This window comes from Elaeis guineensis, chromosome 15, assembly GCF_000442705.2.
Source record: "Elaeis guineensis isolate ETL-2024a chromosome 15, EG11, whole genome shotgun sequence".
In the NCBI taxonomy this organism is placed as follows: domain Eukaryota; kingdom Viridiplantae; phylum Streptophyta; class Magnoliopsida; order Arecales; family Arecaceae; genus Elaeis; species Elaeis guineensis.
In genome coordinates, this window is record NC_026007.2 from 20,099,537 (window position 1) to 20,171,625 (window position 72,089).

General features: G+C 39.8%; 1 long non-coding RNA gene and 1 pseudogene across 1 annotated transcript; one reads left to right on the forward strand and one right to left on the reverse strand.

The window, feature by feature from the left end:
* Positions 1-22,449: 22,449 nt before the first annotated feature.
* On the reverse strand, positions 22,450-41,009 carry LOC105034747 (probable cellulose synthase A catalytic subunit 8 [UDP-forming]; annotated as a pseudogene).
* LOC114913150 (uncharacterized) lies at positions 23,172-38,545 on the forward strand. Its single transcript, XR_012137151.1, has 3 exons — positions 23,172-23,349; positions 23,556-23,705; positions 37,239-38,545. It is a non-coding gene; the product is annotated as an uncharacterized lncRNA (long non-coding RNA).
* Positions 41,010-72,089: the final 31,080 nt, after the last annotated feature.

Genomic DNA, 72,089 nt, shown 5'->3' on the forward strand with positions numbered 1-72,089 from the left:
AAAATCTGATGGTAGCTGAGGGAGAAATCACTCTATCAGTTATAGTAGGACAAGAACCAAGACAATCAATAGTATAGCTCACTTTTTTGATCGTCAGAGTTTCATCTGCTTATAATGCTATCCTCGACCAACTTGATCTCAATGCCCTCAAGGTCATTATCTCTACTTACCATGTATTGGTCATTTTTTGACTAAGAAAGGAGTTGGTGAGATGCATAGCGATCAGATGGTGGCTCGACAATATTTTATGATCTCTGCTAAAATAAACCAATCGATAAAAATTCTGCTAGTTGATATACCAGATGTATTAGATAAGGTCGGAAGAATTTGAGGTGAATCGATAATAAAGCTTGAAGCCATTCCTCTAGGAGATGATCCAAAAAAAATTATCCAAATCGATGTAAACCTCAAGCCTAGTTTAAGAGAGAGAATGATCAAGTTTTTATGAGCAAATGCTGACGTCTTTGCTTGGTTAACTTTTGACATGCCTGGCATCCCCGCCAATATGATTATTCATAAACTAAATGTGGATCCAAATTTCAAATCGATTCAGTAGAAGAAAAGAAGTTTTACCTCAAAAAGGTAAAAAGCCATCGATGAGAAAATTGACAAGCTTTTAAAAGCATGATTCATCAGAGAAGCTCATTATCTGAAATGGATAGCCAATGTTATTATAATCAAGAAGTCCTATGGCAAATGAAGGATATGCATCGACTATAAAGATCCCAATAAAGCTTGTTCGAAGGATAGTTTTTGTCTACCGAGAATTGATCAACTCATAGATGCTACCTCTGATCACAAGCTCTTCAGCTTTATGAATGCTTTCTTAGGCTATAATCATATTCAAATGGCTCCAAAAGATGAAGAAAATACTGTCTTTGTCACTGAAAAAAATTTGTATTGTTACAAAATGATGTCTTTAGTCTTAAAAATGTAGATGCCACATTCTAGCATCTCGTCAATAAAATTTTCAAGCAACAAATTGATTGAAATACAGAGGTCTATGTTAATGAAATGATAGTAGAGTACTGAAGAAGATCAACATATTACCGACCTAAAGAAAGTATTTGGAGAACTTAGAAGGTATCAGATGAAGCTCAATCCTAAGAAATATACTTTTGAAGTTGGCTCAGATAAGTTTTTTGACTTTCTCATTAATCAAAGAGGAATAGAAGCTAATCCTAAAAAAATTAGAGCATTATTGAAAATGAGGTGCTCGACCTCTATCAAAGAAATCTAGTAGCTCATCGGACGACTGACAGCCCTCAGTCGATTTATTTTCAGGTCAGCCGAAAGATGCATTTCCTTCTTCAAAATATTAAGAAATATCAAAAATTTTAGTTGGACAGAAGAATGTTGACTGCTTTTGAGGATCTTAAGAAGTATCTTGGCTCTCCACCTCTTCTTTCTAAGCCAGTCGAAGGTGAAAAACTATACCTTTATATTTTCATTTCATCTTGTGCGGTCAGCTCAGTTCTTATTCAAAAAGAAATGGACATTCAAAGACCTATTTACTACACTAGCAAATTACTACAAGATGTAGAAATCTGATATAAGAAGGCTGAAAAGATGATATATGCTTTGATCATAGCAGCTTAGAGACTCAAACCTTACTTTCAAGCTTATACTATTATAGTATTAACGAATCAACCACTCAAATCAATATTACAAAGAGTTGATACTTCAAGTCGGATCGTCAAATAGACTATTGAACTTAGTGAATTTGATGTCTACTACCGACCTCGAACTGCAGTTAAAGGCCAAATACTAGATGATTTTGTTGTAGAATACACTATCCCAGATGATGGGTCGATCCTGGCAAGTCCTAAAAGTGATGATTCATTCTGGATTTTGAACATGGATGGAGCCTCAAATTCTTAGGGAAGTGGCATCGATTTGATTTTGGCTAGTCCTGAAGGGTTCGCGACTAAGTAGGTCCTGAGGTTCAATTTCAACACTTTCAATAATAAAATTGAATATGAAGCCCTAATGGTAGGTCTTAGAATGGCAAAAAAGCTAGAAGTCAGAAATGTTGTGTAGGATCCTGGTACCCATCGTTTGCAATAAGAAGTAAGAAAGAAGAAACAAACAAGACACGCAATCAATTTACGTGGTTCAGCCCAAGTGCCTATATCCATGGGATATGCAAAGTTTCACTATAAGAAAGAAACAAATATAAGAAGAGAACACCCACTCTCAACTCTCTGTATACCCCCTCTCTCAACTAAAAGCTACCCTCACAAAAGCTCTCTCAAAATTTTTCAAGGAGACCCTTTTACAGGCCTACCAATATCAGGATCCTCGACATCTCTGGATGCTTCCTGTGGAGCAAACCACTACATCATATCTCTTCACAGCTGCTCTACCTAATGCTCTACTCTGCCCCCGATCTCCTGTTGGTGCTCTGCAGGGTCTGCTTTGCCCATTGTGCACACTCGAAGCTCTGTCAGACTCCTTTCGATGGCTGCATGAGCCTCTCTTGCATTGATGTCTCCACTCATGGCTCTCTGTCACTCGTTATATTCACAGTTCTATTGCCCATAGGCTCTTAAAGGCCTAAAACCCAAATCTGATCAGAGAAGAACTCCTGATCGAACTCCAGATGCATCTGGATCATTTGATCAACACTGCTAGCTCTCCCAGCCACATGATCATGTTTGATCTGCACCCAATCAAGCTTCCCATCCTTCGGATTAGCCCCAGATCATGCTTGCCATCGTTCAATCACCATCAGCTAAGCTCTCAGCCATCGTGGACCACAATCTCAAATTGAATGGATCGTGATTTTGCACCACGGTGGACCATGCCAGCTGTGCACACTGGGCCTGGGCTATGCACCGTGTGCACCCATGCTGGGCCTTGCACTCGCGGCAGGCCCGCACACCCCGCGTGCTGGGCCGCACTCCCACTGGGCTGCATGCCCGCGCGTGGCTGGCCTGTGCGCCCACATGTGCTTGGGCTGCGCTGGCTGCAGGGTTGCCGCCTACGGCCCCTTGGTCTGCCTTCTGGCCTGCATGCTATGGGCCCTACTGCTCTACATGCTGTAGGCCCTACTATTCCATACTTTTGGACTCCTCACGATGTGCTCTTCGAGCTGGGCATCTCTGTATCTAGATTTTCACTCCTATAGATCGAATTCGAGGTATTTTTTTCAACAATTTTTACCTCAACTCGATATTCAACCTCCATCTGACTTTGAGAGCTTCTGGATCTCCTTGCCCCCATGTCTTGGGGCTATCGTCTGCTACTCATGAATGGACAAACATGAGAGTCGAGCCAGGCTGCTTGATTCCATCTCCATCATATGCTGTGCACCTCATAGCACCTCCTGACCTGAGACTTGCTCGGGATAGCTTCCGTGCGACGTCGCTCATCCTCTCGAATCTCTCATCCTGTGCTCAATCCATCTCCACCTAGAGCTCCACCTCATATTGGACTCCCATTGGCATCCTCCATGTAGATGGCTCCTCCTTGCACAAAAGAGCATCGATCAATCCTCCACGATCGATCTCCACCTTGATTGTGCCAGTCTTCTCCATCTTCAATCTTGATCACCACTATCGCAACCTACATCCTGGTACCACCTGGCTCTGATACCATTTGTTGTGCAGGATCCTGGTACCCATCATTTGCAGTAAAAAGTAAGAAAGAAGAAACAAACAGGACATATAATCAATTTACGTGGTTCGATCCAAGTGCCTACATCCACAGGACATGCAAGGCTTCACTATGAGAAAGAAACAAATATAAGAGGAGAACACCCACTCTCAACTCTCTGTATACCCCCTCTCTTAACTAGAAGCTACCCTCACAAAAGCTCTCTCAAAATCTCCTAAGGAGACCCTCTCACAGGCCTGCCAGTATCAGAATCCTTGATGTCCCTGGATGCTTCCTGTGGAGCGAACCACTACATCATGCCTCTTCGCAACTGCTCTGCCTGATGCTCTATTTTGCCCTCGAACCCCTGTTAGTGCTCTGCAGGGTTTGCTCTGCCTGCTGTGCATACTTGGAGCTCTGCCAGACACCTTTCAGTGGCTACACGAGCCTCTCTCGCACTGATGCCTCCGCTCATGGCTCTCTGTTGTGCGTTATATTCATGGTTCTATTGCCTACAGGCTCTTAAAGCCCTAAAATCCAAACCTGATCAGAGAAGAACTCTTGATTGGACTCCAGATGCATCTGGATCATTCGATCAGCACCACGCTAGCTGTCCCAACTGCATGATCACGCTTGATCTACACCCAATCAAGCTTCCCATCCTTCGGATCAGCCCCAGATCATGCCCGCCACCATTCGATCACCACTGACTAAGCTCTAAGCCATCTGATCATGCTTCGGTCCATAAAACCTTGAGGGACCGTGAGAAATCTCCTTTGCCATCGTGAACCATAATCCCAAATTGCATGGACTATGATTTTGCACCATGATGGACCATGCCAGTCGTGCGTGCGTGGGCTTGGGGCGTGCACTCACCACAGGCCCATGCACCCCACGCACTGGGCTGCACTCCCGCTAGGCTGCTTACCCATGCATGGTTGGCTCGTGTGCCCGCGCATGCCTGGGTCGCGCTGGCTGCTGGGCCGCCACTTGTGGCCCCATGGTCTACCTCTGGCCTGCGTGCTTTGGGCCCCGCTGCTCCATATGCTATAGGTACTACTACTCCACGCTTCTGGGCTCCTCGCAGCATGCTCTTGGAGCTGGGCATCTCCGTATCTGGGTTTTCACTCTTGTGGATCGAATTCGAAGTACTTTTTCTAACAAAAAAATTAAAAATATTTACGGATTCACAACTTATCATCGGTCAAGTCCAAGGTCAATTTGAAGCCAAGGATTCCACGATGGTCCGTTACTTACAGAATATGAAAAAGCTATCCAAAAATTTTGAAGAGCTTGAAGTGCTCCAGATTCTTAGATCAAAAAATATTTGGGTAATGCTCTATCTCACCTTGCCACTTTGGATTTTTTCAAACTGAATCAAAAGGTACTGATTGAACTGTTGGACAGGCCTAGTATTGAGGTGCTCTCTGTATATCAGGTCGGTCATGATCCCCTCATAGATTATATATCTAAAGGAGTTCTTCCCAATGACCCAACCAAGGCTAGAAGCATTAGAAGACAAGCTCCATAGTATGTTCTTCAAGAAAGCCACTTATATAAAAAATCCTATTCTCTTCCTCTACTTTGATGCTTGACACTATATAAAGCTGACTATGCACTTCGAGAAGTACATGAGGGGATATGTGAAAACTATCTGATGGGTAGATCACTTGCTTATAAAGTAATCCAACAAAGTTACTACTGACCGACTATTTAAAAAGATACAGCTGATCTCATAAATAAGTACGATCAATACTAAAGATACGCTAATATCCAACATCAACCTGCTGCTGAGCTTATTTTAATTACCACCCTTTGGCCCTTTGTAATATAAGCGATGGATATTCTGGGACCTTTCCCAGTAGCGACAGGTCAAAGAAAATTTCTGGTGGTAGTCATTGATTATTTCATAAAATAGGTAGAAGTAGAACCTTTAGCCTAGATCACAAAGAAAAAGATGCATAATTTTGTCTGAAAATCTATAATATGCCGATTTGGTTTCCCTTGGATATCATCACTAATAATTGTCAGTAGTTTGACAACCTCAAGTTCAATGAATTCTGCTTTAAATTTTATATTGATCATCGAGTCACTTCAGTTGGACATCCATAGTCAAATGGTGAGGCTAAAGTAACCAATAGAACTATCCTTCAAAGTTTGAAAATGAGGCTCACTGATGCAAAAGGGTTGTGGGCTGAAAAGCTACAAAGTGTACTGTGGGTATATCGAACCATGTATCGAATTCTGACAGGAGAAACTCCTTTCAAGCTTACCTATGGGATTGAAGTGGTGATTTTCGTTGAGATTGACCTATTATTAGATAGAGTTAGAAATTTTTATGAGGTAACCAATTCTGATCGATTGAGGACTGATCTGGATCTTCTTGATGAAGTGAGAGAACAAGCCCATATCAGAATGGTGATCTATAAGCAAAGAATTGCCAAGTATTACAATGTTTGTATAAAATCGAAGTCATTTTAGAAGGACGATCTCATCCTAAGATGAGCTGAAGTCTGAAAGCCTATTGAACAAAGTAAACTAGCTCTCAATTGGGAAGGATCCTATCGGATCACTGATGTAATTCATCCAGAGGCTTATAGAATTGAGAATTTAGATGGGTCTATTATTCTTCACACTTGAAATTTTGAAAATCTCAAAAAATATTATTAATGAAAATACTCTAACGAGCTCTTTCTCATATGTCATATTTTTTCTTTTATCAAAATCTAAATTTCAGTCCGGTAAAGCTTCGAGGGGCATACATATTAATCTGAATTTCAATCCGATAAAGCCCTGAAGGGCACATGAATTAATCCAGATTCCAGCCTAGTGAAGCCCCGAGGGCATATATATTAATCTGGATTTCAGTCTGGTAAAGCTTTGAAAAGCATGCATATTAATCTAGATTCTAGTTTGGTAAAGCCCTGAGGGCATACATATTAATCTGGATTTCAGTCCAGTAAAGCCCTGAAGGGCAAATATATTAATCTGAATTCCAATCCGGTAAAGCCCCGAGGGGCATATATATTAATCTAGATTTTAGTTCGATAAAGCTCCAAAAAGAATACATATTAATTTAGATTTTAGTTCGATAAAGCTCCGAAGGGCATACATATTAATTTGGATTTTAATCCAGTAAAGCCCGAAAGGCATACATATTAATTTGGATTCTAATCTGGTAAAGCCCCAAAGGGCATACGTGTTAATCCAGATCCCGATCCAATAAAGCTCTGAAGGGCTTAACTCCCCCCTCAACCGACAAGTCTTATTCCGAATACAAGATCGAGAGGATCTCACATCGGTTTCAAACTGATGTGACATTACATTGATCTCTGGGGTGAGACTTTGGATTCTCTTAAAAATATCGATCTTCGAATCAAATCTCAAACTTAATCCATTCAAGGTTGTACAAACAAAGGTATGTCTGAACCTTGATTTTCATTTAATTAGTGATAAGTGAATTTAAAGTTACCAGTTTTCGATTTTGCCAAATTATAAAGATATGTGATTATTCTATTCTGGCAAGTAATGAAATTTATTAGAATATATGAATTAAATCATGACATTTGGGAAAATGATTCTCGCATTAATATGAAAAGAAAGTACAGAAGTGAAACCCACATTGAGTTTACATGTTTCAAAAAGGAAGAGAAAAGAAAAAAAAAGAAACCTGTATCAGGTCAGTACATCCCGAAAAGAAAAAAAAAACTTCGATCGGATGATCACCAGCGCATTGGAGCTCTCCTTGGTCAGTTCTTTTTTGGCTTGCTTCGACTTCCTAGTAGTTTTGATGGTAGTAGGCTCTGCGGTTGGAGTGGGCTCTGGCTTCTTACCGATCTCGAAGACTTCGATCTCTACTAGAGGCACTACATATATGGGTTCCACGGTGATGGCTTCAGCTATATTCACCCCTGTAGGAGATCAACTAGATTCCTTCATTGGTTCCTCTGTCGCTTTAGAGGTAACTCAAGATCCCCCTTTACACCCATCTCGATGGCTACCTTTGGAGTGACCTTGGAGATATCTACCTCGGGATATAATTTTTTTATCAGATTGCGGCATTGACTAAAGGCTTAATTGTATGCACCCTTAGAGCTCTTGGATACTTCATTCTCAAACTCTTCAAAGGCTTTGTATAGCTCCACTGCCTTAGCCGCCTTGTTCTGCTCCTTTATTTGCCTCTTCAAGGCCTCTATGGCCTTCTCATGAGCTTTATTAGCCTTCTCTGCCTCTCTAAGTCTCGGCTCCAGTATCTTATTCTTCTCGATAATAGTATGTAGATCAAAAATCTTCTTCTCCTGTTCGTTGACCTTTTGCTGAAGATCAAGTAAGTTTTGATTCTTCTCCTTCAGTGCCTTCAGCTTTTCCTGAAGTTGGTGTTTGAGTCTAGCAGCAAGTTTGAACTCTTTTTTCTCCTCCTAAAAAATGATCAGATGGCATCCATGGCCTCTTTATTCTTCAACAAATAGGCCATGTTCTCATACATGACTTTGAAATCGACAATGACCTGCATGACAAAGGTTTAGGTCGGTTATTCACCGAAGTGAAAAAAAAAAGAAAAAAGAAAGAAAGAAGAACTCACATGCATGAGTTGTTCGAATCCGTGGTTGGCGATCTCCTCTGGCTTATTCTTTCAATGTGCCTCTAGATCGATGGTCAGCATCACTGACTCGAGAAGATCGCAGCCTAATTGGGGTCACTCCAAGAGTGACATCCTAGTCATGGCATCTCCTTCAGATGAACTCGATGGGGCCATGAAAGTTACAGTTGGTCTGCATCCAGTCTCTTTGGAAGGCGGTGCAGGTCGAGCAATATTATTCTTTATCCTCATCATGGTGGGTTGACGAGGTGGGGGTTCTAGTGATAAGGCCTGGGGAGAATTTTGTGGTCCCTAGGAGGCATCACTCCTCCCCAAGTTAGCTGAGAAAGGGGTCACTGAAGAAGATCAGGATGCCACCTAGGCGGGGGGAGGCACCGCACCTTTGACTCTCTTTGGTGTGGGGTCGGTAGCAGATGGTTTTGGTTGATCTTTCCTCTTCCTCTCCTCAACCTTCGTCAGATGAAACCTCATTTTTGTATTAGACAAGCATTTCAAATAATGAAGATAGAAAAGAAATGGTAAAATTGAAGAGTAAAACACTTCGTGTTGCCCAGATATAGAGCCCAAGAGGGAGGGTGAATTGGGTCTTTTAAAATTTTAGTGATTAGTGCTCACAAGCAAAGTACTCAACTTGATAAGTGAGGTGAGTTAATTTATAAAGAAAAGAGGATCAACTTTAATTAACAAATAAGCAAGTATAGAGCACAATGAAGAAAAAAAAAATGTAAGCACATCAAACATAAAAAATTTATAGTGGTTCGGTGCTAATCTTGCACCTACATCCACTCTCCAAGTCCCAACTTGAAAATTTAATCCACTAAAAGGATTTCAAAATACAACACATCGGATAACACCGATCTTTGCTATCCAAGCAAGAACACTTATTTTTCGGATATAAGCCAACCCACAAACCCTCTGATTACAGGTTCGGATCAACCTTTCCTACTTTTGGAACCTCCCAAAACTCAAAACTCAATGTACAATAACAAAAGATATGAGTACAAAAATTTCAGCACACACAAGCTCCTTAAATGAGCACAATAAAAATAATTAAAGCACAATACTCAAGGAGTAGAAGCCTTTGTTGGACACCCTTAAATGATTGAGAAACTTGAATGTAGCTGGAGAGTGGTTGGTGAGCTGACTGAATACTTTTTTTTTCTCTTTTTAGGATTTTTTTTTCTCTTTCACAGATTTGAGCTTGAATGCTTATTTCTTGTTTGATTTTTTACCTCTAGAGAGTATTTATAGTCTTCATTTGGTCTTGAGAGTATCTTAGAGTCAGTTAAGAGCTGTTGGAGTGTGTTTAATACGTATTAAATACACCAAAAATGGATCAAAAATTAGCCATTACGAGTGTTCCCCCAGAATAGGTTGACCCATAGGATGCCTCACTGGGAATGGATAGACCTATGAGTCACCTCATTTGGCCAGACAGAAAATTAGACTCTCTATTTTGATCTCAGGGTCTCAGGGGTCGAACTATGGGTCGTCCCATTGCATGCCACAAGCCAAAACAGGTGCACGCCGGCTACCCAATACAAGGGGATGACCCAATTGGATCATCTCATTTTATTTCAAGCCAAAACAGGTGCACGCCGGCTACCCAATACAAGGGGATGACCCAATTGGATCATCTCATTTTATTTCAATCTAATTTTTTATATATTTAAGATCCGAAACTTACCAAAATACTATCAAATACTCTTAAACGGATTTGAATCAATTTAACACTTCTAAAAGGCTTCAAAAATGTCTCCAACTTGCAAAATCTTCAACTTTGATACCCTTGAAAAAGCTTTTCAAACTCAATATTTTGGACTATCTAAAACAACACCAAAGAATTTTTTAAGGATAAGAAACTCATTAGTAGTCTCCTCAAATGGTTTGTGACCATCAAAATAATTTTTGGGACAACAATCTTCTCCTTTTTGATGATGACAAAATATTTGAGTGTTCATAAAGAGAGATCCATAAAGCTCAAAAAGTTAAGTTTTTAAAGCACTTATACGTTGAGAGAACATGCCAAAAGTTAAATACAAGTTATAGAGTATCATGAGTTTCACATTATCAGCAAGTTGTGATGTTTTAAATTATACGTTCTCGTGTTTGCTGAAAATTGCGTGTGAAATATCAAGTTTTGCCAAAAATTATTTCTAACAGAAAAATTCTCTCCTTTCTTATATAGAAAGATGAAAGTAACTATTTTAACCATTTTAAAAAAATTCTCCTCCTTTCTTATATAAAAAATAGCCATATTGAAAAAACTATAAAAGCTCCCTCTTTCTCTCTTTCATATTTTTAGTATCAAAGCAAAAATAGACTACCTTCTCTCCCTTTTTAACATCATCAAAAATGGACTAGAGAGAGTTTATAAACAGTAAAATTTTTAATGAGTGAGAGAAGTAGGTTATGAGCTACGGTCCTGTAGCAGGTATCAGAGTAACTTTTAATTGAATAGAAATTCATCCACATATATCTAGGAAGAAATGAACATAAGTTAACAGCACAGAAAGATGATAATAGATAACCTCATTTAAATACAACAAAATAAGAGGTTACAAAAATCAAGTACATGATCAAGTCATCCATACATTACTGTACATATCTATAATCATAAGGTTCTTATATACTCAACAAAATACAACAACTAAGTAATATGAGACCTAAAGTAGCTAATACAAAAATAGCAAAAACATGATCAGGGAGACTAGGCATCAAGCTCGTGATCAGAAGGAAAAAAATAAGGGAATGACTCCGAAGTAGAGTTACGACCACATCTGCCTCAACCTCGACTGGATGATCTAGTCTGAGTAAAAGAGGTCAAGGGATGGAATGCAATAGGCTGAACAAGAGTAGGCTCAGTGGATGCAGAGGGTCTGAACTAGAGCTGAGTCTTAATGGCATCTAACTGAGATAATGTAGCTCTCACAAAAACTCTGAGCCCCTCAAGATCTGATAAAATATAATCCCTTGAGCTCCTAATATCAGCCCAAATCAGATCAAGTGTCGATCTGAGCAGGCCATGAAGTCTCTCTATCTCTCGAGCAACATCAGTTAACTGAGGTGAAGAACTGCTCGATGTGCTCGCACTTGCTGACAGTGAATCCAGGATCAATCTGATCTCTCTCTTGATATCAAAAAAGTCTGTCACTAAACCTGAGCATAGAGCTCTCCACACTCTCCATCTAGAGCTCAGATCAGACAACAGCTGTACCAGAAAAGAAATATGCGGCATGACTGAGAGATCTGATGAGGTAGCAGAGAAAGAGCTTGACTGAGGAGGGTGATACTGCTGCTGCTGTATCTGTTGAAGAATCTGTTGCTGAAATTACTGAAACTGCTGAAGCTGCTGAAGGATCTGCTCTTGAAATTGCTGCTGCTGGATGGAAAGAATGCCTGCTACCCGCTTAGCTAGCAATCCCATCTCATTTTCTTTCAATCTAAGTGATGATGACACGGCATGGCTCGTAGATGGGGGTGCACCAACTGAAGGTCCCGTCTCAGGCTCCAATACAAAATGAACATTAGGATTCGGCCTGAGCTCAGGTGGTGATGAGGGACCCACCCCCTCATCATGCTCCTCTTCCTCCTCCTTCTTAACTGTAGCACCTCGACCCTTGGTCTAATGACCATCCACTCTAATGAAGTCCATACGTCGAAGGGAGTGATCGTTGTAGGTGTCAGTGTTTAGCAATCGACACACAGCCTCCTCCTCAAAACTCACATCAGACTGCCTAAAAATAACTGTCAAGGTCATTCCATAAGGCAAGGGAGCTTTGGATCTATTCAAGGCCTCCCTCATGGCATCAATCATCAGAAATGGGGGATTCAGTGGAGACTTAGAAACAATATGGTGCATCAGACAAATATCCCATCAAGTCATCAGGTCATATCTTCCCCCTTTAGGGAAGATCCTAGAAATCATGTGGTGGAGTAGTCTTATCTCTACACTCAAGTCTTTAGCCTCAATTTTCATGAACCCTGCAACATCATCTCTCCCTAGAATGGTCCTGAGCCTGTCCTCTTTCCTAGGAAGCTCATCAAGACAACTTTCTTCACAAGTCATTTGAAGTAATCTACCCAACCTAGCAGCATTTAGGAAAATTTCAATACCCTTTACAACTGATCTTAGAATTTCATCAGTAAATACTAGGTTTGAGTAAAATTCTTTAACCAGGTTAATGTACACAAGCTCAGACAGACTACAGAAGAATCTCCACCCTTGTTTGATTATCTTTTCACCTTGAAAAAGCATCTCTTCTTAAGAACTGAAAATCTACATTCCTCCCCAAGGCAACTTTTCTGATAGAGAGAGGGATCTTACTAGGAGTCCTGAGAGGAGAGGCTTGAGCAGAGATTTGAGCCACCCTCTTTCTTTTTTCTTCAGCTTCCAATGGCCTCACATACTTCCTTCTTTGGGACAGCCGCATCTTGGGAGCCATTATTGCAATGAGGGCAAGGGAACCTGTCAAGAGAGTAATGAAGGGTGAAAGGTTGATGGGAATGAAGAGGAGTAAAAAATTTTGAGGTGTTTGCTTCGAATCTTGAGATGAGGGTTTTAAGGGTTTGGTAGAGAGCAAGAAAGAGAGGGTTTTGATCAAGGATAGGCCGAGAGAAAGTATCTACCCAAGATTTTAAGGTAGAAATAAAAAAATTTTGGATGGATAAAGGGTTAGATTTAGAAGATTGTGGCCGGTGGGGAGCTTAGAGTAGGGTTTTGGTTTGGGATGAGGAGAGGAGGAAGAAGAATAGTGAATGAGTCGGTCCTTTTGGGTTTTAAGCAAAAATTTTAATGGATCGACCCACATTGAAACTCATTTATCCGATCAATTGGGACATCCCATGAGTCATCCCATCTAGGGTAGGTTCAGGCGATGAGAAAATAATATAAAAATGAAGAAAAAATCAAAAGAAAAAAAATTAGAAAGACTTGTATTGACTTGAGATGATCATATAGAGTTCAGGTAAATTTTGGTATGATTTTTGATGGAAAATTTCAACGAAAAAAAATTTGAGATCATATCCAAATAACTCTGATGACTTTTAATTGACTTGAAATAGACTTCAAAAAAGGTAGATGCCTTCCAAATTTAAGTTGATAAAGTAAAAGAATTTTGGATGAAATTTGAGAGAGAAATTATGATGAGTGATCAAGCAAATGGATCTAAAATACCTAATTTCCTTCTAATTATATAAAATCTATCTTCATTTAAAGCTTTAATGAATATGTCAGCTAATTGTTTCTCAGTATTTATATATTCAAGCATTACATCATTATTTTGAATATATTCTCTTATAAAGTGATGTCTAATTTCAATGTATTTTGACTTAGAGTGTTGGATTGGATTCTTAGTCAAACTAATGGCACTAGTATTATCACATCTTATGAAAATATCTTTAAGTTCAATCTCAAAATCTATGAGCTGTTGCTTAATCTACAAGATTTGAGCATAGCAACTTCCGGCTACAATGTAATCGACCTCGATCGTAGACAATGCTATCGAATTTTATTTCTTGTTAAACCAAGAGATTAAGTTGACTCCTAAAAATTGACAAATTTCACTAGTGCTTTTTTTGTCTAATCTACATCCAACAAAATTAGCATCTGAGTAACCTATTAAATCAATAGAAGATTACTTAAAAAATCAAAGTCCTAGGTTTTGTGTTCCTTTTAGGTATTTGAAATTTTTTTTAACAGCATTCAAGTATGATTTCTTAGGATTTGACTGAAATCTAGCACACATACATACGCTGAACATGATATCAGATCTTCTGGCAGTAAGATATAACAAGAAACTTATTATATCTCCATAAAGCTTTGAATCAACAGACTTACCATGTTCATTCTTACCTAATTTACAGGAAGGAGTCACAGGAGTACTTACACTCTTGGAGCTCTCCATCTCAAATTTTTTTAATAATTCTCTTATGTACTTGCTTTGGATGATGGAGATCTCTTCCTTTATTTATTTGATCTAGAGTCCAAGAAAGAAGGTGAGTTCTCCCATCATGCTCATCTCGATCTCTTCCTGCATAAGCTTGACAAATTCTTGACATAAAACTTCATTAGTAGACCCAAATATAATATCATCAATATATATTTGTATAACTAGTATCTCTTCATCTTTTTTTTTTATAAAAAGAGTTGTATCTACTTTTTCTCTTGAAAAATTATTTTTTAATAAAAACTTACTTAGTCTTTCATACCAAGTCTTAGGAACTTGTTTCAAACCATACAAGACTTTGTTTAATTTAAATACATGGTTTCGATATTTATGATTTTCAAAGTCTAGAGGTTGCTCTACATATACTTCTTCAACAATATAACTATTTAGAAAGGCACTTTTAATATCCATTTAAAATAATTTAAAATTTATGAAATATGCATAAGCAAGCAACATTCTTATAGCTTCTAATCTAGTAACAGATGCAAATATTTCATCAAAATTAATTCTTTCTTATTAGTTATATCCTTTAGCAACTAATCTTGCCTTATTTCTAATAACATTACCATCTTCATCTAATTTATTACTATATATCCATTTTGTTCCGATTATTGGATGGTTTTTAGGTCTAGCAACAAGAGTCCATACATTATTTTTTTCAAATTGATTTAACTCTTCTTGCATAGCATTTATCCAGTTATGATCTTGTTCAGCTTCTTCTATTGTCTTAGGTTCTAAGTGAGAAATAAAAGCTACATAATTACATACATCTCTTAGAGAGGATGGAGTTCTTATTCCTTGTATCGGATCACCAATAATTAATTCTTTGGGATGATTATGGACATATCTCCATTCTTTTAGAAGATCACTTGTACCTTGAGGTTGTTCTTGAATATTTTGATCATTGATGCTCTCATCCTCATGCTTTTCCTCCAGCTGGTCTTTGTTTTGCTCATTTGAGTCATTGATGGTGATCTCTTTCATTCCTTCTTCTATGATATCTGCGTCATCAGCATCCTTTTTCTTTCTTGATGAAAAATCATTAGTCTCATCAAAAACCATATGAATTGACTTTTTCACTACTAGAGTTTTTTTATTGAAAACTTTAAAAGCTTTACTAGAAGTGAAATAGCCAAGGAAGATAGCTTCATCAGATTTAGCATCAAATTTATCTAAGCTATCTTTGCCATTATTTAAAATAAAGTAACGGCAACCAAAAATATGAAAATATCCTATGTTAGATTTTCTATCTTTTCATAATTCATAAGGTATTTTTTTAAAATTGATCTTATTAAAGCATGGTTTAAGATGTAACATGCTATGTTGATTGCTTCTATCCAAAAATATTTTAGAAGCTTGCTCTCACATAGCATGGTACGGGCTATTTCTTCAAGAGTTCTATTTTTCTTTTTACTATCCCATTTTGTTGGGGTGTTCTAGGTGCAGAAAAATTATGATCTATTCTTTTTTCATCATAAAATTTTTTAAAATTTTTATTTTCAAATTCGATACTATGGTCACTACGAATTGAAATAATTGGTAAACCTTTTTTATTTGAAATTTTTTGATAAAATTTAGAAAATACTAAAAATGCTTCATCTTTAGATGCTAAAAACAAGATCCAAGTGAAACATGAGAAATCATCGATAATTACAAAGCCATATCTTGTATCTCCTAAACTAGTGGTCCTTGTAGGACCAAACAAATTCATATGTAAAAGTTCTAAAGGTTTAGAAGTTGAAATAATATTCTTAGGTTTAAAAGAAACTCTTGTTTGTTTACCTAATTGACATGTATCATAAATTTTGTCTTTGTCAAAACTTATCTTTGACAAATCAAAAACTAAATCTTTTTTAATAATTTTAGATAGTGTGTGCATACTAATATGTGCAAGCCTACGGTACCAAAACCAACTAGTCTCATTGATTTTACCATTCACGGCCACAAGACATTGCATGTTTTGCAAAGAAAGAGTATCCAAATCTACCATGTAATCATTGCCATGTCTATATCCAATGAATCTAGTGCTATCATCAAAAAGACTAGTTATAATATATGTGGATGATTTAAAAACTACTTTATAATCTTTATCACATAATTGACTAAGGCTTAAAAGGTTATGCTTAAGACTATCTACAAGCAAAATATTTTTAATATAAGTGGAGGGAATGATACCAATGTTACCTATTTCGATGATTTTTTCTTTGCCATTATCCCCAAAGGTGACCATCCCTTCATTCTTAGCTTCCAAAGTGATGAATTGACACTCATCACTTGTCATATGTCTTGAGCACCCGCTATCAAGATATCACTTTCGTTTCGTTTCTTGGGATGCAAGACACACCTACATACATGGAATCAAGTTTTAATTTTAGGTACCCAAGCTAACTTGGATCCTTTGGGGTTAGTCACAATGGTTCCTTTTGAAACCCATATTTTCTTAATATCTGAACGAATAAATTTGTTTGACAAGCATGCATAAGCTTTATGTCCTACTTTGCCACATTTAAAACATATAATATTTGGCAAGTTGTTCATAGATGCATTTACAAAAATATTTTTCAGAAACTTTTATTTTCTAAGAGTATTGTAACCAAGTCCAGCTTTATCATACACTGCCCTTTAATTATCAATAATCATTTGAAGTTTATTTGAGCTTAGAAATCTATCAACTATTGATTTTAGTTTGGTTACTTCTTGCTTGAGATTCTGATTTTTCTTTACAAGAGTTTGATATTTTATTTTTAATTCTTTATTTTTGTTGGAGATCTCTTTTTTTTCTTTCAATAAAATTTGATTTTTTAATTTTAGATCTTTATTTTTCAGTCCTAATTTCTTTAAATCATTCAAAAGCTTATGAAATGCTTCTTGTAGTTCATCATAAGAAAATTTATTTTGAGTTTCAGAGGTTACCTCATTTTCATATGCCATAAAGTATAGATTGGCTTCTTCATAAGATTCATGATTAGAGGTGAGTCATCACTGTTGCTCCATATAGCCATCATTGTCTTTTTCATCTTGAACTTCTTTGGACCCTTCTTGAGCTAGGAACAGTCCGATCTAAAGTGGCCCAACTTCTTACACTCATAATAAATGATAGGCTGTTCTTTTTCTTTTTCTTTACTCGACTTCCTCTTAACTGGTGGTCTTCTCTTGACCTCTTATCTTCTTTTCCTCATGAAACATCTGAATTTTTTTATGATTAATGCCAAATCCTCATCATCTTCACTATTTTTTGATTTTTCTGAATCTTCTTCTTGAGCTATTGATTTGAGGATAATTGTTTTCTTTCTTTTGGTCTCTTCTTCAGAATGTTGCTTCATGGTCAGCTCATAGGTCATAAGAGATCCAAGTAGCTCCTCCAAAGGTAGAATGTTTAAGTCTTTGGCTTTTTGAATCATCGTGACCTTTGCCTCCTACGATCTTGGTAGAGACCTAAGAACTTTTCTTATAAGGTCACTGTTAGAATAACACTTTTCAAGATTTTTTAGACCATTTATTATATCAGTGAAACGAATAAATATTTGTGTTATAGACTCATCAGGTTTCGTTTTAAATAATTCATAGTTGTGCATAAGCATGCAGATTTTTGACTTTTTTACTTGGTTTGTGCCCTTATGAGTAACTTCTAACCTACCCCAAATTTTTTTAGCCAAATTACAAGTGAAAATATGGTTAAATTTATTTGCATCTAAGACTCAATATAAGACATTCATGGCTTTAGTATTGAGCTGAGCCATTTGCTTGTCAAACTCATCCCATTCACCTTCTGACTTAAAAAGGGACACACCATCAATCAACTTAGTGGGTGTGTGAGATCCATTTACTATGATACTCCACATATCATATTCAAGTGCTTGGATAAATATTCTCATCCGTGCTTTCCAATAGGTGTAGTTGGACCCATTGAAAAGTGAAGGTCAGTTTGTAGATTGCCCCTGGACTAGAGATGTGCCAAATTGGGCTGTCATAGATCTTTGGCTCTTGATGGTTAAATCAAGCAAGGGCTAGAGCACTAGGCTCTAATACCACTTGTTGCCCAGATATGGAGCTCAAGAGGGAAAATGAATTGGGTCTTTTAAAATTTTAGTGATTAGTGCTCACAAGCAAAGTGCTCAACTTGATAAGTGAGGTGAGTTAATTTACAAAGAAAAGAGGATTAACTACAATTAACAAATAAACAAGTATAGAGCGTAATGAAGAAAAGAAAATATGCAAGCATATCAAACATAAGAAATTTATAGTGGTTTGGTGCTAACCTTGCACCTACATTCACTCCCCAAATCCTAACTTAAAAATTCGATCCACTAAAAAGATTTCAAAATACAACATGTCGGATAACACCGACCCTTGCTGTCCAAGCAAGAATACTTATTTTTCTGATACAAGCCAACCCACAAACCCTTCGATTACAGGTTTGGATCAACCTTTCTTAGTTTTGGAACCTCCCAAAACTCAAAACTCAATGTACAATAACAAAAGATATGAGTACAGAAATTTCAGCACATACAAGCTTCTTAAATGACCACAATAAAAATAATTAAAGCACAATACTCAAGGAGTAAAAGCCTTTATTGGACACCCTCAAATGATTAAAAAATTTGAATGCAGCTGGAGAGTGGTTAGTGAGCTGACTGAATGTTTCTTTTCTCTCTTTCTAGGATTTTCTTTTCTCTTTCACAGATTTGAGCTTGAATGCTTGTTTCTTATTTGATTTTTCACCTCTAGAGAGCATTTATAGTCTTTATTTGGTCTTGAGAGTTTAGAGTCGGTTAAGAGCCATTGGAGTATGTCTAATGCGTATTAAATACACCAAAAATGAGTTAAAAACTAGCCGTTCGAGTGTTCGCCCAAAATGAGTCGACCCATAGGATGCCTAAATGGGAATGGGTAGACCCATGAGTCACCTCATTTGGCTAGACAGAAAATCGGACTCTCTATTTTAATCTCAAAGTCTCAGGGGTCAATCCATGGGTCATCTCACTGTATGCCACAAGCCAAAACAGATGCGTGCCGGCTACCCAATACAAGGGGATGACTTAGTTGGGTCGCTCCATTTTGTTCCAACTCAATTTTTCATATATTTAAGATCTGAAACTTATCAAAACACTACCAAACACTCTTAAATAGATTTGAATGAATTTGACACTTTCAAAAGGCTTCAAAATGTCTCCAACTTATAAAATCTTCAACTTTGGCATTCTTGAAGAAGCTTTTCAAACTCAATATTTTGAATTATTTGAAATAATACCAAAGAATCTTTCAAGGGCAAGAAACTCATTAGTAGTCTCCTCAAATGGTTTGTGACCATCAAAATCAATTATTGAGGCAACATTTTGATTTCATCTTGAGGAGAGTACAGGCTAATACCGACATCATACAACATCTGATCATTTACCAGAGATGATAACTTGGGTGTTTTGGTGGTAATCAGAATTGAATGAGCCACCTCATCTCCTGAGAAAATTTTATCATTGGAGTTATGTTTGATGTCTGGATGCTCCTAGAAAGTTCTAAAACCTGATGGAATGGGAGCTCGGACAAAAATGGCCTTTCTAGCCGTGAATCAAAGAGGAAAGGCTAGGTCCAAATTTGTGGCTTTTCTAAGGAGAAAAGTACCACCAACTCTTCTCACTTAGATGCCTTTTCAAAAGGATCAAGAATCTAAATAGGAAAATCCTAAGATCTATGTGAAAGAAATTACATATGATTATGAATACTATAATCATCCTAATTGCATTCGAAATTATTTGAGTGGGATGGACCCTATAAAAATCAAAGACGTTGCTGAAAAAAGGGTGCAGTGGGAACCGCAGATCGGATTGAAGGAACTCATCGTAGAAAGCTATACAACGCTCGAGAGGCTCAAATATCCTACCTTTCGAATTCGGTACTATCATTTCATACTGATCGGGTATATCATATTTTTTCCTAAGGGTTAGAAGGTTTTTTTCGATCAATATAGATCCTTCTGTCTCTGGACTGAGGTAGTCTGTACGACCATACATAGAAGATTTTGTACTGTGATCCGAACTTCTCTCACCTATAGGATCGATTTTAGGATCCTTCTGAGGTAGATTTTCTATCTCAATAGCCAGTAAGCACTGGGTCGACCTAATCTGTGGGTCACCCATGGCCTCTATCCCTTTCCTACCATTCTTGGACATATTCTTTGAAAAAAAATATAAGGAAAAAATGAAAAGAAGGGCTACCCTATGGCTGAAAGAAAACAAATGAGGGAGGACCGATACCTAAGAGATAGATTGAATCTTCCAAAGAGATGGAGAATGAACTCTTTTTCCTCTCGCTCCGACGAAGCTTCTCGTTGTCTCTGACGATCGCTCAATGCAGGGAAGCTTCAGGAAATAGTTTGGCAGCACGTTCGCACGGTAACAATAGAAATGAACAATGACTGAGGTGCAAAAACCTTTTATAGGCGGATCGATGGTCTGGATTAACTGATCCCTTTGCCGATTTGTGACACCTGGTGTTAATCTAATACTCGGTTAGACGGCGGTTAGGCACACTTCCCTGTAGCTTCTGTCATGACAGATTGATCCATGCCCAAGCTGACAAGCCAATCAGACGTTGACAGATGTCGCACTCTTATTTGATATTTTCAAATTGTCCATTCAAGCAATGATGATAGAAGATCAGGTGGATCATTTTCTGAAAGGTCAAGTCTCTTCGTTTTCAACCAAGTAATTAATTTTTATGCTCTAGAGGTGCGATGTATTTATTCCAGACAGCAACAACGCCAAGCCCAAAAAGTCTCGAGGTCAAATACAGAGATAAGATCTCCTAGCTGGTGAACGATCGAGTCAAAATTTGAATGTGGAGATAAGATCTCTTGATCGGTGAAAATCGGATCAAAAATTCAAGTACGGAGATAAGATCTCCTGGTCAGTGAATGATCAAGTCAAAATTTAAATATAGAGATAAGATCTCTTGATCGATGAAAATTCAATCAAAAATTCAAGTACAGAGATAATATCTCCTGATCGATAAATGATCGAACCAAAATTTAAGTATAGAGATAAGATCTTCTGATTAGTGAAAATCAGATCGAAAATTCAAGTACAGAGATAGGATCTTCTGATCGATAAACGGTCGAGGCAAAATTCAAATGTGGAGATAAGATCTCTTGATCAGTGAAAATCGGATCGAAAATTCAAATACGGAGATAAAATCTTCTGGTCATTAAAAAATCAGACCACTTGACCGATAAAATTCAGTCTCTATGATAACGTCTCTCAAATTGGTGAAAATCCAATCTTATGAAGGTACTTCTACTTCTTAATCCGATCAAAGGATTATCATCTTGGACAAAGAAAGCGGGGGACAAAGTGTTGGTGTATTAAACCAGCTTTAAGACACGTAGCATCATCATACAAGATCAAAGAAATGTCAATTTGAAAGCATCAAATCCCAACAAACTAATTTGCTAGTTAGCAGATTTAGATCGGTACTTCACCGACCTGAATGAAGGACGTCCTTGCATTCCGTCTGGATGATATCTCAGTTAGCAAAAAAATATTCAGATCGGATATTTACCGACCTGAACCCCGATACCTCACTATCCGAGATAAATGCTATGACATCTCTATTTTACCCCGATCGTCTATTGAGGTAAACTATTATAATGATGGACTTAATCATTATACAAATGTCCGTAATGGTTTCGTCAACCAAGGCATAGATGGCCACGATCTTATGTCCAACTCGTATGCACAGCTATGCACCAACTTACTTGTAGGTGGCTCTCTAACCGTCTAACAAACTCTTCTAATGGCTTAACAAACTCTGAAACGACCTCCTCAACCTTTCTTATAAATAAAGGACCAGGAATCCTCCATCGATAAATTCTGCTCTTTGAAACTAGAGGAGACTTTATTGATAGGAAATTACACCAAACTTTAGGCTTCCATCTAGTTCTCCTCCAGTTTCACTTAATCTCTCTTGCTCTTCCACTCTTGTTCTCAAAGCTCGAATTGATTTAAGCATCAGAAGATCAAGAATAGAAGGATCTTCATCCGATTTTTTGATTGATTTTGCAGATTGGATCAATTTTTATCAGAACGTAAGGATTGCTCTAATATAATCTCACCCAAATCGATCCACTCCACTCTAAATTTTGAGCCCTACAGTAACACCATCCATCAGCAATGAGGATTAAAAAGATCTCCGTCAACATAACATAAAGAGGATTGAAAAGTGAAGCAGCCTCAAAGTAGATATGAGAGACATGGACTTACGCACGCGACATTGCAAAAAGCAGACAAGGGCAAAAGGCCTTGATATTCATTGGTTTTATTTTATGCCAAACAGACATTTTTCCATTTGATTAAAAATTAAATCATGAACAATTGCTGGCAAGTTTTTTTCACCAAAAATATATAAAATTGAAAAAAAAAATTGATGATGATAATTTAATTTGTGGAACAGCAGACATCTAATAGATGTCCTGGCTCAAAATACACTTAAAAATATATAAAACCCAAAAAGGTGCAAGTCTACATAAATAAGTTCCACCATTTCTTCAGTCTTTTGGTCGCATATGATACATCTTCGTGCATTTCCTCCTTTTTGCCTCAATCTTCTAGCAATTGATCCCACACTGCTGAACATCTGGTCCAGTTACCCGAGCGGTGAAAGGATCGACTCGAACCCACAGCAAAGAAAAGATTGATGCAAGGAGAATAGACCACACAACAACAATGGTCGGAGTCCGGTTTTGCCGCCCCATCAGACCCTTGAGGAAGGGGTACAGGTGGACAATCACCCAGAAGGCAAAGAAGAGTTTACCAAAGAGTGGACCCCATGACTGGTACCTACTGTTTATAGCATAGGAAATCCCAGCAACCACACCCACCAGATTTATTATCAGAAGAGTAGTTGGTGGTATCAGAAGTGTGGTCCACTTGAACATGTAAAGCTCAGCAAAATCGCCCTCTTCATCTGATGCCTTGGAGGTAACAGTGAAGTTGGTGTCGATTCCTGCAAGAACTTTGAGAAGACCCTGGAAGACGGCAAATAGATGAGAAGAAACACCTCCGATGACCCAAAACTGTTCATTCCTCCACCATTCATCAATCCCGACACCACTCCACCTCATTTCCAGAATGCCAGTGGCAAAGATGGAAAGGAAGAGAGAGATGAACCAGATACTCGCTATGTTGCTAATCTGCAATCAAAATCATGCAGGTAACAGCACTTAGTTGCCTTTGAAATTACATGCTTTGTTACGCTTGCATCTGTATGGTACTCAAGAATGTGTAAAATTCTGTTAATTCTGAAGTTTTTTTTTTTTAAAAAAAAGCAAGATGAATCCGGGCCATGTGGAATTAGATAAAAAAATATACTCATGTAGATATAAGAAAAATGACAGGTAGTTCCGGCTTTCATGGCAGGTGGCAGGCCTCAAGAGTTCGGCACAAATTCATACAGAAGGGTTTGACATTAGATTAGAGCTGGATATAAAATGTTGCTAAACCTAGAAACACCACTCTCTGACATATGCAGCACAATTCATATGGGTGGGATACAGCTTGCTGTTTAAGGTAAGGGTAAAAATGAGTTCCCAAAACTCATCTTATTTCGATTGCAGTTTGAAAGGTGGAAGTTTATATAAACGGAATTGCTGGCAATTTTATATTAGCATTAAGAAGATTGTCTAAATACCTGAGGAATAATGAACTTTCCTGTGAGTAGACAGACAGCTGGCAATGTACAGTACACGAGGAGGGGAACCGAAGTGAGTGGGTAAATGGTAGTGTTGATGTATGCAAATCTCTCTAGGTATTTCAGCCATCCTCCACACCCATACCATATCGGGCAATGGCGGCTGAAGAGAATCTCAACAGATCCCAGAGCCCATCGAAGCACTTGGTTCAAACAATCTGAAAGGTTGATTGGAGCAGATCCTTTAAATGCTGGGCGTTGAGGCATGCAATAGATTGACCGCCAGCCACGAGCATGCATCTTGAACCCAGTGAGAATATCTTCAGTAACAGAACCATAAATCCATCCTATCTGCAAGGGCATTTAGAGATTTGTTAGAGTACAATCATAAAAGCTTATAAACAGAACTTATAGGCTGTGTTTGGTATGCAGCTGTAGCCGTAGCTGTGGCCTAAGCTGTGAGCTGTAGCTATATTAGTCTAAGTATTTGATAAAAATTAACTGTGTCAGTAAACTGTCATGTATAAAATGACACAAAAGGATGTAACTTCATTTTATTTATTTTTAACATCACTTCAAATATTCAATTCTGACAAAAAATATGAAGAAAAAGTGGAATTCAATTGTATTGATTGATTTTTTTACTGTACATGGTTTACATTACATAAATAGACTCCAGAAAAGAATAAAAAAGAAATAAAAAAAGGTATATAAAAGGAATATACATTGGGCCAATTTAGGATGGTTTTAATTGTGATTTAATTTTCATGATTTGGTTTTCACCAATAGGGATTTACTATATTGGTCAGAAAATCAAAATAGGGATTTACTATATTGGACATATTTGGTTTCACCAAAATAGGGATTTACGATATCTGACACCCCCCCGCGAACTCATGATGGGTTTTGGCAAGAAACCATATTGAGTTTGGAACATAATGTAGAAAGTCGAGAGCCAGGATACTGTTTTATGAATAAGTCAGCAAGTTGATCCGAAGAAGAGATGGCTGAGCGTGACAGTTCCTTGACAAACATGCTAATGAGTGAAGTGGCAATCAATGTCAATGTGCTTTCTGCGTTCATGAAAGACTTCATTATGAGCAATTTGAACGGCATTCTTGTTATCACAAAATAATGAAGTTGATCGATTTTGAGGAACCCCCATTTCAGATACCAACCAACGAAGCCAGATGATTTCAGAGACAATATCAGCAAGATTTCAATATTTTGCTTCAGTGCTGGAGTGAGAGACGGTTGCTTGCTTCTCCGTGAGATTAGGGAATCATCAAGAAGGATGCAATAGCCAGTTGTAGATCGTCGATCATTGATATCGCCGGCCCAGTCTGCATCACTATAAGCACGCAACTGAAAATTAGATGTGCATGGTAAAAGAATGCCTTGAAAAAGATGACCCTTTAAGTAGCGAATGATACAAAGAACTGCTGCATAGTGACCAGTGTGAGGTTTGGCCATGAATTGGCTAACAATATAAACTGCATGAGCTATATCAAGACGAGTTGTGGTCAGATATATTAACCCACCAACAAGTTCTCTGTGGAGTGTAGGATTGTTAGGAGGTTTTCCATCATTTGCACCAAGTTTGACATTAACCTCTTAGGGTGTTGCGGCTATTTTATCATCAGTTAACCCTGCACGAGTTATGAGATCAGAAGCACATTTAATTGGAGAAAGAATTAAGCCGGAGGATTGAGTAGTGACTTCAAGGCCTAAAAAATAGCCAAGAGAGCCCAAATCTTTCATTTCAAATTTGCTATGCAGTGAAGCCTTCAGTTTCAAGATACCCTTGAGTCATCTCCTGTTATGACCATGTCATCAACATAAAGAAGTAATAAGATGATGCCTTTGTCAGTTTTTCAAATAAACAATGCAGGATCATATGAGTTTTGAGCAAAGCCAAAAGATGAAATGGTAGAGCTGAACTTGGAGAACCATGCTCTTGGTGCCTATTTAAGCCCATACAGTGCTCGACGAAGACGACATACTTCATTAGGTTGGTGAGATACTCCTGTAGTGGGGTCATATATACCTCTTCCTCAAGATGGCCATAAAGAAATACGTTTTTAACTTCCATCTAATGAAGCTTCCATTGTCGTACAGAAGCTACTGCAAGGAGGATTCGAACAGATGTCAGCCAGGCAACTGGAGCGAAAGTTTCTTCATAATCAATGCCATGTTCTTGATTGTAGCCTTTCACCACTAGATGAGTTTTGTAGCGCTCAATAGATCCATCTGAATGAGTTTTGATCCTAAAGATTCACTTACATCCAATAGCTGTTTTATATGGAGGTAATTTTGTAAGGTCCCATGTATGATTTTGAGCTAGGGCATTCAATTCTTCCTTAATAGCTTTCTGCCAAAGAGGATTAGTGGATGCTTCTAGGTAGGATTTAGGCTCACGATAAGAGAGTAAAGTGAAAATGAAAGAGGTGTCATATCTAGTGAGACATACATTAGATGTACATTGTCGTTGAGGGTATCGCTGTTCAATTGTTGAAGCTGGAGATACTGGTGCAATAGTCATGAGGGTCTTAGTAGGATTAGCTTGTAGTGGATCATCTGTAAAGATACTATCATTTACTTCAAGTATTGCAAGCTGAGAGTTGAAATCAAAAAGCTTTGTAAAAGGAATGTGTTTCCAAAAAACCACATTTCGTGAGATCGCAAGCGATTGGCTTTGAGATCGAAACATCGATAACCTTTTTGTTCTATTCCATAACCTAAAAAGACATATAACTTGGAACGAGCAGAAAGTTTATCTTTTTCATTTGGAGGAAGTAGAACAAAACAAGTGCACCCAAAGGATTTAAAATGATTGTATGTTGAATGTTTGCCAAATAACTTAAAGAAAGGAGAGATCATTCCTATACTAGTACTTGGGAGCCGATTTATAAGATAAATAGCAGTTAGCATAGTTTCTCCCCAAAAATATTTTGGAAGTCCTGAAGATAAAATAAGGGTGCGAGTGATTTCAATAATGTGTCTATGTTTCCTTTCTGCAAGATCATTCTGTTGGAGAGTGTGAGGGCAAAATAATTGAGAGATTGTTTTCTTAGAAGACAAAAAGTTACGGAACTTATTTGACAGGTATTCTTCCCCAGAATCTGAACGAAAGACTTTGATCCTTTTTGAAAATTGGATATAGACCATCTTTGCAAAATGTTTATATTTGAGAACTACTTCTGAACGAGATTTGAGCAAGTAGATCCATGTATAGCGAGAAAAATCATCAATGAAAACAACATAATATCTAGATCCACCCATAGTGGGATCACGAGATGGTCTCCAAACATCTGTGTACGAGATTAAAAAGTATAGTAGAACTGTGGATGCTATTATTAAAAGGTAATGCAGATAATTTTTCAAGTTTGCAATGGATACAATCAATATTTTTTTTCGCAACGCTACCTAACAATCCATCAGAAATGAGTTTATTCAAATAAGAGATAGATACATGACCTAATCTAAGATGCTAAAGATGAGAAGTTGTTACTGATGAAGTGACCATTGAATGTTGAGTGTATAACCACACAATTTTGAAAAGTCGATCCACTTTACGGCCAATCCCAACGACCTTCTTCGACTGTTGCTCTCGTACCTGACAAGCATGGTTAGAAAACATACATTCAAAACCATTCTCAACAAGTTGACCGACAGATAGCAAGTTCATAGATAAATTGGGAACATGATAAACATTGGGTATAGATAAGTATGAAGGTATGTTGACATATCCTATATGACTAGGAGTAAGATTGTTTCCACATGCAGTAAGTATATTGGTGAAATGAGGAATGGGTGTTTTGGTTGAAAAATAAGTAGCGTCAAATGTCATATGATTAGAAGCTCCACTATCAAGAATCCAAGAGTTACCTATGTTGACAGATAAGACAGAAGCAGAGAAAAAATTAATATTACCCTGACGTGCAAGGGCTTTAACAAGAATATCCTCCACTTCAGCAGCCGTGAATGTAGAAATGGATCCCTTATGATCAGACTCGTTGTTCAATGTATCCGATGTTGTCACTACAGTTGCAGTTGGTTGTGGTAGAGCAAGTAGGCCTTTATTTTTTTGGGACACTTGGTTGTGGTATGTCCAAACTCATGGCAGAAGTAACATTCAACTTTGCTCCAGTCGACTTTGCTATCTGGTCGATCGAAAAAAGAACCAGTGCCTTTTGATGAAGGGGCATTGATCCTATTCCTAGCAAACAACACTGCTTCTTGATGATGTTGGTTTGATGATAGAAGGCCCTCATATGTTTCTTCAGAAAGGAGTTCATTCAAAGCACTGGAGAGAGACGACAGAGAATCTCTGTGAAGTATTGAGGCACAGACAAACTCAAACTCAAGAGAAAATGCCATCAAGAATTCGAGAAGTTTATCGGTGTCTCGATATTTTTCATACTCCATCATGTCTTCCTTGTTTTTGAGTTTTGAACCCATCTGATCCAATTGCTGCCATAGTATAAACATGCGGGAATAGAAGACTGATTGACCTGTAGTTTGACAAAGAGAAAGCAAGTTCTGTTTTAACTTATATTTTCGAGCGGGATCAGGAGCTATATACCTTGCGTGAAGATGATCCCAAACTTCTTTTGTTGTTTCATATTTGCCAAATTCTATGACAATATTGATGCTTGATGTGTTCGAGATCCACGTGATAATCTTGTGATTGTTGCTATCCCAATCATCAAGTCTAGCAGCAAGGGCTTTGTCAGTTTCATCGGCTTTTCTTGTTGGTTGGAGAATGTCTCCACAGCTTCCTTCCCTTCAAAAAAACTGATCATTTGTTGAGACCAAAATAAATAATTGGTCCCATCAAGAATGACCTTCACAGGTTGAGAAGATTCTCTCAAATCTTTAGTGGCCATTGATGGATTGCAAAAGGTGAGAGGTTGCAAGAACTCTCATAAATAGATGATGCAACAATAAGGAAGATGAGGAATGATCTACGGTCAGAATGAAAGAGAGATGGATGAGAAATGAATCCCACGGCTGGGATTAAAGAAAAAAAGGGATGAATGGCTTTGATACCATGACAAAAAATATGAAGAAAAAATGGAATTCAATTGTATTGATTGATTTTTCAATGTACATCATTTACATCATATAAATAGACTCCAGGAAAGAATAAAAAAGAAATAAAAAAAAGGTATATAAAAGGAATATACATTGGGCCAGTTTAGAATGGTTTTAATTGTGATTTGATTTTCATGATTTGGTTTTCACCAATAGGGATTTACTATATTGGTCAGATTTGGTTTTCACCAAAATAGAGACTTACTATATTGGACAGATTTGGTTTCACCAAAATAGGGATTTACGATATCTGACAAGTTCAATTAAATATAATAGATGTAATAAAAATCAACTTTACTAAATTATAAAATAAATAAATTATAAAATAATAAAAATAAAAATCATGTGATATTTTTTAAGTTTGAATTAAGAATTAACGGAGTCATATTATTGTTCGTAGCATTATTTTTGTAGATAAATTTTAAAAATTTTAATTTGTAATAAAATAAAAATTTTCTATTACTGTGGGGCAGAGGTTGTTTACAAAAAGTACATGAGTAATTCTAGAGGAGAGGGGAGAGGTGGATGCGAGAAGAATAGAGAGAGGAGGAAGCTTAAACATTAAATACGTGAATAATTTTAGAAAAAGATAAGAAATAAATTTGGAACTAAAAAGTGCATAGCTAGCTGTAGCTTTTGAACCCTTGGATGAGGGAGCTGTCAACAAAAGCTAGCTTATGGACTATAAGCTATCCTCACTAAATACTAATATTGCTATGTTGTAGCTTAAATAAGCTAAAGCTATCTCAAAAGCTGTATGCCAAACACAGCCGTAATGCCAATGGTGAAAAGCTTTCACATAGTGCAAAGAACGGTATAATCCAAGTTCCAAGAGAGAAAGAGAAGCCACCCAACTAACATGATGGAATGAAGTAGCACAAATTTAGAAATCAGAGTTGTTTAGAAAAAGTGTCAAGGTCCTTAATTTGTAAGACCATAATATATCTAGCAACAACCAAGATGAGGCTACCTAAAACATCTAGTAGAACTACAATCTTATGAACATCACCAACAATCAGTTTTGTTTTGGTGCTCATATTTAAGCGGATTTCTCTGTGATCCTTTGTTTCTTACTGGCACCAATTTCTTCCCGGAGAAATTTCAGAAGCTGAAGTTGCTTTCCATTAAGTTTATATAAGTTGAGAATTTACCATACAAGTCAGTTCCTTGCAGAATTCAGGCTCTTTAATTTACTATTTTCTTTACAAAAGTACATGTTCCTTTTCCACTCCCATCTAGAAATACCTTTGTCAACTTTTAACCAGCATCTATTACGAAATTATGAGAACTCTGGATATTAGTAGAAATTTATCAATTTCCAAAGGCAACAGCACATAAGCAATTATCAAAAATAAAAATTGACGAAATGACAGCTGGTCTTGCAATAAGACACATAATTACACCAATGAATGTTGTTATCAACTAGGGCTTATACATTAGCAAAAATATAGATCAGAAAGCACATTAATTCTTACTGAAAAGATGTCATACCGTAAAAAGATTAACTTATATGTTGTATAAATATGATGGCTAAAAGAAAACAGAAAACAATTTACATAAAATTGGAAAAAATATAAAAAATGAAAAGGCACAATTTCTGTATGCCACATTGATAGATAAATCAAAAGATGGGTGCAGCAGAGATTAAGTTGTTGCAACTCAAGATCCAATAAAATTTAAAAAAAGAAAAAAAATGAATGAAGCTTAAAAGCATTCAACATATACATGTTTGCATTACTATTAACGGCTGTTCAGAACAACTGATTTTCATTGGAAGCTTAGAACACATTTATGGAATAAAAAGTAAATCTTTAGGTCACAAACAACGAAGCCAAACTGATTAAGAAAAACCAACAAAATTCTATCAGTGAATTTATGTTGCATTTTTCTTCTTTAACAGAAAACGAGTGTCCTTATGTGGAGGCAGTAGAAATGTGGTCAGCAGGTGATAATGGAAAGAGTTCTTGGCCAAGTAAATTTATGGATCTACCAATATTTGGCATGTGCCAAAGCACATGGTTTAAAGAAGAGAGCATTTGGTGAATGGCCTTGTACCCACCAATCAAGATTGTTTGGAGTAGAATTGATAAATATATTCCTGGTTTATATCTTGTTTTTTCTCTCCCTTAGTCATTTCAGAGTAAATATAGCGGTATATCTATTTCTGAAGGGTGTGCATCTGAGAATGGAGGACCTAACCTAGAGTCTGTAAAAAAGAAAAAAGAGTACGTTGGGGCTGAAAAGGTGAAGGACAGAAATACACGGTCCCCACCCCCGAGATCAAGGATCACTGAACTGACCTAAACTGGGCAGTTCAGCCTGCACCATACTGAACTGACGTCGAGTCGGGACTGTTCCACAATGCAGGTCAGTTTGGTTTATAAAACTCTCACCCTTTCCTCCCTCCCTCCTCCCCAGGTGGGTTCTCTCAGAGTCCCGATCATGCCCTAGCTTGCTTAAAGCACTCTCTTTTGATGCTGGCCGCCGCTGCTGACATAAGTTCCCCCCTCCCCCCGATGGATTATCTTGATAAACCCCTAGCTCTCTCAAAGCACTCTCTTTTTATACTGACCATGCCGTTCAGGAACTTCGGCCGCTGCCACTGCTGGGGTAAATCCCCTCCCCCCTCTATCCCTCCCTAGCAGCGATCGTCGCATTCAACATCCTTCAACCCTACTCTCTATCTCCCTCCCTCCCATGCCTCTCTCTTCCTCCCTCTCCTTCTCCCTCTCCCCCTCTCTGTGGGCCCCTCCCTCTCCCCTGCCCCCACTCAGTTTGGTACACGTCAGATTGGCACAGTACAGTCCCATACCACATATGACCACCTACCTATATAGAGCCAGTGAACCTTGCTTGGGAGTTCATGTTGGGCAGTAAGCTACAGAAAAGCTCATCATCCAGTTATAATCCCATATGATGACAAAAAATGAATTTTATTAGTTAAAAAAAAAAAAAAAAACTACAACATTGTGAGAACCATCAATTGTCATGATCATGTCACCAAGCCTCTATAGACAGTAGCTCTTTCTAGTGTTCTAGGGCAATACTGCACATCCTCTGTCCAGAATAAGCTATAATTTATATAAAGAGAAGTTTGCTAGGAGTAATATTGGCTTATTTTGCCAAACTGAAAGAAGTTGGATTATCACCAACTACTAGAAACTCTCTATAATCACAAATCGGCTGATAGGGCCAGATCAGGTCAATTTTTGCTACCTCCACCACAAAGTATGACATTATAGATCTTTTTATGGAACAGATTAGCACATAAAATATTTTGATCATTCAGAGCAGCATCATTCAAATAATACTAGTTTAGAACATATAAAGTACAAGGCAGAGGAAACCAAGAGTTTTGCAGTGCTAGCTTTCATACCTCACTTCCCCATTCTGTCTTATCTTCATAACCACAGCTTATAACATGGATTGCTTCTTTCAAAAGAGACTCGGGTGTTTCTGATTGGGGAACACCGCCATGTTCCATTAGTGTAGAGGCAACAAAGACAGAAGACTGACCAAACCTTTTCTCTAGGCTCATTTGTGACATGAGCAATGACTTCTCATCATCAAATCCAGCACCTGGATTTTCAAAACAAAAAAAAAGCATGACTGCGCAACACTATCATGAAAAGTCAAAATAAACACTAAGTACATGCATGGAAAACTGGACTATTACAGAATTTAACATAAAATGGATGGTAGTCCAGGTGACAAGCTCATGTAAAATAAGCATCAATCATGGGCACAGCAGGTAATTGATAACCAGATAAACTTACAAATCATAGAATTGATTGGACGACAGACCTGGAAATCTGCCTAGGTGATACATTTACATGATATCTAGCATACCACATGTGATAAGCCAGCAAAGGCATCAGGTACATTAGAGACATCCTACATTGCCTTCCCCCTATCTGTGTGTGTGGGCGCACCAAGGTGAAGCTTGTACATTGAGCTCCTTAGGTTCCTGGACATGAATCAGCCCAAGAAGGTCACCACTTGAGAAATCAGGCTGGTGTTTCCTATCTACCATTACCAGGTAAATGCCTTCCACAGTTAAAATAATAATCATGTTATATTATGATACTTTATTTACATTAAGTTTAATAATTATAAAAGCATCCTTTGCTAACAAATGTAGACATGGAGATGAATGATTATGGATTATTTAGGTGTTAAAAAATGCACTTTTTGATCTTTTAACTATATAATTCCTTTAGGTCTCAGTTTCTATGAACTTGGCATTTAGCAATGTCATGTAACATATGCCTCGATATTTCTGCCATAAATTTATATGTTCTATATTTTGTTCATGTCCTTGTTGTCTATAAGACTAGGATAGATTGATACTTCAAATTGCATGCCATGTCTTTATCGGATACATGTTCCATATCAATACATACGAGAACTTCTAGGATACTTGTTTGATAGTTCAAGTATCCTATTTTTAGAAATTGAACAGCTCTCCATGTACTTCTTGGATATTCTCAATATACTTCATTAACACTTGAGAAATGATAAGTAGGGCTTTTTGTTTGTTGTTTTTTTCAATGAATGTTAATCTTTTAATGATGAGTTCATGATATGGTATAAAGTATGGGCTACGTTTTTCTCATAGCCTGCCATGCTATACTTATGCCGTTAGACACACGAAGCATATATAGACACAACATAGACATACATACATGCATGCATCAATGTATGCATGCATTCTCATATCCTAGACATATTGTATTCCACTTTTTCAAGAGTTTCCGTACAGGTGTATCTGTGTCATGTCACATCCATAACCATATCCATGTCCATGTTTCATAGCTACATGGTGTTCTCATGGATGACAAAATCATGAAAAAGAATCGTTTCATTGTAATTATTGCTTGGAATCTCTGGATCTGAGCATTTAATGAACAATATACAAGTGTAATTTTGTAGCAGCTGAAGATTCAAAAATGCAAATGACAGTGACTAGTAATATGGACCTTTTGATGTCTCATAATTTATCTATTTAAAATAACTCTTCTCTATGATTAGGTATACTTTATGGGAATTTAACTGAGGAGATTTATATAAAAACTTGTAATCATTGAATTACCTAAACTCCATGAGCATACCTAGCTGTCTAAGCAATTTAGAGGGTAACCGGATAACATTTCACATCCATATGGTAATCTATATATAACAAATGACTCAAAAGCACATAATTTGAAGTCTTTTACATTACTTGTTTATTCTTTTATACAATATCAAGACTTTTCTTTTAATTCCTCCTTTTCTTGAGACATGATCAGCATAATGATGTTGAATCATGGCTTTTCCCCATTGGATACCTATGTACTTCTTTGAAATGACTGGAAGGCACTACATAAATTGCCAGCAAAACATGCTTTGAGATTTCAAATAAAAGCATGACTAGTGCACTTAAATAACACAATCATTATGTTCATGGGACTCATCTACTTGCTAAAACAGCAAAATAAAATAAAATTACCTTCAACCCCCTCTTCTATATCTTCCAGATTAAATATTGGCACAGTGTTGTCCACATGCCCGGTAGGTTTCTTCTCATCACAATTCTTCTTGCTTGATTTTGAACTCTTCTTCCGAGAGCCACCACAGAAAGAAGAAAAAAAATTCTTCTTTCTATGCTTGTTCTTGACAGGAGGTTCATAACCATACAAGGCTGTTCTGTTGAAGACACATCCTGTACCCACATAAACAGGGCCTTGGATGCCATCTAGACCTCTTAAATTGATCTAGAGCGAAGACCATTGCCAAGAACAATGGTCAGAAGAACTTGGAAGTTGCAATAATCCTTAAATACGTATTTAGATGCTTTTACTTTCAGAAACATATTCATTTGCATATCCTTTGCTTTAAAGATTAGAAACTGAAAACTTATATCTTTTAGGATTACATGTTTATGGCTTCAAGAAAAACTTTAAAACAATATGTTTAGAGGGACAAAAAGAATCCAGAAAACCAATAACCAGCAAAGTGAATTTGAGTCTTAACTACCAAGTGTAATCCTAAATTTTGAGAAGATTTTATCATTTCTATCAATCTCATGTCAAAAATCTAAAAGGTTTTGGATTTCTAAGTCATTTTAGAAATTTCTAGCTCTCAGTTCTTAAACTTTTTTAACCATCTCACACCAATCATAATCTATATAAAACTCATATAATATGATTTTCAGTGCATGCCTTTGAGACCTCTCTTTTAAAATAGTACTTAAATTAATAGATTTGAGAGTTCAAACAAGAAAAGATATAGCTGAAGCTAGGTAAGACAGATTAAATCTCATGTTGAACTACAAAGAATGCATGCATGCTAGCTTTCAGATATTCAAGAATATCACTCTCCTATACCCATAAGTATCATATCTTATTCCATCTATTTGGATATATGTATCAGTAAAGGCTATATGACTAAATGATGCTAAAGTTTAGCTAGTAAAATATACCAACTCCTAGGCCATTGAGAAGAAGAGCATTTTAAGCTAGCAAGCATATACATTAGGCTTCAACATTAAGAGGGTGTTTGGTGTGAGGTGATTAACCCAAGATCAAGGGTGATATGGATGGAGGTGACGAGATCATTGCATTTGGTTGCATCATGATGATCCTATATGGCAATGATCCTAAATCACTCTCACTTCTTAAATCACCATCGAACCCAGTGATGGGATACCTATCCTTAGGTCGAGAATCCATGATTACCCCTAGGAATGATCTTGGACTGAGATTTGATGACAAAAATATCCCTCAGTCTAGCAAAAAACTTGATATATCAATATATTATTAATATATTATATCAATATTATATATCTGATATTATCTTATATTGATATTACATATTATATTTATGATATATATTATATTATAATATATTATTAATCATATTATTGTCATATTATGATTCAATGATAATTTTAAATTAGACTAGAAATATCTTATTGTACTTTATATTCATATAATGAAATTATTTAATGTATTACTTTTATTTGCCTTATTTTCCTAATTAAAATAAATTTTAGTATTAACAAATATTATATTATAACTATAATAAAAATATTCATTCTATAATAATAATTAATATATTTTTATAGGATTAGTAATATATAGGACTTATAAATATATTTTACAGAATATATTGATAATTAACATATTAATAAATATATTAATATTTTATTATAATTTATTTTATATAATTAATAAATATATTTTTATGAGTAGTTTTGATATTTTATAGTCAGTGATCTTGAATTTCCATAAAATATCAAATAGATTACTCATAGATACCTAGTGATCTTTAATCACTGAATCACAACCTATCAAACATAGTGAATTTTGATCACTGGGATCAAATCATCTTAGGATTCAGATGACTGGTGATCTTAGATCACTATGGGTGATCCCATTTGGTCACCAAATGCCACCTAATATCATTCAACCATATATTTCGCAACCAATGCTTTTCTCAACCATTAGTGTCAGATTTAAAACTTTCTGAATACATACTATAGCATCCTCTACATCCTTTGGATAACAAATCAAAAGGCAATTTGGAAAGGGCATTCTTACTTACATCAAAAAACACAGTATTGTGGTTGGCAAAACGATCATTCTTATCAATACCATCAAACCTCTGTGGAAATTGTACATAACATACTGACTTTTCGAGGTTTGGATCCATAAGAAAACACATTGCTTCCCTCAAAGCCTTGCTGTTGTTTATGTAGTGATCACAATCAAGATTCAACAGATAGGATCCATTGGTAAGGACTGCTGACACACGTACCTGCAGAGGAAGATTAATTAAATTAATAAGTGAGAGATATCCAAATGCAGCTAGATATGTATTTTTATGTTTAGGTATTTACAAGTGCATTCATTGCACCAGCCTTCTTGTGATGCTGGAAACCTGGACGTTTCTCACGAGATACATATACCAAACGTGGTAGCTCGTTACCTTCAGTGTCTAGCCCTCCACTATGGCCTAGGAAAACCTGCATATAATGGATAATCATATTAAGCATAAGATCCTACTTCCAGATAAGTGTTTCAGGAACCAGCATTTCATATCTATAGTTTGTAAGTAATCACAATAAGCTTGTTATGAATAACAGATAGTAAACCTTGGAGACTTCTTTTTTAACTTTGAGAAGTTTAGGTCCATAACCAGTACACTATTTAAGCTTTAGAACTACTATTTTCAGTCGTTTGAATGATATTGGATTTTTATAATGTTTTATAATGTATTTCAATAACTTTGACTCCATTTCTTTTTCTTTTGAAAAATATTACTTGGCATTTCAGTTTGGATCACAAACGAAAAAACCACTAGGAAAGAGCACCAACTTGGATCATTCCAGGATGATCTCTGGTGTTATTCCCTGGCCAGGGCATGCCATCTTGCATGATCCATCCCTCTTCAGGAACTTTCTGTGCCTTTGCAACAAGGGCATTGATGCGGACTTTAAACTCCTCGTATTCTCTCTGTGGTAAACAGATTGGTTGTCAGATTCAGATCAAGGCATGTCCAAAGAAATAGAAAGATACATCTAAAGACAAAACCGTGTAATTTAGATACCTTCATAGCTCTGCGATCTTTCACAAATGAAGGATGAACTTTGTCTTTCAGGTAATCAATTTTCTGTGCAAAGTACCATTCAGGAACCCGGGGTTCAATACTGTATTTCTTGCAGAAAGGTACCCATTTCCTTGCAAATTCTGAAGTTTCAGACAGGGCTTCAGATGTCAGCATAGCAGCTCCATCATCAGAAACATAGCAAGAAACCTTGTCAACCGGGTAGTCCACTGCAAGAATTGATAGCACAGTATTGGCAGTGACAAGAGGAGGTTCCTTTAAAGGATCGACAGTACTGACAAAAATGTCAACAGCAGCAAGCTGAGATTTCTCGGTCATACCTGTTGATTCAAGTGAATTAAGAATCATAACATCAAAAAAATACAAAAACGAAAAAAGAATTTGACCAGTTGGCTGCTGGAAGTTTAAAGGTTCAGAATAATAAAACTTCTAGGGCCTGTTTGGCTATTCCTACATGATTGGGCTGAAAATCCTGTAGGATGTTTCATTTAAACATGGCACTGTATCAATCAAACTCCGGTCAGCCTAGATCCTATGGGAAGAGAAAAAAGGCCTATGGAGGTATGGAGGTCTGTTTTTCTTCATGCAGCCCAAAGATTAGGCTCTGAGCTGAGTTTAGATAGGCTCTTAGAAAATGCGAGCAACATGAACGAACAAGATCAATACCTACAGGATTTTCGGTCCAATCTCGTAGGAATATTCAAACAAGCCCTTAAAGGAATAATAGAGGAGTTAGAAAAGCAAGTACCTTATAGCCAGTCTATCAAGATAAGTCTCACGATTCACTGGAAACCACTTAGGGAACTGATCCAATATCCAGGATATAGCAAACCAAATCTCACATATGACAGAAAGGAGCCACAAAGCATAGGCATTGCGCACAGGATTTGTAATACGGTAGTGCAGGAAAATGCCGAGGATAACAAGCCGTAAGAGAATCACCATTCTGTATGGGTTTATCCTGGAGGATGGAATGGACACTTTTCTAGAAAAAGGCTGGCGAGCTTCATCATTTCTGCAAAACATTAGGCAGCGAATAAAAAATAAGAACTCTTATCGATGCAATTTTAGCAGCTTCTATGTTCCAAGGGAACATATTATAAAGCAACATTCTAGATAGAGGAGAATATTTAATGACTGTAGACATTGACAAAGAAATTGCAAGTTTGAAGAGCTTCTGAGAGTGAAATCCCAAGTAAAATGATATCCAAATCGACTTTCTAGATAGATCATCTTCTCGAAATTCTAAAAGACTGTTATTTTCTTTTCAGACACTATCAGTGTTTAAGTGTCACTGTTTATATTACATATGTTCTTAACCTTTTTTTTTTCCTTTTGTGCAATGTTATAGTGGGTTTCTTGACAAGTCAAGCACTTGGAACAGTTAGGCGGTTAATGACATCTTTCTAACACTTGAGATTGCCAATTTTATGGTGTCATCGAAGAATTCCTAAAAAATATGCAGCATCCCAAAGTTCTAACTAAAATAAGTTGTTTTCACTGAATTAATGATGGACAAAATTTTGCAAAACCTAATCGTTGTAATGCATCTGCAATGAAAAAAATAACATACGACAGCCAGTCTCACTAGATCCCTTTAAAAAATTAATTCTGTGCCCCTTAGCAAAGTCAATGTCTAAATTTCTAGATCATAAAACTTCATGTGTCACCAGATGAAATTATACAGTAACAGAAAATTATTAAAGAACAATATATGGGCAATGTAAGAGTTTGACTTCTCAACAGAAAAATCAAGAGAGGATAACTAAAGATCATTAACTATACAAATGAAGAAGCCAAGGATACACAGATGGTAACAAAAATTAAATTTTTGTTATCAAAGCCACTGAGATACTAAACAGCTCCATGGATAAATTAGAGTTAGTTGATAGTTGTATGCAAAGAAAGAAAGAAATGACTTGCATCACATTAAAAAAAAAAAAGTGGTATTTACGAACTCAAATATGTAATGATCAGTCCGATTTTGATTTTAGTTTGTGTTCTATACATAAGTATCAGAACCATGAGTCTTTTAGTCAACAAATCGTGCCCATCATCAGATGAAAAGAGTGCACATACAGAGCACAGGAAAAAAGAGTTTTTCAGTTAAGAACTCACAATAAAGCATCATCCATATTATAATCAGTAGTTGCATTGATATCACCGACTCCCCTGCCTTCAGAAGGGGCATGACTAGTCCCATTGGTCATCGGCACAACATTTTTGTCCTGCTTCATCTTCCATCCATCAACCCTCTCTTTCCAAGCAACATTGCCAAATCCACCAGAAAATTCTCGTGACGTGTTAGCTGCACAAAAAGAGGGAAAAATGATCCAAAGATCAGAGTCAACATAATAACACATAAAAGCCAGTCCTAATTTCACAATTTTGTACAGAGAACACCACTAGAGGATATACACACGTGACTGATAAGGTAGCGGATGCACACGCTTCCCAGCACCACCTCCTCCAGGAGACATCATATGCTCAGGGGATGTCACTGGAAGTTCCCCAAAGAGCTGAAGAAATCAAACAAAAACCCAAAAAAGTTAAAAAAAAAAAAAAATAAAAGGTAGACACATAACGTACAAACAATATGAATTACTAAGATAGTATATTGAGTCAAAATTCTTGCCCCCTGGCTATGAGCGAGCATAGGAATGTGATTTCGAGGGATCTCCCCGCTATCATACTTAGGAGGCCCAACATCTTCCCTGCTCATGTGCCAGCTCAGCATCCTCTCAGCAATCTTCTGCTTCTGATCCTGATTGCCGGAATAATTGAAATCACTCACATCATCAACATCCCCATCATTCCCTTCCTCTCAAGGAACCCATGGGCTTCCTGGAAATTAAAAGCATAATGACAAGATAAGTTACCAAAGAGCGACTATTAATTGACAGAATAAAAAGACCAGATGATGCAGATGAGCATAAAATAAGGTCAGTTGCATCTCGAAACCTCTATGCCTCTTGTACTTGGTCTTGCACTGGGGACAGGACCGGTTCCCATCCTTCCTCTCATACTCATAGCACGGTCTGCAGACAGGGAACCCACAGACATCACAGGCAACAAATAGATCGCCATCCACAGTCATGCCGATGCCATCACCACAGATCTGGCAGACCTGGCTGGTGGCATGCTTCACAGATTTCTTCATTGATTAAAAATTAGACACTAGTTAAAGGGTCTCATTGAAGCTACATTTTAGCAAAAAATGGAGGCAAACAAGACTTTTCTTTTTTAACTCCAAATATGTACTGACCCGTGGCTCTCCGTCAACCTCCATGGATTACTCTGAGCAAAAAAAGGCTTCGCTTGATCAGAAGATATCAAGGACGAAGGCCATAAATCTCTGCCAGATGTCATTCTAACACAGCGCATGGCCACCGATTCACAACTCGGCCCTTCCAAAACCACTGACAAAAACGGAGCACAGATAAAATATTATAGCCCAAGCCCAAATTAAAATATTTAAGTTCAAAAAAAAAAAAAAAAAAAAATGGAAAGAAGACTCCTATCGGGAGTCTTCTTCTCCGAATAAACCCCGGTGATCGGGAGTCCTAGAATCACCAAGAGTCCTAGGACTCTCTATAAAAAGATCCTCCCCTTCCTTAGAAGCCGATCACCGGTCCTATTTCCCTCTCTTCCTCACTGATTTTTCCGATTGGAGCCGCGGATACTTATTTCGTTCTCGCCGTGATTGCTCACCGGCGGGGTCACCGGAGGTCGAAGTAAGTTTTCCTCTTCTTCCTCTCTTCTTTCTCCTTTTTTTCGTGCCTCTGTGCACGACTGCCGGCGACGGGTGTCGCCGATTTTTGGTCGGAGAAGAGATCCCTGTTTGGTCTCTTCTTTCTTTTGATTTTCCGACGCCGGCGATCACAACCGACCGCCGATCTTGCCTCTCTGAACTCGAGAGAGGTTGCCCCCCTCTGCCGTCGGGTTCACCGTGTCGGCCGTGGCCTGGATGCCCAGTCAAGGGAGAGGACCTGCCGGTCCCCTGTTTCGGCCAGGAAGGAGCCCGAGAGAAAAAGAAGAAAAAAAAGAGAAAAGAAAAGAAAAGAAAAAGAAGAAAAAGAGAAAAGAAAAGAAAAAAGAAGAAAAAGAAGAAAAAAGAGAAAAGAGAAAAGAAAATAAAAAAAAAGAGAGAAAAAGAAAGGGAGAGAGAAACTTTCTCTCTCTGTTCTCTCTCTTAGATTTTTAGGATTTATGGAATTAAAAAAAATAGTATAATAATAATAATTAAAAGAAATATAAGAAGAGTTTTCAATAATAATTTCTGGACGCTGTCGTCTAGTTAATCCATGTGAGGACATTGGATTTTAATAAATTTTAATTTTTTTTAATTCGATGAAATTTTGATCAAAAATATGGTATTTGACGTACTAGGTCCGGAGAAGGATTTTCAAGATTTCTAGAATTTTTAGTTTGGATTTTCTTTTGAGGTAAGTAGTGTTTATTTTTATTGAATTTATCTGGTAAATTATAAATTCTGAATTAAATAAATTCATGGCATGCTTGTGATTGAAAATATTTATTGAAAATAATTATTGAAATTATTTATGATTGAAGTTAATTGTAGAAATTATTTCTGATTGAAGTTATTTGTTGAAAAATTATTATGATGATGTATGATCATAAAGAATGATATGATTGATTTGACTCGAATATCATTTATTTATATTATTTTTAAAAATAATATATGAATTGGAAGATGATATGAAATTGACAACCTGACTATGTAAAGGACCCCACCAATGGGGACATATACGTTGGCAATTGATTGTCCTGAGGATTTATGTCGCCAGCGAGATCAGCGACATGTCGCCAGAGAGACCAGCGACAAACTGCCAGCAAGACCAGCGGTTCCAAAGGACTTGGCTGCCAGATGATTCGTAACCCACCGCAAGCAGATACGCGGTATTATGACCCTATCATAGGAAAAATATGGTCATAGTCATGGTTGGTAAGAAAAACTTAAGAAATTGATGAATTTAAGATGATAAGCATAATGTGAAATTATGATGAATTGAATTTTATATATGATTGATAGTATGATTATGATTTCATGAAATTACATATTGATTTTTGTTATTATCAGTAAACCGACATATACAGTATTATTGCCTGATTTATTCAGTTAAAGGTATACACTGCTTACTGGGCTATTTAGCTCATGATGAGTTTTATGTTTTTCTTACAGATCCAGAAAATTAGCATGATGCGGAATTTCGATTGGGAGAGCGATTAGAGATGGAGTTAACTCATTTGATTTAGAATTTTCTCAGAATTGACTCAAAACTTTTATTTTAAGTGTTGACTTTGTCAGACAATTATTTTTCTTTTGGATATTGAGTTTTGATTTATTATTTGAACTAAGGTTTGATTGTTAAAAATTAAAAAAAATTATTTAACTTTATGTGTAAGATATCATGATGAGATACCTTGCATGCTTATGAAAAAAAAATTTTATGAGTATGCGGCGGTTGCCATGACCCTCGATTCACAATCTCGGGTCAGCAGCGTGATAATTAATATGGTATCAGAGCATAAGTAGATAGATAAAAATATGTAGAATAGAATGAGCGAGTGATGGGTAGATATTAGGAAATTTGAGAGGTTAGTTATGATAATTATGATCTGACCTGTCTCAAGTAAATTTATAACCTTATTAAGGATAAATTATTATCTCAAATTTGTCATAGGTCAAAATGCCTCCACGACGAACGAAGAATACTCAAGGAGCGGTAGGAGGGACATTAAATCCACTTGGTGATAACACTCCCCAATTGAATAGCGGCACATCTCAGCAGGAGGAAATCCTTGATCCTACCGAAAATACTCCGACAGTACAGGAGGAGCCGAACATGACTCAACTAATGCAAACTCTGATCGGAGTAGTTCAAACACAGCAACAGTTGCTTCAACAACAACATGCACAGCCACGTTAGCATCCTCCACCGACACCTGGACATGGAGAAATCTGATGCAGAGAAACAATATCGTCGAGTTTAAGAAGCTAGCCCCTCCAGCCTTTAAAGGGACCATCGAGCCACTAGAAGCAGATAACTGGATTATGAAAATGGAGAAGGCATTCGCCGTGCAAAAATACCACGATGAAGAGAAGATCCGCTTCATAGCATATCTATTACAAGATGAGGCATACAACTGGTGACGTATACTTGAATAAAAATATAAACACGATAAGATATCACTCACTTGGAAGAGATTCCGAGATGAATTCTTTGACAAGTACTTTCCTCGAAGTGTCAGAATACAGAAAGAGTAGGAGTTTATTCATTTGAAACAGGAGAACAGATCCGTTGCAGAATATAAAGCTAAATTCACAGAGTTAGCCAAGTTTGTTCCAAGATTAGTTGAGATTGAGCAAGATAGAGTACATAAATTTGAAATGGGACTGAAGACAGAAATTAGAAAATAAGTTGTACCCTATAAGTTAACTACTTATGCCTCAGTTATGAATAAAGCTCTAATAATTGAGAGGGAAGTTAATGAAGCACATGTGGAGAGAGAAAGAAATCAGAAGAAGAGAAATAGGTTTGGTAAAACTCAAGGATGAAATCAGAACAATAAGGGTCCAGTAAAGAAGCCAGCAAATGATAAGAATCGTGAGAATGAGACAGCTAAATGTTCGAGATGTGGTCGAAGAGAGCATGAGTCTTCTAATTGCCCATAGAATACTGGTTCTTATTTTAGTTGTAGACAGAAAGGACATAAAATTACAAATTGCCCCCAGAGGGATGAGAATAGACCCACACAAACAAAGGATGGAGGTCAAAGGCCGAAAACTCAAGGAAAGATTTATGCACTCACACAACAGGATGCTCAGGCCTCTAATGGTGTGGTGACAGGTATCATTCCTGTATGTGGTATTCATGGTTCAGTTTTGTTTGATCCTGATGCTACACACTCCTTTATATCTACTAGTTTTATTAGACAACATAATATAGTATGTGAACCTATGAAAATCAAATTATATGTTGAGACACCAGTAGGTGGTATTTTGAGTACCGAAAGTGTGTGCAAGTCATGTAGTATCAGAATAGGAGAAAGAAAATTACCGACAGATTTGGTGGTCCTAGATATGCATGATTTCGATGTCATTATAGGAATAAATTGGCTTACTACTTACCATACCTCTGTGGATTGTTATGGAAAAAGAGTGAACTTTTAAATACCGAAAGAATTAACATTCAGTTTTGATGGAAGTTCAGGAACTACCCCTCCACGTATTATTTCATTTATGTAAGCTAGACATATACTAAGAAAGGGATGTAGAGGTTACCTAGTATCAATAAAGAATAAAGAACATGATAAATTGAAGTTACATGATATTTCTATTGTAAATGAATTTTCGGATGTATTCATTGATGATTTAACCGGACTACCACCAGACAGAGAAATTGAATTTACCATTGAGTTGGCGCCCAATACCGGTCCGATTTCTAAAGCTCCATACCGAATGGCTCCTATGGAGTTAAAGGAGTTAAAAGATCAATTACAGGATTTATTGGATAAAGATTTTATAAGACCTAGTGTATCTCCTTGGGGAGCTCCAGTCTTATTTGTGAAGAAGAAAGATAGTAGTATGAGACTTTGTATCGACTATAGAGAGTTGAATAAGAACACTATCAGAAATAACTATCTTCTACCTCGAATCGATGATTTATTTGATCAGCTGCAAGGTGCACAAGTTTTTTCAAAAAATTGATCTTCGTTCAGGATATCATCAATTAAAAATCAAAATAGAGGGCATACCAAAGACTGCATTTAGAACTCGTTATGGATGTTATGAATTTTTAGTGATGCCATTTGGGTTAACCAATACTCCAGCGGCCTTTATGGATTTAATGAACAGAATATTCAAATCCTATCTTGATAAGTTTGTTGTCGTATTTATTGACGATATCTTGATATATTCAAGAAGCAAATTGGAGTATGAAGAACATTTACGGTGTGTACTACAAATATTGAGGAAAGAAAAACTTTATGCCAAATTTAAGAAGTGTGAATTTTGGTTGGACAAAATAGTCTTTTTAGGACACATCATGTCTAAAGATAAAATTTCTGTGGATCCAACAAAAATGGAAGCTGTGATGCAGTGGAACAGACCGACAAATATTTTCGAGATTCGAAGCTTTCTGGGTATGGCAGGTTATTCAGACGATTTGTAAAAGGATTCTCCCGCATAGCTGCACTGTTGACTTGTCTTACTCAAAAAAGGGTTAAATTCAAGTGGACCGAAGATTGTGAACAGAGTTTTCAAGAGTTAAAACAACGATTAGTTTCAGCCCCTCTCCTTACTATACCAACAGGAGATGAAGGATTCACAATATATAGTGATGCATCTAAAAAGGGACTCGACTGTGTATTGATGCAATATGGTAAAGTAGTGGCCTACGCCTCAAGACAATTGAAATCATATGAACAGAATTATCCGACACATGATTTGGAATTAGCTGCAGTGATTTTTGCCCTAAAAATTTGGAGACATCACTTATACGGTGCGCAGTGTGAAGTGTTTACTGATCATAAGAGTTTGAAGTATATTTTTATGCATAAGAAATTAAACATGAGATAGAGAAGGTGGTTAGAACTATTGAAAGATTATGATTTAACAATCCATATCATCTCAGAAAAGCTAATGTCGTTGCTGATGCCCTTAGTAGAAAATCCGTAGAAAATTTGGCGGTTTTAATTACACATCAAAGCCAATTATTGGAGGATATAAGAAAACTAAAATTAGACATCCGAATATATGACTCAATAGTATGATTAGCCAACATGAGGGTTCAGCCAACACTCATTGAAAGAATTATAGTTGCCCAGAATGATGATCCACAACTAATAAAAATAAGAAATTCAGTGGAAGCTTGTGTTCAATTTGAATTCAAGATACATGATGATGGTTCGTTGAGGTTCGAAAATAGAATTTGCATACCTAATGATTCAGTACTCAAGCATAAAATACCTCAGGAAGCACATCAGATCGATTATACAGTTCATCCGGGAGGTACTAAGATGTATAGAGACTTAAAGAAAATGTACTGGTGGAATAATATGAAGAGAGAGATCGCTCAATTCGTGGCTCAATGTTTGGTGTGTCAACAAGTTAAAGCTGAACATCAGAGACTTGCGGGACTACTTCAACCTCTTGATATTCCAGTATGGAAGTGGGAACATATCACTATGAATTTTATAACTGGACTACCTAAGACTCCAAGTAAAAATGATGCAGCCTGGGTGATTGTAGACCGATTGACAAAGTCTGCACATTTTCTACCAATTAGAGTTGGATTTACTTTGCAAAGACTAGCAAAATTATATATGAAAGAAGTTGTAAGGCTACATGAAATTTCAGTGACCATCGTATCGGATCGAGACACCAGATTTGTATCACAGTTTTGGAAGAGCTTACACAAGGTATTAGGAATAAAATTAAACTTCAGTACCACTTTTCATCCACAGACTGATGGTCAGTCAGAGAGAACTATTCAGATCTTAGAAGATATGTTTAGAACTTGTATTTTGGATATGAAAAGTTCATGGGATGAGCATCTATCTTTGATTGAGTTCGCTTACAATAACAGTTATCAGGCTAGCATTGGTATGGCACCTTACGAAGCGTTATATGGTAGAAGATGCCGATCACCGATTCACTGGGATGATATTGGTGAGCGGAGAATATTGGATCCCGAACTTGTTCAACAAGCAGTCGAGAAGATTCAATTAATTAAAGAATGACTTCGGGTAGCTCAAAGCAGACAGAAAAGTTATGCAGATAACAGAAGACAGAAATTAGAATTTCAAATTGGTGACCATGTATTTCTCAAAGTATCTCCTTCAAAAGGAATTTCAAGATTTGGCATTCGTGGTAAATTGAATCCTAGATATGTGGGTCCGTTTGAGATTTTGGAAAGAATTGGTGAGGTGGCTTATAGACTTGCCTTACCACCTTCACTTGCAGGAGTACATAATATTTTTCATGTTTCTATGTTAAAAAAATATTTACCAGACTCAAATCACATCGTGGAACTTGAACCAGTGCAAGCTAGAAAAGATCTATCATATGAAGAATATCCGATACGGATCGTGGACCGTAAAGAACAAATGCTGAGATGTCGCAACATTCCTTATGTCAAGGTACAGTGGAGTCGACATTCGGAAAGAGAAGCTACTTGGGAACTAGAGGAAGAAATGAAGCAAAAATATTCCCAACTCTTCGAGACCACAGGTATGAAAAATTTTGAGGACGAAATTTCTTTTAGGGGTGAAGAATGTTATAGCCCAAGCCCAAGTCCAAATTAAAAGACCCAAGCCCAAAAAAAAAAAAAAAAAAGAAACAGGGGAACCGGGAAGAAGACTCCCGGTAGTAGTCTTCTTCTCTGATTAAACCTTGACGATCGGGAGTCCTAGGATCACCAGGAGTCCTAGGGCTCTCTATAAAAAGACCCTCCCCTTCCTTAGAAGCTGATCATCGGTCCTATTTCCCTCTTTTCCTCCTTGATTTTTTCGATTGGAGCCACGGATACTGGTTTCGTTCTCGTCATGATTGCTCACCGACGGGGTCATCGGAGGCCGAAGTAAGTTTTCCTCCTCTTCCTCTCTTCTTTCTCCTTCTTCCCGTGCCTCTGTGCGCGACTGCCAGCGACGGGTGTCGTCGATTTTTGGTAGGAGAAGAGACCCCTGTTTGGTCTCTTCTTCCCTTTGGTTTTCCGACGCCGGCGATCACAACCGACCGCCGGCCTTGCCTCTCCGAACTTGAGAGAGGTTGCCCCCCCTCTGCCGTCGGGTTCGTTGTGTCGGTCGTGGCTTGGATGGCCGATCAAGGGAGGGGACCTGGCGGTCCCCTGTTTCGGCCAGGAAGGAGCCCGAGAGAAAAAGAAGAAAAAAAAGAGAAAAGAAAAGAAAAGAAAAAGAAGAAAAAGAGAAAAGAAAAGAAAAGAAAAAGAAGAAAAAGAGAAAAGAAAAGAAAAGAAAAAAAGAAGAAAAGAAGAAAAGAAGAAAAAAGAGAAAAGAAAAAAAGAAGAAAAGAGAGAGAAAAAGAAAGGGAGAGAGAAACTTTCTCTCTCTGTTCTCTCTCTTAGATTTTTAGGATTTATGGAATTAAAAAAAAATAGTATAATAATAATAATTAAAAGAAATATAAGAAGAGTTTTCAATAATAATTCCTGGACGCTGTCGTCTAGTTAATCCATGTGAGGATATTGGATTTTAATAAATTTTAATTTTTTTTTTAATTCGATGAAATTTTGATCAAAAATATGGTATTTGACGTACCAGATCCGGAGAAGGATTTTCAAGATTTCTAAAATTTCTAGTTTGAATTTTCTTTTGAGGTAAGTAGTATTTACTTTTATTGAATTTATCTGGTAAATTATTAATTCTGAATTAAATAAATTCATGACATGCTTGTGATTGAAAATATTTATTGAAAATAATTGTTGAAATTATTTATGATTGAAGTTAATTGTAGAAATTATTTATGATTGAAGTTATTTATTGAAAAATTATTATGATGATGTATGATCATAAAGAATGATATGATTGATTTGACTCGAATATCATTTATTTATATTATTTTTGAAAATAATATATGAATTGGAAGATGATATGAAATTGACAATCTGACTATGTAAAGGATCCCGTCAATGGGGGCATATACGTTGACAATTGATTGTTCTAAGGGTTTATGTCGCCAGCGAGATCAGCGACATGTCGCCAGAAAGACCAGCGACAAACCGTCAGCAAGACCAGCAGTTCTAAAGGACTTGGCTGCCAGATGATTCGCAGCCTACCGTAAGCAGATACGCGGTATTATGACCCTGCTACAGGGAAAATATGGTCATAGTCATTGTTGGTAAGAAGAACTTAAGAAATTGATGAATTTAAGATGATAAGCATAATGTGAAATTATGATGAATTGAATTTTATATATGATTGATAGTATGATTATGATTTCATGAAATTACATATTGATTTTTGTTATTATCAGTAAACTGACATATACAGTATTATTGTCTGATTTATTCAGTTAAAGGTATACACTGCTTACTGGGCTATTTAGCTCATGATGAGTTTTATGTTTTTCTTACAGATTCAGAAAATTAGCATGATGCGGGATTTCGGTTGGGAGAGCGATTAGAGATGGAGTTAACTCATTTGATTTAGGATTTTCTCAGAATTGACTCAAGATTTTTATTTTAAGTGTTGACTTTGTCAGACAATTATTTTTCTTTTGGATACTGAGTTTTGATTTGTTATTTGAACTAAGGTTTGATTGTTAAAAATTGAAAAAAATTATTTAACTTTATGTGTAAGATATCATGATGAGATGCTTTGCATGCTTATGGAAAAAGTTTTCTATGAGTATCCAATGGTTGCCATGACCTTCGATTCATAATCTCGGACCGGGGCGTGACATAAAACTTCCCATAAGCTAAGACAAACCCATAGGGATCTACGAAATTTGCGTATGGAACGGTAACAGATGCTACGATCCAACTATTAAACGACTTGCTCACAAAATGTACTTCATAGAGTAACACATAGTCATAAAACCCACATAATCTGAGAAGATTTCTTTAAGAAGGAAGGTAAAAGGACCCACCTTTGACAACGATTTGCTCCAGAGATCAAACGAACCGACCCGGTCGAAGGCCTCGAATCCCTTTTCCTCCGCCGCGGAAACGATCTCCAATCACAGCAAAGGGGAGAAAGAGAGTACTTACATTTATAATTTTGGAGAAACTTAGATCGAAAGCGACACTGTACCACTGAAGCCTACATTTATAATTTGGATAGAGAGAGCGACCGTTCGCCTTCTTCCCGTGGACTGCCTGCGAGAGAGAGATATAGGGAGGTAAAAAGGATGAAAAGATATTTAAATGCCCATGCCAGCGGGGCAAGAAGAAATGGGGAAAGATGGGAGCGTATAACGAAAGCGACTGTGCAATAGTTTTGGTGCTTAGCTGGCAGGGAGCGAGTTGGAAGCAAAGGTTGGAGGGAAGAAAGAGAAGAAGAGATCCAGCTTGGTGCTGGGAGAAAGCTACGACCGACACCAATAAGATTGGTAGGGAATAGAGGCCATTTTTGTCAAGATGACAGGTTGGTTTGCTGAATTTTTGACTTGATGCTGAACTGAACACGTAGAGGCTAGGGATTCATGCAGGTTAAGAAGAATTGGACGAATATATATCCTTACTAATTAGAGTGCATATGAAAGCAAGGCAGATGCATCAGATGTGAGTTTTCAAATGAGATCAATCTCCATTTAGTTTAGACCATAGGTCTCACATAATTAGAGTTTTACTGCTCGTTACCGCTTGGTCGGAAGGTGGATGCCTGATCCTTGTGCAGAGAGTATTGGAGTGACCTACAAAAAAAAATCTGGACAAAAAATTTTTACTTGTATGAAAACCCTCTGACATTCAAGTTAGATTCAGAGAATAAAAAGAGCAGCAACGAGTTCTCTGAGAAGAATTGCTTTAGTTATTTTAGTCATCGGAGCTTTAATAATTTAACTTTAATAATTTATAAAGAATATCGTTGGACAGCTGATTGAACAGTTGTGAGATCATGCAATTGCGAGATTGCAAGGCCGTTCAGCATGTCATAGCGAGTAAAATATTTCAGCCCTCCATTGCTCCCGCAAAATCAGAGGAGTTGGTTACACTTGAGCACATCCACTCGGGGTGGACAGCTGTAGCACATGTCCAGGAGCTAATCGGCTAAAGCTATAAAAGACTGGTCGAGACAAATAGCCCGTGTAACATATCAGAGGTCTCCATTGCTCCCGCGAAATCAGAGGAGTTGGTTACGCTTGAGTACATCCACTCGGGATGGACAGCTGTAGCACATGTTCAGGAGCTAATCGGCTAAAGCTATAAAAGACTGGTCGAGACAAATAGCCCGTATAACATATCAAAGGTAAATAGGTCTGCTCTACATATCTCAATTCTACGCTTGGATCGGCGACTATGTGGATAACTCGCCGATCAAAGATATCAATGACAATATGCCAGATCCAAAGTATTCAAGATATTACCGTAACTGGAGTCATCAGTCATTCCTATTAAAACAGAACAAATTTTTTACAAATGAACAAAAATTAGCACAAAAATCTACATCTAGCCCAAAAATTTGGAACTAACTTGGAGCCAGCTAAGTAGATCCAATTTAGTCTAAAGTCCAAACCAGACAGTGAATGGTTAAATCCTCTTTTAAAGCCTTTCATTGAAAGTCAATTTGGATTGTATTTAGGTCAAGCTAGATTTCAACCCAATGAACTTATTTGTTGCCTAGTTTCGTATCCTCCAGGCTAGCCCAAAGAGGTTCTTGAACCTAGCATTAGGAAATGGGTTTAGAATCGTCTTATGGACTCCAATAATAAAAGACCACACGGCGCAAGAAGGGCCATGCGGCGAGTAACAAAAGGATCATGCTAGCTCCATTGCTCAAACTAGGTGGCCCTAAACAAGCAATGCAGCCACCTTGCATCCACATAGTGCATGTTGTTGAGGGGATTCTAGCAAGTGTGTACGTCTCCCGTAAGGAAAATGTTAGACTCAATGATCATTAGGCTCTCTGATTGTCCAACATAGCATCCACCACACATCATCATGCTCTTGAGAAATTTTATGTATTCATGAGAAAAGTTCATCACATGCATCCCATGTTGCATTGGTAAGTTGTCGCTGCATTTGATGGATAAAAGTTTCCAAAAATACTGGTCATGGTTCTTAGGGTTTGGAGCTTGTAAATGCCTAACCAAGGTTCAGTTATTATGATAGCTCTTTAATATCCAAGAGAAAAGATGATTGTATGCTATGAACAAGAAATTAATTTCTTTCATTCATGGTTTGAAGCCTCAGTTATCGGTTTAGCCTTTTAGGAACTCTGAAATTATATATATATATATATATATATATATATATATATATTGATAAAACTATAAGTACAGACATCTAGTAAATAGGCACGCACACACATATATACATGTATATAGGAAAGATATATTGAGACTTATGATTAAACTCGGCGGGATCCAATGAGACAAAATTTATATAGAAGTGAGAATATTTTAAAATGAGCATGGATAAGATAATTAAACAATTAGAAATTATTTTCCAATATATACATTAATGGATCGTTATCATATTTTCTTCAATTTTACTTAAAATTAATGTTAATTGTTGGAAAATACTGAATATAATATTTCGGGTTTCTTTATTTAGAGTGAAATTGATCATCAAATAAATAAATGATTAATACAATGTTTACAAGTGGCTTATATAGTGAAGGCATGTCTATAATCTTGTTGTTGAAGTAGAATGAGTCCCTTATCCATTGGTGAAGCTAGATGGGGCCGAGGGTAGGGTCCTCCCAAAATTTCAAATCAACCCTTGCCAAAATAAATTTCCTTATTTTGAATTGTCATACAATAAATGAAATCATATATGAAAAACATATAGAAATAAGATAATGAAGGACAATGATGAATTAACTTTTATGAAAGAAAAATGTAGGTGAAAGCCTAGGCATATGTGTTTTCTTTTTTCTCTTAATGAACTCTTTTATTTCTTACGTATTTGTTTATTTAACCTCCTTGCATGGTTTTTCATTTCTTGTTTCAATTGAAGATTTAATTAAAATGCTTTCCAACAAAATAATGAAGATGATAGATGTTATTAATATAGGCCTTAAAACTATTTTTTTTTCACATAGTGAGGTGTTAAACATTTCTTATAAACTAAGGTTACATAAATACCTTCGTAAAGTTGCTATTTTCATGTATATCCTCTTAAAATAGTTATTTTGTATGTATATTGTTGGGTATAAAATACCCACAGCCGAAGTTCTCAGCGGGATTGACCCTTGCAGGCTCCGTCCACGACTTCAACCGCAAGGAGGACTCCGCCCGGACTCCTACGGGAGCCGGGCTCCGCCACCAACTTCAACCGCCCGGACTCCTACGGGAGCCGGGCTCCGTCCACGACTTCAACCGCAAGGAGGACTCCGCCCGAACTCCTACGGGAGCCGGGCTCCGTCACCAACTTCAACTGCTGGTGAACTCCGTCCGGACTCCTACGGGAGCCGGACTTCGCACCTGACTTTAATTGCAGGAAGACTCCGCCCGGACTCCTACGGGAGCCGGGCTCCGTCCACGACTTCAACCGCAAGGAAGACTCCGCCCGGACTCCTATGGGAGCCGGGCTCCGTCACCAACTTCAACTGCTGGTAAACTCCATCCGGACTCCTACGGGAGCTGGACTTCACACCAGACTTTAATTACAGGAAGACTCCGTCCGGACTCCTACGGAAGCTGGGCTCCGTCCATGACTTCAACCGCAAGGAGGACTCCGTCCGGACTCCTAGGGAGCCGGGCTCCGCCACCAACTTCAACCACCCGGACTCCTACGGGAGCCGGGCTCCGTCCACGACTTCAACCGCAAGGAGGACTCCGCCCGGACTCCTACGGGAGTCGGGCTCCGTCACCAACTTCAACTGCTGGTGAACTCCGTTCGGACTCCTACGGGAGCCAGACTTTGCACCTGACTTTAATTGCAGGAAGACTCCGCCCGGACTCCTACGGGAGTCGGGTTCCGTCCACGACTTCAACCGCAAGGAGGACTCCGCTCGGACTCCTACGGGAGCCGGGCTCTGCCAGCAACTTCAACCGCCCGGACTCCTACGGGAGCCGGGCTCCGTCCACGACTTCAACCGCAAGGAGGACTCCACCCGGACTCCTACGGGAGCCGGGCTCCATCACCAACTTCAACTGCTGGTGAACTCTGTCCGGACTCCTATGGGAGCCGGACTTCACACCTGACTTTAATTGCAGGAAGACTCCGCCCGGACTCCTACGGGAGCTGGGCTCCGTCCACGACTTCAACTGCAAAGAGGACTCCATCCGGACTCCTACGGGAGCCGGGCTCCGTCACCAACTTCAACTGCTGGTGAACTCCGTCCGGACTCCTACGGGAGCCGGACTTCGCACCTGACTTTAATTACAGGAAGACTTCGCCCGGATTTCTACGGGAGCCGGGCTCCATCCACGACTTCAACCGCAAGGAGGACTCCGCCCGGACTCCTACGGGAGCCGGGCTCCGTCACCAACTTCAACTGCTGGTAAACTCCGTCCGGACTCCTATGGGAGCCGGACTTCGCACCTGACTTTAATTGCAGGAAGACTCCATCCGGATTCCTACGGGAGCCGGGCTCCGTCCACGACTTCAACCGCAAGGAGGACTCCGCCCGGACTCCTACGGGAGCCGGGCTCCGTCACCAACTTCAACTGCTGGTAAGCTCCGTCCGGACTCCTACGGGAGCCGGACTTCGCACATGGCTTTAATTGCAGGAAGACTCCGTCCGGACTCCTACGGGAGCCGGGCTTCGTCCGCGACTTCAACCGCAAGGAGGACTCCGCCCGGACTCCTACGGGAGTCGGGCTCCGTCACGAACTTCAACTGCTGACACTCTAGCCGGACTTCAGCCGGCAGACTTTCGCCCCCTGACGCGCCGCAGTAACAGCCGCGATTCTGCTCCATTCCCTGCGGCAGATTCCATGCGGCTCCATCACTCCACGACCCTGCTCCACCTCCTGCGACAGATTCCATGTGGCTCCATCACTCCTTGGCAGGCTGTAATAATGGCCACGGTCCTGCTCCACTTCCTGCGACGGATACCGCACGATTCTTCTATCCTCTGGCAAGTCGCGACAATGGACGCCGCTCCACTTCTCGTGGCAGACTCCACGTGGCACGCCCCGGTAATAGCCACGGGTCTACCCCACTACTCTCCGCAACAAACTTTTTCTGACTATGGGCAGTCCACTGCCAGACGGTTACAGGCATCACCATCAGTTTGTTGCCCCCTTCGCCTATAAAAGGGGAACCCCAGATACGTTATTCTATAAGCTCTTGTTTTTACCTAGAAACTCTGCAAAAATTTCCGTTCGAACGCTCCATTCTTGTTGAGGTAGAGAACTGACTTGAGCATCGGAGAATCTTGCCGGAGCAACCCCACCTCCGGTTTAGACTTCTTTTACAGGTCCCGGCGGCGACCGCGACTCCCTCGACTCCAGCTTCTCCGACGCAAGCGGATTTTTGCACCAATAGGATTGGCGCTAGAGGAAGGGGTTGAACCTTCTCAATATCCTTGTTCTTAAAGGAGTGCTCAACGGGACCACCCCCGGGCATTTCTTCCAGCATCCCCTCCTCCTTTCTCCACTCGGTCCTTGCTCGATGCCTCCCCGCAAGACGTCCACGCGATGATCCACGGCCTCCACGGTCAGATCTCAGGCTCCGACCTCACCTCCTGTTTCCCAACCCCCTCCTCCTCCTCCGGTGATGGCGGTCAGCGCGGAGCAGTTTGATCTGCTAGTGCAGCAGGTCAGAGGCCTCACTGAAGCTGTACAGGCTATGCAGCAGCAGCAGCAGCCGCAGGCATCAGTGCGCCTGGAAAGGGTGTCGCCGGAACACCAGAATCCGATGGCGGGGCGGGCCACTTGGGCCAGCCGTCTCGTCTTTCCTGAGAAAACGAACCCGAGGGTGGAGAGCCCTCAATCGGATCACGACTCCACCCCTGGAAGATCCCAGCCCCCATTCTGCCAGAGGACCCTCGAGACTCGAAGTCGAGAGGATTTTCTAGATCGGAGACTCCAAGAGATGAACCGACGGATTGAAGAACTCCGTCATGCTCCCCCTACTTATGGTGAAGATATTTGCACTGACCCTCCCTTTTCTCAAATGATCATGTAGGAATCGATCCCGCCAAACTTCAAGCTCCCCCAGTTCGAAAGCTACGACGGGACCTCGGACCCGGTTGATCATCTGAAAGCCTTCTGGATGATGATGCTGCTTCACGGTGCTCCCGACGCCATTCTGTGCTGAGCCTTCCCATCCACCTTGAAGGGAGCGGTGAGAAACTGGTACTCGGCTCTGAAGTCGGGTACCATCTTTTCCTTCGATCAGATGAGCCATCAATTCGTGGCTCATTTTGTCAGCAGCCGGCACCTCCGGAAGGGTTCGGAGTCCCTCATCAATATCAAGCAGAGTGAAGGGGAGTCCATCTGGGCCTACATCAACCATTTCAACGTCGCGGCACTTGAGGTCCGGAACTTGGACCAATCAGTCGCAATGGCCGCTCTGAAGGGCGGCCTTCAAAAGAATGACCTTTTGTTCTCCCTAGAGAAGAAGTACCCCAGGAATTTTGCTGATTTGTTGGCTCGGGCTGAAGGGTACGCCCGAGCAAAAGAAGCTTTCAAAATGAAGGATGAGGAGGCCGCGAGAGAGTGGCAGGCGGGAGACTCGAGCAAGCCCGCAGTCGAAAAAAGGCCGAGGGAAGCTCGGCCGCGTTCTCGATCCCCTCCTGGGCACAAGCGTGTCCATACTCTACCCCGGGTACGCAGACAGAGGAGTCCGGATCATGGGGTTCGGCGGGGCTCTCCACCGGAGAGGTTCCGCAACTACGCCTCCCTCAATGCCTCGAAGACTCAGGTACTGATGGAGGTCAGGGAGCAGCTCCCTAGGACAGAGAGGATGCGCACACACCCCAGGAAGCGCAATCCCAACAAGTTCTGTCTCTACCACCGCGACCACGACCACGATACGGAGGAATGCATCCAGCTCCGAGACGAGATCGAGGAGCTCATCCGATGAGGTCGACTCGACAGGTTCATCTGACACCGGCCCGAGGGTAGAGAAGATCGGCCAAGGGCCCTGCTGCAACCTGAGCCGTCAAGGAGGGAGGAGCAACCCGGAGATCGGCCTCCAATCGGGACTATCGACTCCATCGCCGGAGGGCCTCAAGGAGGAACAGACCTCCCACAACCATGGAACCTAGAAAACCTGTAAATGTATCGCTTACAATTTCGCCTTGAATCTAAATTCTTTTCGACTTGGCATGCTCCCCCCATTTGGCATGGATTTGTCACGACTGGGTATAACCTCTTCAAATAATTAAAGCAAAGTTATGTTAGGAACGGGAGGAGAACCTTATCCTAACATAACTAAAGTGAAAGTTCGATTATCTTGAGATCAGATTGGGAGAGAGGCCTTACAGCACCCTAATGTGCCCCCACAGCCATGTCAGGAACAGGAGGAGAACCTCGTCCTGACATGAGCAAAGTCAAAGGCCCGATTCTTTTAGATCGGATGGGGGGAGAGGCCTTACAACGTCCCGATGTGCCCCCACAGCCATGTCAGGAACAGGAGGAGGACCTCGTCCTGACATGAGCAAAGTCAAAGGCCCGATTCTTTTAGATCGGATTGGGGGAGAGGCCTTACAATGCCCCAATGTGCCCCCACAGCCATGTCAGGAACAGGAGGAGAACCTCGTCCTGACATGAGCAAAGTCAAAGGCCCGGTTCTTTTAGACCGGATGGGGGGAGAGACCTTACAACATCCTGATGTGCCCCCACAGCCATGTCAGGAACAGGAGGAGGACCTCATCCTGACACGAGCAAAGTCAAAGGCCCGATTCTTTTAGATCGGATGGGGGGAGAGGCCTTACAATGCCCTAATGTGCCCCCACAGTCATGTCAGGAACAGGAGGAGAACCTCATCCTGACATGAGCAAAGTCCAAGGCCTGGTTCTTTTAGACCGGATGGGGGGAGAGGCCTTGCGACGCCCTAACGTGCCCCCACAGCCATGTCAGGAACAGGAGGAGAACCTCATCCTGACACGAGCAAAGTCGAAGGCCCAGTTCTTTTAGACCGGATGGAGGGAGAGACCCTTGCAATGGCCTTTATGTGCCCCCGCGGCCCCGTTGGGAACAGAAGGAGAACCTCGCCCTGACGGTGACGAAGCTCGGTCGCCCGACAAGATCGGATAAAGGGGAAAGGCCCCTCAACGGCACCTTTATACTTCTACGCAACCCCGTAAAAAGCGAGGGGGGGCTCACTCTGAAAAGAGGAAAAAAATTAAAGAGGAAGAGCGACGAGCAACGTCGGAAACAGATGAAGGACAAACCACACCAAAGACCTAAGGAACCTCGTTTCAACAAAGACGGAAAGTTCCTACCAAACACCCCCAGCCTCTAGGAAGGCTCTCGACACCGATCAAGAAGACAGCGACATCTCCGAAGTAATGCAGAGTTCAGACCACCAAGCTCGAGCCTGCGGCCGTGAACGACGAGGAGAGCAAACCAGCGCATCGACGACTGGGCACCCCCCAACGACGTCAACGTCGGACAAGTCGAACAACAAGAGAAGTTTGGCGGACGATAATTTAATACAATATACGGGTGAGGTAATACAAAATCCTCTTTTCATTTCATTTGCAAAATATACACCACAAAGCCCAGAAGGCCAAAGGAACAAAAGCAAAACGACAAAAGCGGGACAAAACAACAAAAAGAAAAATGTATACATGAAAAGACAGAAGGACAAAAAGAGTCCTAGGGAAGCTCTGCACCTTCTGACCTAGAATTATCTGCTCCACCCCTCATCTAGGACTGCCTTAGATTCTCAATTTCTTTTTCTAGCTCTCTCCTTTTCAGCAGCGCATCCTGGAGCGCCCGACAAAGTCGCTGGCTCTCGATCTCTGCCTCTCGATGCCTCTTTCTCAGGACCTCAGATTCTGCCTCCGCGTCCGTGACGGCCTGCTGCTCGTATGCCAGCTGGATCTTCAATTGCTGCAGCTCAGCCATCCTTTCTCCAAGGGCGACAGAAAGCCCTTCGACGGTTCCTCTCAGGGACTGGAGTTCGTTGGAATCCCGGGCAGAAGTCAGCTGAGCCCTGTCAGCCAGCTGCCTCTGAAGACGGGCGACTTCATCGGTCGCCGCCCTGAGTCTCCCTTTATATTCCTCTACCTGCCTACGCCAACCGGCCCGATGCACGTCGTAGCTCACCTCGACGTCCTGAAGCTACTGCTGAAGGTCGGAGACCTTCTTCGACCACTCCCGATCGCCGTCGGCCCGAGCCAAGAGCCGGGACGAACTTCCTCCCAGCTGGTCGATCTTCTCCATCGCAGCCGACAGTTCCACCCTGAGAGCACTAATCTTGGCAGCTTGAGCCCAAATTCGGCCGCTGGCGCTCTTCTTGCATTCCTCAAGCTCCTTCACGAAGTCCGCCTTCCTCCGACTATACTCCATGATCTCCTTCACATGGAGATTTCGAAAGTGGGTGGCCTCCACGGTGGCTTCAGAATGACCCTCTCTCAATCTGTGAAGCTCGCCTTCCATCTTCCTTGACTTTTTCATCAAGTGAAGGACTTCCTTCTTCAGCTGCTGGATCGTCGACTTCAGCGAAATCCCCAGGGGCAGGAGAAGTGCTTCTGCAGGACACTGCCATCGGAAGGCAAAAGCGTCAAGACACGACTCATCACAGAAAGAAAAGCAGAGAGAAGAAAGGGAGGAGGGAGAAGCCACCCACGACAAGAAATTCAACTTTATTGATTGGATGATTCTTGAAGATAAAAAGGAAAAAAAATTGTGGTAAAATAAAAATACAAGGTCGGAGGTCTCAGACCTCAGGGGCAGGGGTTGGAGAACTTGGCGTCCTTGGAAGAGGGGCTGTGGCGGCAGTGGCAGCGGGAGAGGGACCGGCCTCGTCTTCAGACTCCTCACCCAGGAAGCTGAGGTCGAGCTCCAAAAATTTTCTGGCCACCTTCTCTTGGCAGAGCTCGAACCCCTTGATGAATGCCTCCTGGCCGAATTGGACATTCAGGTCCCTCATCTCCGCTGAGGTCTTGAATTTCTCTACCACAAAGACCCTGGCCTCCGAGATCAGTACTGGAATCTGCTCAGCCAAGTTGGCGACCTCGGCCTCCGTCTTTCTCACCGTCTCCTCCAAGGTCTGCTTCTCTTCCTCCCGAGCTTGTTTCTCTTTCCAGGGCCTCTTGGAGGGCGACTACTTTGGCTGCCTTTTCTTTAAGGCGAGCGACCTCGGCCCAACAGCGCTCCTCCACCTGGACGGCGTCCCTCCTCGCCCGGTTCGTCGCCTCGATATTGGCGAGGAGCTGGTGCCCAATCTGCAAGGGCGACAAAGGGATCAGAACAAGGGTCGAATAGCCGGTTAAATGAAGATTTGTTTACCTCGAGGAAGGATCCTAGGGAGTCTCAGACCCACTGCTCAGGATCGGTGCGGTCGATCCTCTCGACGACTTCAGACAGGATGCAGCCGTCGATCAACCGCCTGATCAAATTTCTGTCATTGAAGGGATTCTCTGACTCCTCTTCGGAATAGAGGGACTCGTCAGCGGTGGCCCGACGGCTACTCACCCTGTGGGCCACCAACTTCCTTCTCTTCCCCCTCTCGACTACGGGCGCCTCCATGGGGCGGACCCCCGAAATGGGAGCCCCAGTCGGTGGACTCCTCGAAGAAGCCCGGGGGGCCGTAGGTTCGGCATCCGAAGGAATGTCGATCGCTGGAGCCGCCTGGACGGGCGCGGCCAAGCTCGACTCCTCCGCCCTGGCCCTCTTTGCCGATCCGGAGGCCGCGGCACCCTTTTTTTTGTGGGCCTTGAGGCCCCTGGCAAGCATCCGTGCTGCTTCGACATCCATTCCTTAAAAAAAAAAAAAAAGAGAAAGAGAAAGGAGAGAGAGATCAGAAATCAATAATGGAATGAAAAAGGAGTGACACAAAAAAAAAGGAAAGAAAAGAGAAAGAAAAAGGACAGAAGAAAAAGAAGAGAAAGAAAAAGATGAAGTACTTGCAGGATCCTGGGGACTCAGGCCAATGTTAAACAAAAATTGCTCCCTCAGAAGGTTGGGAAGGGAAGGAGCGGAATAGGCGAGAAGCTTCCGAGCAGCCTGGAGGTCATCCTCCCCCAGGCTGGAGGCCCGGCGGACAGAATCCCTCAGAGAGCCCCAAAGGGGCAGGCCCAGCCTCAGGATCGGGCAGTGGACGAAGAGGTATTTCCTCTTCTAGTTGTAGATTGAAGAGGAGGCACCTTTCAGCAACTCTTTCTTGCCAAACTGAGGGGAGAAATACCACCAGTCCTTCGTCGAAGGATGACGCTTGAAGGTATAGAAGTGCCTAAATAGAGAGAGGGACGGTTGGACCTCGACTACATGGCAAAGGGAGAGAAATCCTATCAAAAACTTAAAAGAATTCGGAGCAACGGAAGCCAAAGAGATGTCTAAGAAGCAGAAGAGGATGACAACAAAGGACGGAAGCGGAAGCCAGAGTCCGGCACGGAATGCCTCCTGATACAGGCAAAAACGACTGGGTGGGGGAGTGCTAGCCCGGTCAGAGGGGCCAGGCAGCTCCAGGTCGTACTCCGGAGGAACTCCATACTGAACCCTTATCAGAAGAAGTTCATCCGGAGTCAGGGAGCATGGAATGGCGCCCGATGCAAAAATCGGGCAAAGCCCAGCCCCAGATGCGGGTTTATCTACAGAGCGAGGGACCGGGGGGTTGAGGCGGAAGAACTCCCAGAACCGCTGGGAGCGAAAGAGCCGGAAGACATTTCGAATAACTCCGAATGAAGACTCTAAAGATCCCAAAGAAGACGGACAGGACAAAGGACGGGAGGCCAGGGAAGACTAACTCAAAGGAATACAACAGAAAAAAAATGACAAAGAAAAGGCCCCTAAGTGGCGGGAAGAAAGATGAAGGTTCTGGGACTAACCTAGATCGCTCAGAGGGATGCAGAGGGGTGAGGACAGGGACGACTCGAAGGGTGCCTATGGCCCGAGAAGACGCCAACAGAAACAGGGCTCTCGAAGGAAGGGCAGATATTGGTGGAACTCTAGAGCGGAATAGGGCCCCTAAAGGTGGAAGGACGGGTTTAAATAGACCCTGGGATCCGGCGCCATAATGATCGCGAATCCCCCCAGGCCGGCCCGCGCTTAACATGTGTCCCACTCGCCGCGGCAGGTGGCTAAAAGCGGCTGACGGTTGGCAGGGCCATTATTGTGCCGTACCTGGGCCAGTGTACCAGCGAAAATTTCGAAGGGTCCCTTCGTATCACCCCGATTCGAAAAGACTCCAGCACACGTACATTTAATGCCAAAATATCTGGGGGCGGTCGTGCGCAGGATTCGAGGAGACAACTTCGGCTATGCCAATCTCTCTGTACTTTCTTCATTCAAAATTCAAACTCGAAAGTAGGGGGACTGGTGTTGGGTATAAAATACCCACAGTCGAAGTTCTCAGCGGGATTGACCCTTGCAAGCTCCGTCCATGACTTCAACCGCAAGGAGGACTCCACCCGGACTCCTACGGGAGCCGGGCTCCGCCACCAACTTCAACCGCCCGGACTCCTACGGGAGCCAGGCTCCGTCCATGACTTCAACCGCAAGGAGGACTCCGCTTGGACTCCTATGGGAGCCGGGCTCCGTCACCAACTTCAACTACTGGTGAACTCCGTCCGGACTCCTACGGGAGCCGGACTTCGCACCTGACTTTAATTGCAGGAAGACTCCGCCCAGACTCCTACGGGAGTCGGGCTCCATCCACGACTTCAACTGCAAGGAGGACTCCGCCCGGACTCCTACGGGAGCCAGGCTCCGTCACCAACTTCAACTGCTGGTAAACTCCGTCCGGACTCCTACGGGAGCCGGACTTTGCACCTGACTTTAATTGCAGGAAGACTCCGCCCGGACTCCTATGGGAGCCGGGCTCCGTCCACGACTTCAACCGCAAGGAGGACTCCGCCCGGATTCCTACGGGAGCCGGGCTCTGTCCACGACTTCAACTGCAAGGAGGACTCCGCCCAGACTCCTACGGGAGCCGGGCTCCGTCACCAACTTCAACTGCTGGTGAACTCCGTCCGGACTCCTACGGGAGCCAGACTTCGCACCTGACTTTAATTGCAGGAAGACTCCGCCTGGACTCCTACGGGAGTCGGGCTCCGTCCACGACTTCAACCGCAAGGAGGACTCTGCCCGGACTCCTACGGGAGCCGGGCTCCGCCACCAACTTCAACCACCCGGACTCCTACGGGAGCCGGGCTCCGTCCATGACTTCAACCGCAAGGAGGACTTCGCCCGGACTCCTACGGGAGCCGGGCTCCGTCACCAACTTCAACTGCTGGTGAACTCCGTCCGGACTCCTACGGGAGCCGGACTTCGCACCTGACTTTAATTGCAGGAAGACTCCGCCCGGACTCCTACGGGAGCCGGGCTCCGTCACCAACTTCAACTGCTGGTGAACTCCGTCTGGACTCCTACGGGAGCCGGACTTCGCACCTGACTTTAATTGCAGGAAGACTCCGCCCGGATTCCTTCAGGAGCCGGGCTCCATCCACGACTTCAACTGCAAGGAGGACTCCGCCCGGACTCCTATGGGAGCCGGGCTCCGTCACCAACTTCAACTGCTGGTAAACTTCGTCCGGGCTCCTACGGGAGCCGGACTTCGCACCTGACTTTAATTGCAGGAAGACTCCGCCCGGATTCCTACGGGAGCCGGGCTCCGTCCACGACTTCAACTGCAAGGAGGACTCCGCCTGGACTCCTACGGGAGCCGGGCTCCATCACCAACTTCAACTGCTGGTAAGCTCCGTCCGGACTCCTACGGGAGCCAGACTTCGCACATGGCTTTAATTGCAGGAAGACTCCGCCCGGACTCCTACGGGAGCCGGACTCCGTCCGCGACTTCAACCGCAAGGAGGACTCCGCCCGAACTCCTATGGGAGCCGGGCTCCGTCACCAACTTCAACTGCTGACACTCCAGCCGGACTTCAGCCGGCAGACCTTCGCCCCCTGACGCGCCGCAGTAACAGCCGCGATTCTGCTCCATTCCCTGCGACAGATTCCACGTGGCTCCATCACTCCACGACCCTGCTCCACCTCCTGCGACGGATTCCACGCGGCTCCATCACTCCTTGGCAGGCCGTAATAATGGCCACGGTCCTGCTCCATTTCCTGCGACGGATACCGCGCGATTCTTCTATCCTCTGGCAAGTCGTAACAATGGACACCGCTCCGCTTCTCGTGGCAGACTCCACGTGGCACACCCCGGTAATAGCCACGGATCCACCCCACTACTCTCCGCAATAAATTTTTCCTGACTATGGGCGGCCCACTGCCAGACGGTTACAGGCGTCACTATCAGTTTGTTGCCTCCTTCGCCTATAAAAGGAGAACCCCAGATACGTTATTCTATAAGCTCTTGTTTTTACCTAAAAACTCTGCAAAAATTTTCGTTCGAGCGCTCCATTCTTGTTGAGGTAGAGAACTGACTTGAGCGTCGGAGGGTCTTGTCGGAGCAACCCCACCTCCGATTTAGACTTCTTTTGCAGGTCCCGACGGTGACCGCGACTCCCTCGACTCCAGCTTCTCCGGCGCAAGCGGATTTTTGCACCAACATATATCATTCTTTTTCTCCATGTGTACCTATACCATCTAACATTGTTAAAAAATAAATAATTTAAAATTTAGATGACTAAAATATGTTTATGGATAGATACACAAAAAAATTATAAGGGTATATATGCAAATAGAAAGGGTATATATGTAAATTATGAGGATATTCATATAATTTTGCATATATAGAATGGTATACACTTAAAAAAATATAAAAAATTGGGACATGTGCTCAAATGGTAAGAAGTTAATCACAATAAAGATAATTCAGTCATTCTTGGTTGAAAATGACAACAAAAAAATCAATATTATTATACTGCATGATTTCCTACTGACATCAATTTTTATAGAAGAATTTTGTTATCTTTATGAAATTCTCACCTCAACAAATGAACAACTCACTATATATAAAACATTAAAAGTCATTTCATTGATCTTAATATAAATAATCAATTTAAATTCAATATATTTTAATATTTTCAAGATAATGAAGAATATATAGATATCATAGACTTAATAATGATAATTAGTTTGAAATAAAATATGAGAAAATAATTATCAAAATGATCATTCAATATTCCAACTTGGTCAAGTTAAGATCTTAAACAAGTAGAAATTGGTAATATCATTTGGCCTTTTCTTTGACTTGTCAATTTAACTAAGATATAAAAAATTTGGCAAAACTCAATCGAGTTTTAATTTTTTTAATATTTTTTTGAGTATTGTTGCTACCAAAATTTGGCTTGATTAGGACCATCAAGAAAGTGTTATTGAATCCACAGTTGTGAAAAATAATTTGCCTTGGGGCCACAGATCTAAACATAAAAGGAATAAAAAACAACTCATCGAATTAGGTCTAACCAAGCCCTCCGATACCTAAGTCAAATTAGACTTTGTAAGGACAATAATAAAAAGAATATAATAAAAATTTATAGTATTTAATGTTATCCTATTCTGATCGATTTATTTTGGCCTTCTCGAATTGGCCTTAAGATCAATCTTTAGAAACTTTGCCTTTGAGAGCTCGGTTTATTGGAGCTCATCTTTTTCGGCCTTCTGATAAGCTTAGTTTTCTCAACCTTCTAAGATCTGCTTTCTGATGGGCTCAGCCTTCTCGACCTTTTGAGGTCGGCTTTTCTGATGGGTTTGATCTTTTGATGTCTACTTTTCTGATGAGCTTCAACCTTTTTGATCTTTTGATGAGCTTTAGCCTTTTTTGCCTTCTCATGAGGTTGGCCTTCTCGTTCTTCTAGTGTGGTCGACTTTCTCAATTTTCTGGTGAGACCTAGATAAGGTCAACTTTCTCGATCTTCTGATGAGATTTGGCTTTCTCGACATTTTGATGAGCTTGACTTTCTTAATCTTTTGATAAGATCGACTTTTTTGATCTTTTGATGAACTTCGATCTTCTCAACCTTCTGATGAGCTCAACTTTCTTGACTTTCTGATGAGATTGATTTTCTCGATCTTCTTAGCTTGCTTGAATTTTTGATCACCTATGGACCTATACGAAGGAAAGAAAAGAGTATGATGGATGAGGACTTATAAGCCTCTCATTATGAGAGTTTTTTGTGGGAGTCTTTCTCTCTAAGAGCTTCTCCTTTTGGAATCCCTTGGTCTTGTTTGTATAGATGTAGAGCAAGAATCTATTATAGTTGAAGGTAGAAATCAAGAGATAAGACATAATTTTCTTCTTATGAGTCATCACCTCCTTTTTTTATTTAAATTTAAATCTGTCATAATCATCTTTTCGTTTCTGGATTCCTCTTAATTGTAAAGATATAACTTTCCGAAATTCAATTCTTTACAAAATTGCTGGCCACATGTCAATCAATGATAGGGAGGCTGATTTATATGTCATATCAAGTATAATCATTTTCGACCAATCTTTATCCTTATAGCCCCTTCTATGACTCCTTAAACTAGATCAGTATCAAAGACCAAACTTCCTATCTCAAAGTGATAAAGGCAATGGTTCACAAGCCCAATCTTGCTCCTTTTCGATGCAGTGGCCAAATAAGGTGCCTCATAATGGAAAGTAAGACTATGTCTTCGATGTCTGCTATAGTATTGGATATTAGTAAAGTCTCGAAATAAGAAAAATCATTTGATATTATTGCTGATGTGGTGGAATTACTAGAAGCCAAGCCTTTAGGAGGTCTGGCCTAGGGCCGAACCTGGATCGAATATAGATTAGATATTAGTATATCTATATCTATATTTATTTTATCTAACGAATATAAATATGGATATGGATATTATTCGGATGTAAAAATTTATATCCATATTTGTTTTGAATGGATACAGATACGATTTGAATATTACAAGTATAAAAATAATTATGGATATATTACTTAGATAATTAAACTTTATGACTACAAAATCAAAGATATTACTAAATAGATAATAAATCATGTTAATAATATATTTATATTATTATATATTTTTTTAAAAAATTAATAAGTGTTATATAAAATTATATAAGATTATATATAAATTCGGATATTTGAATATAGATCAAATAGTTGTCTATCCATATCCATATCTATTTTTTTTAATGGATATAGATATGAATATAGATATTAGTTGGATCCTCAAATTCTATCTATATCTGGATTGATTTAGATACGAAAATAGATCGGGACTGATAATATTCATACCACTTTCATCCCTCATCTGGCCCATCAACCAAGTTATCATCTTTTTCTCATTCTCAAAATTCCATCCATCCTTAGGAGCCTCAAGTATCAGAGCAACCTTTGGTCCTCATGGACTATGTAGCCGACACTTGGCCTAGTGACTCTAGGCCTCTTTTTATCACAACTTTATTTGCACCTCCAAGAGCACCATTATTTAGCTCTTTGATTGCCAGCTATGAGGTGTTTTATAATTACTAATATGACGGTATTCCTTTACTTATTGACCCGAATCTTTTCGGCAAGGTCTTAATAATCTCTCTATCTTCCAGTCCCTAGCTAGTACCAGAGCTAGGTTATTGGCTCCATTAGCTGTTGCTCAAATTGGCTACTCATCACCTAATATTACTATAGCATCGAGAATGGCTAAGAAGTTATTGCAGCACATTCAATTCTCACCATCTCGATTGACCAACTGGTTTCTCCATAGAATATGGCTGAATTTTCATATGCAATCTCAACCATCCAACATTTGGCCTACCTCATGTCAGCTCAAATTGATGATCTTCATCAAAGGTTAGCCAACCTTTTTAATATTCACTATCCCCGGGCTAGCCTGACCAAGGAAATAGATACCATAACTATCTGTACTTATGAGCTAAAGGTTAAGATCTCTTCCATAGAAGAAGAAGTTGAGCCTGCCTTGGATGCATAGGCATTAGTTCAAGATAAATTTTATGCTCGGAAGGACTTTATAACATTCCTTGAAGCAGAGCTAATTTATGTACACTGAGAAGTACAACTTCTATAGGAAGAAGTTAAGCCTACCTTGGATGCATATGCGTTAGTTCAAGATAAATTTTGTATCTAAAAGGAGTATATAACATCCTTTGAATTCCAGAGCTAATTGATATATACTAAGAAGTACAACCACTGTCAATAATAAAAAAAAAAATTTAATATTGGATGCAACTTGAAAATAAGTAAAAGATTGCAAATCTGACTTTCCAAATCTTTTTAAAAAGATAGTTGCCTTCTAGCCGATGTCCCAAGCTCTCCAGGAGGAGTGGGAGTGTTATAGCCCAAACCAAGCCCACTAAAGCCCATTAAACAAAAAAAAAAAGGAAAACAGAGCAGGAAGACTCCCGATCGGAGTCTTCCTCTTCTCCGATCAAGAATCGGAGTCCTAGGGCCATTGAAAGACCCTAGGATGAGCTCTATAAGAACCCTTCCCCTCTCCTCTATGGGTAGACCCTTCCGTCGCCGTCGATTGCCGGAGATTTTTCTCCGATTTTCCCGTTTGAAGCCGTGACTCCTCGACCCGTGTTCGCCGCGATTTCTCGTCGGTGGGGGTCACCGGAGGTTGTGGTAAGGTCTCCCTCCTCTCCCTCTCTTCTCTCCCTTCTTTCCCGTGCCTGTGTGCACGATGGCCGGCGACGGGTGTCGCCGGATTTAGTTGGAGAAAGAAACCCTCCTGTTCGCCGCCTCTTTCCTCTGATTTTCCGGCGCCGACGGTCACGCCGACCGCCGGCCCTGGTCTCTCCGAACCCGGGAGAGTCGGCCGTTGCCATCGGCCACCTCCGGCCATAAGATGACCGTGATCGATCGATCAAGGCACGGGGACCTCTAGGTCCCCTGTTTCAGCCCAATGAAAGCCCGGGAAAAAAAGAAGAAGAAGAAGAAGGAAAAGAAAAAGAAAAAGAAAAGAAAAAAATGAAAAAAAAAAAAAAAAAGAAAAGAAAAAGAAGAAAAAGAAAAGAAAAAGAAAAGGAAAAAAGAAAAAAATAAAATAAAATAAAATAATAATAATATAATAATAATAAATAGGATTTTCTCTTCTCTCTCTTCCATGAAGAAAAAGAAAAAAAAAAGAGAAAGAAAGAAAAGAAGAAAGAGAAAAATAAAATTAATTAATAAATAATGAGATAAATAATAAAATATGAGAAAGAGAGTTTCTCTCTCTTCCCTCTCTCTCTTCAGCTTGAATTAGTATTTTTCTCTCTCTAGAATTGGATTTTCTCTCTCTATTTTCTCTCTCTAGAATTCTCTCTCTAGATTATCTCTCCTAAGATTTCTAGAATTTTGAGAAGAATGATGATGAATTTAAATGATCATCGTGATGAATTTTTGATCCGTGATCGTCGGACGGTACACCGACATCCACTTTGATCAGATCAAGTATTTTTAGATTTTATTTCTCATGATCTTATTGAATTGTCCACATGATAATCTTAGCATGATTTGATCTGATCGATCGAATTTGTTGAATCATATTGTCTGAAGAATTCAAGATGAGTTTTCTCTCTCTAGAATTTTCTCTCTCTAGAATTTTCTCTCTCTAAAAATATTCTCTCTCTTGATTGATTCTCTCTCTAAAAAAAAATGTTAGTGAATGAAGAAATTTCTTTTAATAAGTTTGATCTGATTCTAATGAAGAACCTTGATCCATGATTGTCAGACAGCGTACTAGCACCCACTCTAATCAGACCATAAATCTTTAGATTTGATCATCCATGATTTCCGATCTAGCCATGACTTGATTTGATCACATTGATTTCACCAATCGAGATATTGGACCCATCGTAATGTTGGATTGTGTCACCTGATCAATTCGAATTATACCTCATGAATTCTCTCTCCTCTGATTTTCTCTCTCCACTTGATTTTATGAAATCGATGAAGAAACCTTGGTCCTATCACTTCGAATCCGATTTGATCTGATAGTCAAACTTTGGATCGTTTAGGTCCTAATTAGATTTTGATTAGATGAAATTAGATGATCGGATCCAATCTAAACCGTTGAAATATAGAATTCGTATTCTTTCTAATTATTCAAATTGATTCTGTATAGGATTGTGGATGTTTGATCATGGGATATCGCGATATGATCTACGAACAGAATTTTTGGAAGAAAATTTATAGAATTTTATGGATTTATTGGAATGCGTTCGAGGTAAGTAATGTTTCACTTTTTCTAGATTTATCAGCAAATTATAATGTTTTCTTCTGACATGATTTGTGAAACGATGCATGAATTGGATGAATGGTATTTTGTTATGAAAATATCTTATTTGAAATGTTATGATGAAGCATGATTGAATATATTGATTTCATGATGCATTATATTGATTGATTTCGATACTACATGATTATATGTTTTATTATCGAAATTAGAATATGAAACATGATTATGAAGAATTATGATATAAGAAACAATAAGAATTGACAACCTGACTATGTTGAGGACCCCGCCAATGGGGGCATATACGTTGGCAATTGACTGTCCTGAGGATTTATGTCGCCAGTAAGACCAGCGACATGTCGCCAGATAGACCAGCGATAAAACCGCCAGTTAGACCAGCGGTTCCAAAGGACTTGGCTGCCAGATGATTCGCAGCCCACCGCAAGCAGATATGCGGTATTATGACCCTGCCACAGAGATAATGTGGTCATAGCTCATGGTTGACGAAAAGAAATTGAAGAACAAAAGAAATTGAAATCCCGAAAGAAACTTGAAATTTCGAAAAAAAAGAAATGAATTTGGCATGAATTATATTGCATAATTGAAATTGATTTCGAATTGATGAACTCTATATGCTTATTTTCTATAAATGATTATTTACTTATATGCCTGATGAAATCTGTTGAGAAGTGATCATTGCTTACTGGGCTGTCTAGCTCATTACCTCTTATTTTACTGTTTTTACAGATGTTGAGGAATTAAGATGATACAAGATATGAATAGAGGAGTGATCAGAAGCAGAATCTTCGTATTTTTATTTTAGGTTGGAAGGCTTATTGAATTTGATGCAAAGCCTTTGAATTATTGTTGAATTTATTGAGATATTAAAAAAAAAAAAAAATTTAGGTCGTTATGTTTTGGATTTAAATTATTGAATAATTATTCCGCTGTTGTTTTAGGATAGCATGATAAGATGCCTTGCATGCTTATGGGAAGAGTTTTCTATGAGTATGCGGCGGTTGCCGCGATCCTCGATTCATAAATCTCGGGTCGGGGGCGTGACAGGGAGAGAATGAAAAGAACCGTAGGAGGCCTTTAAATTAGAATAGAAAATTATTACTTGTATGGGCCTCTTGGCTGAAGCATGGGGAATGTATTGTATGGGCCTCTTTAATCATGCAATGGCTTTTAGGTATAGCACCAAGATTTATACTATCCGTGCCTTGGGACATCTGCAGCTCTAGTAGCTCCCTTGTTCATCCACCTATCTTGGTGTCTTGGATGCCCCCACCCCACGAATGGTTGAAGGTGAACTTTGATAGGTCGGTCAGAAATGGAAGCTGGTGCAGTAGTTTTATCATTCATGACCATCTTGGTAGATTCCTGTATGCCGATACTCAGATTTTTTTCTTCATCTTCAGTCCCTCTAACTGAACTTCGGGTGGCTTTGGAAGCAATGAAAGTAGCCCAGAGTATGTTTAATAGACCATACATCATTCTTGAGGGGGATTCTTCTTTGACAGTCATTCAATGGTTTGATCCATGATTCAGCTCTCTATCCGACTACCCCTTAATGCATGAGATCCTCCATTTTTCTGCAGATTTTTCTCTCTTCTCTATTCGACACATTTTTAGAGAGGACAACCCTGCTACTAATTGGTTGGCTGGCACTTGTGGTACTATCTTT